The sequence below is a fragment of the Anas acuta genome, chromosome 2 (assembly GCF_963932015.1).
Source record: "Anas acuta chromosome 2, bAnaAcu1.1, whole genome shotgun sequence".
NCBI classification, from domain to species: domain Eukaryota; kingdom Metazoa; phylum Chordata; class Aves; order Anseriformes; family Anatidae; genus Anas; species Anas acuta.
In genome coordinates, this window is record NC_088980.1 from 128,678,921 (window position 1) to 128,751,009 (window position 72,089).

Sequence of the window (72,089 nt, forward strand, 5' to 3'; positions counted from 1 at the left end):
ACCCCACATGGAGTAGGGGAAGAGAGAGAGAAGGAGCTTCAGAGTTGAACTGACCACAACTCCCATTCCCCATCCCCCTGAACTGCTCTGGGGGAGGAAGTTGATAGTAATGATAGTAATTAATGTATGATCTTCCTGTCCTTATCTTGACCCCCAAATCTTTTTCGTCATATTTTCTCCCCCTGTTCTGCTGAGGAGGGGGGTGAGAGAGCAGCTGGGTGGGCGCTGAGCAAGCAGCCAAGGTCAACCCACCACAGCTGCACATAGACATCAGGTAGGAATGAAGTTCAGTGTAGCTGAGAAGCAAGCAGGGTACACCAAAGTCCAAATTAGGGAGTCCCCTGGGCTTTGTTTTGCTTTAATTCAGACCTGCTGAACTTGGTTTTCCACAAGTCCTCTTCCTTCTAAGATGCCTTCACTTCACACAGTTCTGGGTAAGGAAAAGAACAAATCCTAAGGCCAAGCTTTTCAATGCATAACTCAGAACAGGGATTTCTACATGAAAAGTGTTGTCAGAGTTTGGAAGTACATCAATATGGAAACGAGGACCTTTTACCTTCCAGCAAGAAAAACCGTCTTCCAGCAAAATATTTAACTCTGCTTTCAGACAGACAGTCCAATGTGGGTGAGGATGTGCTTATTTTGGCTGGACTCTCCTAAACTGAACTGTTTTGTGTGTGGTTAGGAGTGCTGGATGCTAGCTCAGTAATTTGCTAGTGGCATCTTGCGGTGAGTAGTTCTCGCGAGGAGGTTGACTAAGCAGCCAAAATGTAGGTCACCTGTGGGTGGAGTTCACAACCTCCCTACTCCCCTGAAATCAGGATGCAGAAGCTACTTCTCCTGCAGAATATCAACTTTGTCATGAAGGCTGAAAACTTGGCCATTATATATAAGCCTTCAGGAAAATAATTTAATTGGGTACTTGTTTATGTGTAATGGCCTGTAACTCTTGGTCTGTTCCTGAATTACCTCTTATTTAGGAGAACTTAAGGCCATGTGCAAAGACATGGATCTTATTCTTCAGGGTTTAAATGTGCATGGGTATATTTCAGTTAAAAAACAACAACAACAAACAAATTATGTTAATAAAGACAGAGTTAATTAGTCATACTTGAAAGGTGTGCCCTCCCCATTGCCCTCACAGTAGTTCAGAGTGATCTTCTGTCTCCTAAGCTCTGATGGTCATTTGGCTAGCAGGGCTTTGCAGCCATGGAGGGTGACAGCTGTGAAGTTCTCCATCCAAGCCTGTCTCCCAAATACCTGGCCAAACATTCAGCCAGGGCACTAAGGAGAAGGCACGCATTTCTCAAACAACCATTTTAAAGAAGTTGTATGGCATAGTACTAATCTCCATCCTTCCTGATGCACATATTTCAGAAAACAACCACAACAAAACCAAAACAACAACAGAAAACAACCAAACAATGAAACAACAACAACAAATATCATTTTTCTGAACAAAGACACCAGAACAACACACCCTTTTATGTCTACACACCCTCCATAGCCGCCTTAACTCCAGGCTAAACCACTTCTGTATATCTACATAATCTTAAACCTGAGCAAATTAGAAAATAAATAGGTGTGTATGCATTTGAAATAGCACTTTCTCCTCCAGGCTTTATCTCTCTGTTAACTCCTGAAGTTGTCTGACAAGCCTGCTCCTTGGAGTCTCATCACACAGATCTACAGTGAAAAGGTTTCAGCGGTTTGCAGTGCCATTACACATAAGGAGGAAATAAAGTAGCAGCAAAATGACCAGCACAGACTAGTCAAGGGAGGGCTGGGGAAATGAGAAGTTATTAGGCACTAAAGAAACTTTACATGTTGAAACGCAGGTGTCCAAGAAGAGGTAGGTACTGTGGGACGAGGCCGGTTTGTTGTCACTGGGGTGTGCAGGCAGCCAAATTCCACCCAGGTAGCACATTAGGCACCAGATTGCTTCCCTGGACCAGCTGTATATGGACACCGTGGACATATACAGCTGTATATGTCCTGTGTATATGGACAGCCTACATGGGAGATCTGTGGTGGAGCAGGAAACTCATCTCTGATTTTCCACATCCTGGTGCCTTAACTGCAGACTCCTCTACCCCTGGTGATTCTGATCGCACGAGGCTGTTGCTTTGCCATAGCTATTTACATCTCTGTGGAGTTCCTCCAAATTAGCACTGATATGGGAACAGAGATAGGCCCTTCCAACACAAAATAAGCACGGGTAGTCCATAAATGCTAATCCTGCAATACACATTTGGAGAGTACAGACTCCCACCCCAAAATGCTGACAGCTGGAGTTTGTTTTCTTTAAGATCACACGCTGATTATTTTAATAGGCTTTGTCTCAGTAATCTATCTTAACATTATGGTTAAAATCTGACAATTATGCTAGATTAACATCCAAGAGTAATGGAAAGACTGAGGTAAATATATTCAGAACGGACTCCCATGAAGCTAGCATAGAGCTGTTTGCTGTCAGGGAAAGGTTTTCTATTATAAACAAGTATGTTGCTATTAATGCTGACGTATAACTACCTAGGGATAGCAAGTGGGCCCTTTGCAACTTTAAATGTTAAGTAACTATATCATGCAAAAGCTAAGGCTTTAAATATAAAATTTATTGGGGTTTCTCATTTAAAAAAAAAAAAATAAAAGAAAGAAATAGAGAAAGAAATAAGGAAGGAAGGCAGAGAAAGAAAGAAAGAAAGAAAGAAAGAAAGAAAGAAAGAAAGAAAGAAAGAAAGAAAGAAAGAAAGAAAGAAAGAAAGAAAGAAAGAAAGAAAGAAAGAAAGAAAGAAAGAAGAAAAGAAAGAAGGAAAGAAGGAAAGAAAGAAGGAAAGAAAGAAGGAAGGAAAGCAAGAAAGAAAGAAAGAAAGAAAGAAAGAAGGAAAGAAAGAAAGAAGGAAAGAAAGAAGGAAAGAAAGAAAGAAAGAGCATTGCAAAAACCTGCAATGCTCTGCCTTTTCTTGTCTCCCCATCACGTTGCTGCTCTACATGCCTGGTCAAAGACTGAAATCAACAGAATCAGATTTCATAGGATGCTCAGGTATCTAAGGAAAGATGCAAGGGTTAGACAATGTACAGGAAGGAATTCAAACCCAACTGAAAAATAATAAGAAAGAGGATCTTCAGCCTGAGAATGCACAGTATGAGAAACAAGGGGATACACGGGTTTTATTTATATAGTCATGATTCATTAAAATGACATTCAATAAAGTACATCATTAAAAATAACCCCAAAGGTTTCAGGTTCCTTAGCTAATGATGTTTCTGCCCAGCATACTACAGCTACTGAAACCTTGCAGAAATACTTCCATTAAACTGCACAAAGAAGTCATTTGGACAATATACATATATAATATTTTAAGTACAATATTCCCTAGAAATATATTTTTAAAAAATCTGCTGGTTTTGCTGCTCATATCTCATGAATGGTTGGGAGAGGAGTATGGATGTGTGTACATATACTGAAGTCCAGGACATTGATAAATTTCCACTTCTGTTGTATGGCAAGTGTTTTGATCAGCACACAGACCTCTTATATTTCTCTGTTATTACTGGTGACCAAATGCTACATTATAGTAAGAAAAGACATCCTTGACCTGTTGTTTGCCATGGTTCTTCATAAGTTATTTAATTAAAACACTATATAACATCATTAATATGGGATTCCAGTGTGCCCTGATGCCCTTCAGCACTCAATCTGTGGTTTCCAGACTCGGAGTATGATGACTGGACTGATACTGGAGATAGTGCTGTCAGTGCTGTCACATTTAATCAATTATGCAAGCAGATTTCATGGAACCACAGAATCACAGAGTGGCTGAGGTTGGGCAGCACCTCTGGAGACCATCCAGCCCAGCCACATGCTCAGAGCTGAGAAAATTGCTCAGGCTCATGCCCACCTGGGTTTTGAGTATTTCTGAGGATAGAGATCCCACAACTTCTCTTTGCATCCTGTGTCAGGGTTTGATCACCCTCATAATATTTATTTTTTTTCTCTTAAAATTAAGCAAAATTTCTTGCACTTTAATCTGTCTCTATTTCCTCTTGTCATTTCTTTGGATACCACTGAGAAGAGTCTGGTTCTTTCTTCTTTAATTGTTATGCATTTATTTTGTATAAATATTGTTTATTTGTCTTTTTATTATGTCTGATGACAGATTTGATTTAGAATTAGGATAGTTCAGTTGGAAGGGAGCCACAAAGATCACCGAGTCCAACTCCCAGGTCATAATGTTGTTATGTGATTATTCAACATTATTGTCTTACATCTTGTTAATATATGTTTGTTATACCCTCCTATAAGATACTTCTCTGCATTGAAGACACCCCTCAGTTCAAAAGCCTTCTGTCCTCAAGATTTGTTTGCTTTCTCTTTGTGACCTTGGTGGCTTCCTAAATGCTGGCTCTAACTCCAGGGCTCGAGTTCCACAGGAATGCCTTCTCCTTAAGGTATTTGGATGCATTATTGCTTGATGGGATATCAGTACTGTTCTTTACAAACACATTGTGAAATCAAGCCCCAGGAACGACGTGATGAATATGCTGTTTGAACTAGGTTTCTTTTCCTACTCACACAGAAGCCCATATGTCTTTTAAATACAGGAAAGAAAAACACCTTCCTTTTGGCAAACAATATAAGAAAGGTTCTGTGGGAAGGAAAAATAAAATAAACTAAAATAACAAGAGGTGGAATATAGATGCCACTTCATCATAATTTTGTCCCTGGGAAGCAACCCAATCCATATGACATATGGCTCAGATGCTCCGTACAACCACTAGAGAGTAATCAAGTTCAAACACTTCTCCCTTCCCTCTGGCAACATACCACAGCGACTATGTGCACCCAAGCAGCGATTCGGTCTGCTCAAGTTTGTGTTTACCTCTTCCACTAGCAACCTGTGGAAGTAGGAGAAAAGTTGTGCTCCTTCCTCTGTTTGGCACCTTGGCCACAGAGCCTCCTTGGAGGACGGGGGCTGGAAAACCCATCGCTGGAGTTTCTGCAGTGTTCACGGTTTTCCCTCGAGGTTTAGGAGCCAGAGGTTGTGTTTTGAAGTATCCGTGTAGTCCACAGCCTGAATGCTGTGTCAGAAGAGCACTTTAGCTATCACCCAGTAAAGGCACTCTGGGTGAATACGCTCTTGGCTGACCTTTGGATGCCTGGCAGCAATTAAAACCCATGGGACCAGGTAGAAAGCTGGTGAGAGGAATCCTCACAATCCTCGCAGCCTGACAGCTGGCTTGTTTTGTTTATGGCAAAGCAGAACTGATGTTCATATCCTACATTCAACATCAGACTACCTGCCATGGGATAAAAGCTTGCTTCTCTTCTGCTGCCAACATGATGTCCTGTTCTCCAGACCCATCAATCTTTCAGAAAATGAGAGCAGCCTCAAATCCCTACCTGCAGCTGCCAGTTCTTTGGCTGTGAAGCTTCCTGGCTCTGCACTTCAGACGTTTCTCTGTCTTTTTCTGATCCCAGGAGCTTTATTATCTTGCACTGACTCAGTAAAACCCAAACTATTTAAAAAATAATGGTATTTGGATTGCAAATTCAGGAATTTATAAACCAGGAAATACTAGCTCTGAGACACTGCAGCTTTGTTCCCTTTTCATCCATGCTGTACTGCCCAGGCTGTCCTATCAGTGCGCATGGGAGCTACTGACTTTAATTACAGATCTGACATTAATGTCAACACCATCCTAAGCATGCATGGGGGAGCCTTTGTAACCTAAATAACAGTAAGCCAGTCCTCCTTCCTTCCTTCCTTCCTTCCTTCCTTCCTTCCTTCCTTCCTTCCTTCCTTCCTTCCTTCCTTCCTTCCTTCCTTCCCTCCTTCTTTCCTTCCTTCCTTCCTTCCTTCCTTCCTTCCTTCCTTCCTTCCTTCCTTCCTTCCTTCCTTCCTTCCTTCCTTCCTTCCTTCCTTCCTTCCTTCCTTCCTTCCTTCCTTCCTTCCTTCCTTCCTTCCAACGGGCTCCATTTGCAGTGTAATTAATGAAGTCCCTTATCATAAGGATTGTTGTTTCTTGGCTGGCTGGTTTGTGTAGATAAAACTTAACATGGTCCATGGTACACTTTTCCTGAACAGTATTTTGCCAGCCATATGCTTGCCCTCTGCCAGGTTCAGAGGTACAGCCCAGCTGTCAGGATCAGACGTTGTTAGGACAGATCTTGTGCAGTCAGACTCAACTCTCTGCTCTTCCTGGTAAATTATTTATACAACGCATTCAGGTACATAAATTTATTTCAAGACATGGACTCTTGTACTAACTGTTATCAAAGCTGCCTGTGGACTGAAAGATGTTAATGCAAGGAACACACACACATCGAGGTGGGCACACAATTGTGCTTCCCTAGCAATGATGGTGAGTTGTATGTTGCACGCTGGCAGAGAATCAGAAGGAAAACAGCATCAAAGAGGCTTCACATCTGATTGCTCCTGAATCCTCCTGATTGCAGGTGTGTCACACACAGCAGTGACACCGCAGGGTGGCAATTCCAGCGGGAGGGCTCCTGCTGTCAGCCCTGCATCACAGCCGTCTGACAAAGGGCGTTGAAGTGCTGCAAAATCTTTCTGCCAGTTCAAATGTGTTCAGGAGAAGTTTGAAGGGGTGATTTTGTCCCCAAAGACTTTATTTATATATTTATTTTCTGGTCACGTGCAACCCACCCTCTTCCAGATGGCATTAACATTACTGTTCTGCGTTATACAACAGAAGTAAAATGGTGAGTTCACTTCAGAGCCGGACTGGGTTTGTAATGGGTAGTTACCCAGCTTTGATGGGAGCAGAGCGATGCCCTGATATACACAATAGTGTTTGTACATGCAAATGACTCAAAAATCATGAGAAACAAGGTCTGATTTCAAGTTTTTTCAACAGCTGTGTACTTCACCTTTGTCAGGTCACTGAATCTCTTTGTCTCCCCTTTCTTACCTGCAAAATGGGAGCGAAAATTACTTGCTTGTGTGATGAGATATGGATGATAAATGGGAAGCACTGCTATCACCCAAAGAAGTCTTAGCCCCTCAGTGTTAATTCACCTCTATTAATCTGTTTGGAAGTACCCTGTTAGTCTCAGGAGTTGCAAAAATGCTTGCTTCTGCCTCCACATATGTAGGAGTAGATGAGGATTAATGCTCTTGAAGTTAATAACAAAGCCAGGCTGAGTAAATGCAGAATCAAACCTTCCCAGTAATGAAACACCCCAAACCCACTCTCACAGGAGCTGAACTTTCTCCAGCCACTTTCAACACCATTACAATCTCCTGTGACAAAAGTCACTTCTGCTCCTCATTTTCCTTCAGGGACTCCCACAGATCCAACATTTCCAAACCCAATCTGTTTCCCAAGTCAACGACTTGATTTTCTCACCTGGAGAGCAGTTAGGTCACCAGTCTTGGTGTGCTCCTTTTTCAATTCCCATGGGCAGATACTTCGCAACAAGAGGCTTTCACCACCTGTACCAAGGGTGAAGATCACACACAGATTAAATCCCTCCACTTGATTATACAGTATCTATTTTAGTCAACTATTGCTGAATAACAATTTCAAAAAGCTGAGAAGCAATGATATAAGTAAATCTTTTATGCATGATTTCCAGTGCTTATAGATCAGTGTGTGTGTGTGTACTATATGTCACCTCACAAAATAAAAAAAATATATATATAATTTGATTTCTATAACATTTTTATACCTGTTCCACAGGTTTCCAGCCCAGTTCAGTGAAAATGTTGCTACCTTTGTGTAAAGTATGAATTTATTTTTTTTTTTCTATTTATTAAGGTTTGAGGCATGTATTATTTTCTGGGAATAAACCAGGCAGTCTGTAGCTCTGCACTCAGAAAGCAGCCCTCAGGATGTGGTGGAGGACGTTGCTCCAGAGCATGGATGCATGGAGAGCAAACGTGTCCCTGCACCAGGGATGGCAAAACCCTGGGGGGACTGGCACCAAAGGCACTTGAGAAAAGACGGCAGCCTGTTGCTGCTGGGACCAGTCCAGCTCCACCCAGAACAAAAATGGCCCCATTAGTGCCCTGCGCTGCCCACTAGGTATGTAGTCACAGCAAAGGCTAAGGGCAGAGGACAGCAAGCTGCAAATCCTTGCCTTATAAAGAGCATTTAGTCTCCAGCTGGCACCCGTGCGGTGTATACACAGGGAGAAACTGAGATGTTCCAGGCTCTGCTGTCACCTCGGGAGCAAAGCAATAGCACACAGCCCCATGCCTTCTCTCCAGAGAGAAGGAGCCAGCTGGATGCTGGATCTCACCAGCTGGATGCTGGTGCTCGGTTTCTCTCTGAGCACCTGCCTTCGATGGGAGAGAGGGCAAAGCACCACGCTGTGTGGGATAGGAGCAGGGCCTGCTCCGGGCTGCAGTGAGAAAGGCACAGGGGTTCTTCCTCTCAGCCATTGAGCCCAAATGTTGAAGTCATTTGTTCCTCTCTGGAGAAGCATTGATGCAGCCCGGGTCTCAGTGACCCACACCTTGTCAGCTGCCTGGCAGTAGGACTAGAAGTCCTACTCTAGGACTACTACCTCAGAGCAAGGACATCTTGCTGGAGGGAATGACAGAGGAAGGTCACCTCAGCACTTCAGCCAGCTCAGCTCATGCCTTTCTACCCAAAAACCAGTGGTGGCACAGAGGAGCGGCCTTTCATCCTCAGCACGCGTTTCATGCTAGGAGAAGGCAACACAGACGGGGGTTTGAAACACCAGCCCACAACCTGGATCTCACAGGCACAGCTCGAAGCAGCAGAAAGGCTGCTGCTGACGAAAGGAAAGAGTCGTGTGCGATTGCTATACAAAGCAGTGTCACCACTGGGCCTGTTCAGCGGGGTGGGCCTGGCTCCCTGCCCCTCTCCTCCCTCCCTGTGGAGTTACAGGGCCTTGGAGGAAAAGTCAGGCTGGAGGGCCTTACACGGCGCCTTTCCCAGGGAGAGATCAGGAAACTTTGCTGACAGAAGCACTGGGCAACACCTGCCTTGGGACACAAAAACGTGGCTATATGTGGTAACAAAATGCTTGTGCCCTACTGATCTGTTAGCAACCACTTCAGACCTTGCGAAGCCAGTGCCCCAGTCCCCTCTCATTAATGGAGATTTAGGGTAAATGAGCATTATTCCCCTCAGACATATTGCACTGCATATGCCAACATATGTCCTGTATTCAGTTCTAATTATACAAGTGGTTACCTTTTCTATTTACAGAAGGGGATGCTCGTCACGCCAGCTTTTTTTTTTTTTTTCTTTTTTCTTTTTTCTTTCGATTTTGGCTACATGAGTCCTTCTGACACAAATATGCAAAAAGTTTTTGGATCGCTTGATTTTTGTTGAGAGCCAAGTGTCAGCTTCAGGCTTATGTTAACTCGCTTCCTATCAAAGCAGTCCTTGTGAGCCCATCAGTGGGCATTTTTCACAGCAACATGCCACTGTGACTTCCCATATGACCTGAGACAGGGCTGTACTCCATGGCCGATACATGCAATAAGAGAAGGAGGTGACCAGAGACTTACCACATTTTATTGTTTTGCTTTTTGCTTTTCTGACCACTGAGGGCTTTCGTGCCATTCCTAGAAATGCTGGAAGTTGGCCATCATATCCTATCCATTCCCTAGTGGGAGAAGGGCCTGGAGGGTCCAAAATATGTATGTTTCTATAACATATACAAATATACAAGAAGGAAACACTTCCAGGGTATTTATAGTAGACTTGATACTTTTTAAGTAGCCTCAGAAGATCTAGGGAATACTTAGGAGGGAATCAAGACAAAGATCTTAACTTAAATTTGTTTTGTTTTGTTTTTAACCCTCTCCCTTTCCCCCCCACAAAACATCCATTTGTGTTCTGCAGCCTGGCAAAAGACCAGCAGCAAATTCTGAAGGACAAAGAAAATAAACAAACAGTGGTTTAAATTAGCAGACCACAGATTGATGCACAGCATGCGTGGCTACAGCAAGAGTGAAAGCTGAGGGAGAGGCTTCAGGAGGCAGGCCTGAGTTTTGCCAGGAGCAGGATAAAGGTTTGCCTCCAGCCTGGGAAGAAGCTGGGACCAGGAGCACCCAGCGCCACACAGCTGCTATATTTGCAAGACTGAAATTGTTTTCTGCAGAAACTTCAGTCAGGTTGATGTGGTATCTGCAGTTACAGGCTGGGCTTCACAAAGAAAATCTAAGCTGAGTAGAAGCTGGTGGTATTCCCCTTTTACAGCGGGGGGAAGTCATTTCAGGGAGCAAAAAATGTTTGCAGTCAATTCAGCTACTGGGGAGGGCAGAAAAACATGGGCTTAGTAATAGGGGCTTGATTCAGTTTCCTAAAGAAATCATTTCCTGTCCTCGAGGTGCCCTAGAGAGTCCTGTCTGACCCCGTTTGCTAATCAGGGAGGGCACGGGTCTCTTGTAGGCCCTCTGCTTTACCCAGGAGTGTACGTGGATGTCTCAGAGAATCATAGAACCACCTAGGTTGGAAAAGACCTTCAGGGCCACCAAGTCCAACCATTGACCTGACTTCACAAGTCCCACCACTAACCCATGTCCCTCAGCACCACATCCACACATCTCATAAATACCCCCAGGGATGGGGACTCCACCACTTCCCTGGGCCACCTGTTGCAGTGCTTGAGCACCCTCTTCATGAAGAAATTCCTCCTAATGTCCAATCTAAACCTCTCCCAGTGCAACAGCGCCAATCAAGACATGCTGGAGTACCAGCTACCAGTGTCCAGCAGAATTACCCACGTCCCAGGCCATCATTAGCAGAGCTCTCATGCCGTTTTGTATAATGATGTACTAGAAAAAGTATGCGTACTGAGCAGGCTTGCTCACTGGCCCTGCTTTGAGCAGGGACTTGGACCAGATGATCTCCAGAGGTGCCATCCAGCCTCAGCAGCTCTGTGACTGTGTGACTGTGTGACTGTGACACCTACATACTGTCTCTAAGTTAGTATTTCTCCTCTCCCAAACTACATTACACAGCGGATGAGCATATAATTGATATCATAGTCAAGATATTTGCCAGAAATAGTACACCAGTAATGGTAGTGGTAGACAGTGGACCACAGCTTGATTCTTACAAGCTTAAAAAACAAAGCCTTTGCAAATCATTCAAACATCTTATTTCAAGTGCAGGATATTCACAGTTTAAATGCATTGTGTGTAGCGGTGCTAAAACAGCTAATCATCTATGGACATTATAGTATGCAGATTTTAGGGAAGCCAGATGTTGTTTGAAGAATAACTAAGAAGATGTAGAAAAGCTCATATTAATGATAGAAAAGAAAGGAACACTCAAATGCCAGCAGCCTATAAAATAGCCCAAGGAAAATCTGGACTGAGTTATACCAAAGGAATGTGTGTGAAGGGAGGAAAAGAGAGGGAACATAACCACACAGAGAAAGCCTTGCCAGTGCAGGCCATGCAGGACTGGTTAGAAATGTAAGATGGGATCTAAAAGAGAAGGGAATATTATCTAGCTAAGGTAAAGGTGGACATGAACAACCTGTAACAAATGGTGACAGCTGAAGGATTGAGAAGGATATAAATAAATGAGGAAGGTAATTTATTTGAGGAAGTGTAAAGGAGATGCGATCACATCTTTAGTGAAGTGTTTTGTAAAAAAAAAAAGTTTTGCTCAGGGTGATCTCCAAGTGGAAATGCATAAAAAAATAAATAAAAAGAAAATAAATTGAAAACTCTGAAGTGTCTAACCTGAAAAGGAAGGGAGGGAGGAAGGAAGGATGAGGGTTGGTGGGCGTGGAGAGATAGTTCAAGCAATGATTGTTCAGTCTTTGATAGATTTTTGGAGAATGGAGGAACTCATAACCCAGCTATGTTAGGAACTCAATTCAGGGCACAAAAGATTCAGATATGCGTTTATAATAAAATATAAATTTTGTAAAATGCAAGAGTGAAAAAAGTGAAAGACACAAAAATATATGCTATTCATGGCAAAGAAAAACTGCCACCGGACACATGGCCAAGCTCATCTTTGTGTTTGATCTGAGCTTGCCACAAAAACTAGGAGGTAACTGGGGAGTCCCTCCACTGCTCTGGGAGGCAGGATCCTCTTCCTGACCAAAGTCTTTGTGCCAGGATCCCTTGCAAGGGGTAGACTGTTACAGAGAGCACTATCCTGACTCTACCTCTTGAAGACTTTATTAGAAGAATTTCTTAGGCAACTGTAGCTGTTTCTTGACTATTTTATTCACACAGTGATGTTGGGCATGGGACCAGGACAATGCAGTGAAATACAAAGGACAAATTCTATAGCATAGGCCATAAACAGGATGAGAGATCCTACAGTGACATAACAGTTAAAAATGCAGTAAATGCATCTGCACAACAGGAGGGTGAAAACAAGAGATATCTCTAGAAAAGAGATAAAAAAAAATAAAAAGAAACAATCTTGCAAAGGTAAGTATCACTGCTGAGCAAGGCTGGTATCACTATAGTCATTAGCCAAAAATAAAAGCCAAAACCAAACCTGTGAAGATGGGTTTGATTTGAAGAATTAGGCACTGGAGAGAAGTCTGGACTTTCTCCAGCTCCATTCAGCAGCCAAGGTGTGAGCAAGACGAAAAACAGAAACCAGTCAAAGCAAAGGAGTGTCCCAGATGCCAGAATGTGAAACAAGAAGAGTGAAGACAAAGAATTACAGAGGTAGGAGACACAAGGTCCACAGCCAGCTGAGAGGAAACACTCCCTACCTCAGATCACCGTCTTATTCACAGGAAACGCTACGGCGATGAAATTGATAGAGTGTTTCGCAGGGAAGCTCTTCCAGCCTGTGGTGTAACCTAAAAGAAGCTGAACCAAATGTGGTTTGATCCAGTGGCCAAAGCTATAACTTTCTGAAGAAATTTGGCATTCGGTCTGTGATGCTGCAGGCCACATGACCCCAGTGCAGACCATAAGCTGAATACCACAGATAAAAAGTATTTTGCCAACATTTTGCAAGAGCCTGCAGTGAAAAAAAGAACGTGTTGGGGAAGAGATTTGCTTTCCATCTGAGCTCCTGCCTTCTTCCCACACAGAATTATCCCTTTCCAGACTTCTCTGAATAGGATGTGACCAAGGGACCCTCCTCCTTGTGGAAGGGGCAGGCTGACAGGCTCCTACCCTCACTGAACTGCATAGGAGCTAGTATCTGCCCCCAGTCACAGCACCTGCTGGGATTTCTGGACAAAACAGCCACGCTCACTAGCACTAAACCAGTGTACGTTTCATGTTTTGAGAGAGCTTGTCTACCTCTGCTGATCCCAGTCTACAAGTGTTTTGCAGACTCACCCCATCCCTCTGTTCTCCCTGATGCCCTGCACGATCTGGAACAAGGGGCTGCTCTGTTCCTGCCTTTAGCTACCCTGTTGACTCATAAGGTGTTGAATCACATGTACAGGGTGCTGAAGAGGAGACGTCGTCAATGATAAATGACCTCTGAAAGCAAGCTTTGATGATGCAGTCATGTAGGCTCGTTGGTGATGTGGCAGACTGAAGACAGCAGATGCAGGTTGTGGGATTTTTGTCTGTGCTAGCTCTCAGCTTCAGTGCAAGTTCATAACCTCAAAGAAGTGCAACTCCACAGTCCTGCAGCCTTGACAGAGTCAGTGGCATCTCCAGAAACTGCAGGTGAAGTGTGTGGCCCACGCATCGTGGCATGGCATGAGGAGCACCCTCACAACAACTCAGAAGCAGGTTGCTGCTGCTGCCTGAATGCTTGCTGAACAGGCAGTGCTCTGTGGCTCACCAGCTCAGTGTTGGCAGGGCAGCTGTGGGTTTATAGAATACTACAGCGTCCCTTTTTAAAGACACAGACCTGAAAAAAAAATAAATTCAAACCACGTAAACATGGTTTAACTTATAAAACAGACTGGAATATTGAGCAAGAGTGTCAAACCTACCACGTGAGTCCACAAGCCAAGTGATGAAGGTGCTTCACATCCACCTCAGAGTAAGAATATACACATGGGGATAGAAGTGTAGCTGGGGCACTGCCAGCTTATATCCCAGCTTGTTTGCAATAACGGGAGCATCTGTCTGTGCTTCGTGCCACTGACTGCTTAACTGGAACAGGACACTCAAATTTGCTCTTTTATTTCTCCTGAACATGTTGGTAGGTCCACTCTACTACTAGTAGAGTAGTAGTAGAAGAGTCCAGGGATGTATGTATGTATTTGGAGGGGAAGGGAAGCAGGGAGCACCTAAGGGGCCCATAGTTCTCTTCTTCCCATTAGCATCATCTGGTTTAGCATGCGCTTCAGGCCATGTAATACTAGAACATTCTTGTGACTCCACTTCCAGCACAGACAGCAGCTGTGTTTAGCCTCTGTTCAAAGGACTGAGTCCGCATCTGTGTTTTTTGGTTTGCACACACTGGCCAAAAAGCCATCTGGTAAGAAGTGTGAAACCACCTTTGCTGGTAGGTGGGGGAGCGAGAGTAGGAGAACCTTGAGTGATTTTAATTTCCTTTATAACTTGACGATACGATTATTTATTTATTTATTTATTTATTTTTGTGTTGAGGATAAAACCAAAATTACACTAGACTTGCAGAAACATTCAGCAATGATTCTTTTCCAGAAGTCTGAAGCAAAATTTCCACTGTATAAAAACATATTACACTGGAGTGCCACTTACAGCTTAGTTATGCCCAATATAATTCTTATTAGACTTTCAGGAACAGTCATGATTCACTCTAGTTCACATTTGATAGTTCTGTTTTCAAAGCACTGCACAGTCAAGAATTAATTATGTCACTCAGAAGAGTAGAAAAAATCATTAAGTGCATTTGTTAATTGAGAAATATAACCAAAGAAGGGTAGTGGTGATGTTTTTGCCAAGAATTTCAGGAAAGAACAAATAAATAAATCTGAAACAGACATTTGAGCAATATTGAAATAAATTTACTAATTTCTTCAGACATACTTCTAGAAATAGTAGAATGTCATATTTCTTTTAATGGCAAGTATTTCAGTATATTTTCCATCACATCATAATTTGATAGCTTTTTACTTTCAAAGTTAACAGTTGCTCAGAAATGAGGATTAATACATTCAAGATTCAAATAGTTCACACTAACAGAATTAATCTTGTTTTCCCACATGAACATTTGTTTGTGACTTCTATGTCTGTTGTAGATTTAAAATATTGGCTTTGATACAAAACATGCATTATTTATGAAATACTGGAAAAGGGGCAAGTTGCTAGCATACTTACTCAGCTATTCCTCAAAATATCATAGAAATGTTAACTAAAATGCCCTACCTCAAACTCAGATCAGCTTCAGAAAGATCATTTAATACCTGGGAAAAGTTAAGTGATAGGTTTATGCAAAACTTGTCAAGGAAGATCTTGTTTTACATCAGGCTAAATGCAGAACCCTCTTCCCCGGGAAATTAAGAAGTGTCAGTTTCCATTTTCATCCTGTTTTATCATCCCAAAGAAAGCTGGCATTTCGACATTTTCTGCATGAAACCAGCACTAACCACTACTTATTCATCACCAAGAATCAGACTTCAGCAATAGATGCAAATTCTGCTGCAGTTTTCTTTCTTGTTACACTAGTCAACCAAGTCGTTAGTATTTTTCACCAATGGTTACTCTCCCACACTCAAGGATACCAGAAGATGCATTTCACTATTTAAAGGTACGTCCTGGAAAAGCACAGAACACAAATTCCAAAGCTTTTAATCAAAGAATTTCACGGTAGAGAATCACGTTGAAACAATGCTAAAAGCCTTTTTTTTTTCCAGTCATCTCAACATTAAACTTTCATTTCCCACCGCTCCGTGTCTTGAAAGAGCTTGTCAGTTCAAGTAAAGATGCCTTGTTCTTTGCCACAGGCATGGCAAGCTGGTCACACTACATCTTCTGTAACATAACAGCCAGAGCAGTCAGAGGGAAAGCATCATGCTATGGAGTGAACTTCAACCTAATGGAGAAATTGTGGAAAATAATAATAATAATATCACATAAAAATACAGATTTTTTGTTTTGAAAGTACATCTTCTGATGTAAAACAAAATTTCTGGCCAGCCCAAGGCTGCTTTCTTGTCATAATCAGGAAAGTGGTGCATGCAGCATCAAGTTGGGCTCTTCCCATTCCTACCTGCATCTGCAGACTAGACCTTGGGTGAATGACTTGCAAAGAAAGGGCAAGGAAAGTCTTGACTCCAGGTTCATCCCGACTCATGCAGCAAGTAGGAGAGTCAGCCTGGCACCTAAGATGAAATAAACATCACCCTTCCAGTAAGAGTAATCTACCTTACCTTACTCCAGGAGGGCTGGGATTCACCGTCCTGTGTATTAGCTGTACGTCTGACTCGGAATACTTCTTTGAACCAATTTCAGGAGCAAGCAATTTGCAGATTGATCTATATTTAGAGTTGTGCCAACAACGCAATCCAGCTGTACTGAAATATGACCCAAAAAAGGCTCTTAAAGCGAGCTTGGTAAATTAGCCTATTTTACAGCCAGGCACAGCTAGAGTCAACGATTTATAGTAAATCACTCACAATTCCGCAGCCCACATCCGCTGCGGAAGAAAGAAAACAATAGAATGATCCTAAATAAGTAGTAAACAAATAAAAAAATGAATATATAATGGCTGCTGACCTGAAATAAACATTTCATTCATATTGGTGTAGATATTTAATTTTGAGCAGAAACAGTAAGAAATACAGTTTTCTATTACACGCTAGCCTATTCGCGTTCTTCGTTGCAGCAATACCCAACTGCTTTTCAGTAGTGCATTAAGCAACGCATTGTTTGTTCTCCCTTCCTCCGCCCCAGGGGAGAGGTTTGCAGAATGATTTGCTTTGATAATTTGGGTGTTTTTCTTTAATGTATATGTTGCAATGCCTTTATATCATAGAGGCTGGTTAAAGAAATCCTGTTTGCATTTATACGATGATCTTTGTGATAGTCTTCAGCTCCTGAGGGAGTTCATTCCACACTCTGGGACCAGACTTTCAAAGCCTTTAAGCTCCTGAGTGGAGCACATTGAGGCCAATGCGTAAACTTTTTTTTTTTTCTTGATCTTTGCCTTGCTTTTCTGTCTTGAGCTTCAGCCCATCTTTTGGATCAGTGGTCTCCAAGGCCCCCCATGGGGTGTGCAAGACAGCCCACTGGGGTTTGTGAAGAAAACACCTTTTGTGCCATAAATAAATAAAATAAGTTTTAAACATTTTGTTTATTCCATCCTTATTGCATCCTTTTATAATTTCTATTTCTGCTTATGTTTTATAATGTACATAGTATATTAGTACAGTAATACATGTATATAATTCATAAATAAATACACGTATAATTGGGAGTGTGTGCTCGAACTCTTGTTGATAGGGGTGTTCGATCAAAAAAGTTTGGATACCTCTATCTAGATCACGGTTTCTAGATTTTCCTGGTGCCAGGAGTCTTGTGAGGATACATTGTGGGACTGTTGTCTGTCCAAGAGGTGGTAGGAATACGAGAAGATGGCAATACAGATCTGCCAGCACAAGAGTCTCCCACTCAGATAGAGATAATTAAACATGGATCGCTTTATGAGCTCCTATTTGGGTATCAGGGAAAAAAAAATAAAAAGAAAAAATCTCACAAACTGTGAACGGAACTAACTAACTGAGAGACTATGCATTCACACAAATTAAGCTAGAGTGGATGTGTAAATTCTCTGAGAAATTTTCTGTGAGCACCACCTCCATCTCGCTGAGATTTGTGACCTGAGAGTTGATGCCATCATGTTGTGTCCTTAAAAACCCAACTGAATTACCTAAATGAGCATGTGAATGCAGTTGGGTGACCGGTGCTAAGTGATCTAGCATTGGCACCTACTTTTGAAAGTGTTGCCTTCCTAAATTAAATCAAAATATTTCTGAGGTGCCAGTTGTAATTCTTAACATCCTTGTGTGTGTGTGCCTGCAGGACTCTTTTATTTACTCTGCTTTGACACAATTAGTTCAGTTATGCCATATGCCTTATCCCTAAGAACACTTACAAAATAAACTTACCGAAAGCCAAGTAGGCATTCTGATTTAATGCAAGTTGTACTGTAAATTCATCTGCTCTCTCACACACAAAAACAACGAAATGCTTTCTAGTTTACTTACAATATCCAGAAATGCCTCAATAGTTACATGGAGGTAAGCCTGAAGCCTTCCTGACTGAGCCAGAATTCTCCAAGATTTCACTTAGAAATCTAATGGAAATCTATTTTCCATTAGATTTCACATTTTAGCAGTATTGTAAAAACAGATTTTCTTCCTGAAGAGGTCTTCTGAAACATCCTCTGGAAACAGCTGTGTTCCTGGTGGCAACGTGAAGTTGCAATCTCAGGTGCACAGATTAATTGATTATTAATTAAATAGCCTGTCCATACCATAGGGAGGAGGGAAATAAGATGTTAAACAAGAATACTTCAGGCAGGCACCAGCAATAGCTCACAGAAGCTGTCTGCTGACAGCAGGATGTGATAGAGAAAAGGATATCAGCACCCAGAGCTCCTGGGACATGCTCCAGATCCATGCCATAGTGAAGGGAACAGGCACAAATATTTGGGCAATGCCTTGCCAGGCACTAAAGGGGACACTCAAGAAAGCCGTGGGTATTATTACAATAATTATGAATTAAATAGAAAGGTGCAGGGGGTGTAAGGTCATCAACACTGCTTTGTGGGAGCCCATGCAGCACTCTGTTGGTACGCACTTTAGCGTGGTGGTATGGCTGAGGGCTTTGACGGGGTTGGAAATGGAGATGAGGAAAAGGGTGGCACGAGGAGAGTGCCCAGGCTCTGCTGTGGGCTGCTTCTCTTGCACTAGCGTGCTTTGGGAAAAGAGAAAAGGCAGCACTGAGTCAGAGAATGACTTGCAAAGTAGAATGGGGACTTAAGTAAAGACAAAACTGAGCCTCAGGGCCCTGAGCCCCCTCCCATCCTCCTTGGGGGTTTGGCTGCCTGGGCTTGGGGCCAGCTTTAGGGACAGTGCAGCTGGTGACCCTGGGGAAAGCTCTTCCCGAAAGCTCTGCGGGGAGGCCTCAGCAAGGGCTGTCCCTCCTTCCCCTCCTTCCTTACTCCTTCCTTAGGACCTGCTTTTAAGTGGAGACTTCCCTCGGTCACTGCCCGAGTTGTGTTGCAGCTGCACTGCGGTCGAGCCTGTGCATCGCCTGCAACAGATTCAGAGAAGAAAATGTTTGTGTGCCCATGTCTGCCTTTGGCAGTGGCCATAAACTTCCAATGGTAGAAACTGCGACACCCCATAATGAGTAGGTTGTTAATCATGTTTGGGAGTGTTGTCCTTGTTCCTTACTGACCTGGCATTAGCATCCTCGCTGACAAATTTCACTCAATATAAGGAGCTTTGCTATACATTTGATTTTCTGAGTGATAAAAAATATCCTGTAAAAACATTTTTAAGAACCACTGGAATTCCCACCAGCAAATATAGTTACAGCTGAATTGCAAAATTAGCAAAGTGTGCCATAATAAATGTGTTTGCTTAGTGTTGTTTTCTTATCTTCTCCCGAGACATAGATTCACAAGGATCATCCTACAAGGACATTTTAATAAGAAAAATTTCCAAATTTCATTCCCGTCCATTACCGCATGGACTAAATCCACCCAGATGAGGTTCTGCAGCCCATGATAACTGTAATAACTGCTCCCTAATTAATACGAGGACAAATTAATGGAGGCGGAGAGATGTTTTCTAGGAACTTTGGTAACATAAGGCAGAGTACCACCGGCCTGCTGGCAGATTTAGAAATCAGCGAAAATGAATAAGGTTATCTAGGCAAAGAAGAGATGGAAAGCAGATATTGTAACAAAGAGATGGCTAAATTGGATTACCTGCAGTCAGCAGTCAGAAAGTTAGGAGGAGGCTGCACCCTGATTGAACAAGCACTGATCAAAGCCACGGGGAAAGTGCCGTTGTTTAAACACCCAGAACAGGAGCTTGGTGCTCTTGATTAGAGTGCATCTTTCACAGCTCATTCACTCCCTGATAAAGCACATCTGTCCGAGCTGCACACTGAAAAACGCAGGACTGCTAAGGAGAGCCGTCAAAGAAACACAAGACATGAAATACCAAGAATGGGCTATTTTTTCAGTGAGGCAGAACGTGAGATCCTATGGCTGTAGGAGCTGACCTACATCCAGAGTAGAGGCCTGACCCGAAGACAGACAAAAAGGATCAGATCTTAAGAAGAAAGCATCAATAAATGTTAATAAATTATTAAAAAAAAGGATACATCACTTTAAAAGGGGGCTGAAAGAGGAAGTTCATTGCATTTGCTATGGCTAAACTGTTGGTAAGGGTGTCTAAAAGCCCCAGCCTGCAAATGCAAGGAAAATGTGTTCGTGAGAGCTGTGGAGATTAGGAAAATACCAAAAGGGAGAAGAAAACAGAAAGTGGAAAATAGACTCTGCAATGTATCTGCCATACAGCGACCGTTCGCCAGGGACAGCAGGGGAATCTGCAGAAGGAGCGGAGCTGCCACGTGTCCTCTGGCTCTGTCAAGGTGAGGGTGCAGCCAGAGGGGAAGGCTCTGCGACAGGACGGACAAACCTGGAAAGACAGCGATGAGGACAGCTGCTCACAGCCAGCCAGACAAAGCTCTTTGAGAAGGCCTGTGTGCCACCGGGCCCCTCTGGGGTTAAGAATAAGAGGAGTCACGCACACAGCAAGCAGGAGAAAACGCGGAAAATGGGAAAAAAACACTGGGCCCTGTGCTGCAATGTGAGCTTCATCAGTGGTATAAAAACTGTGAGACACCAAACCCCAAAATGGTCTGTCACTTGGCTGACAGATGCCCTGCATTCGGGGCTGAGGTTCAGGATAAAACATTATGGATTTAATTCCGCAAGACTACAGTTATTGATATTCACCCGTCAGACCCTTTTCACGCTGTTTTGAAGAATAAGAAGGCTTTAAAAGGGTTATAAATTCCATCTTTGAACATAAAAAAAAAAAAAAAGGAGGGGAGAGGGTGTATAAATTACATCACCGAACACTTTCAAATTGTTTTATAGTGCCAGGCCAATACAAAAGCACTTAGTATAAGAGGGAACTAAGCCAAGAATGTGTAACAGAAAAGGCATGAACATGTTTGGAAGAGTTAAAATATCCAGCAGCGTATGCAGGACTAAGTCATGCACTGGCACTGAGTTTGCAGACAGGTGTGCCAGTCGGTGACATTATCATTCTTCCAGTTGTTCCTGAACAGCCCTCTGCCGAGAGCTTCCACCCCCACGGCTCTGCTGGCAAAAGCAATGATGTGAGTGCTCCCTCACCAGCTTCCAACAAGCACATGGATTAGCTGGTGAGAGGGTTTAAACGAACCTGCTCACTTGGCCTGGAGCAAATTAAAGACCTCTTAAACAAACCCTTTTACCAGCAGAGCTATGGCAGTGATAACCGCGGCACCCGAGATAGAAAATGGCACAGTTAGATCTGGAGCTCAGTGTCTGTCCACGGGCTTATGAGTGTTCACAAGCGATAGCATCTCGTATGTATAAAGCTTGTCCATGTGTATGCTTTGTTCTGCAGCAAATGCAACACAAAGCAATGCAATTTTACACAAAGTTCTTGTGTTGTGGGCTAGGCTGACTCATTATCTCCTGCTTGCTCCGTGATAAATGCGCAAGACAACAGTTATCAAGTGGTGGATGGTAAGTTTTAATTCACGATACCTTCCTGACCTGTCTGCGGTCACAAGGTGTGATTGTGCAGAATTAAGTACTCCACTGCCTGTCCTGATTAAGGTTGTAAATTACTTTTCCCAGTATCACTTACAAGGTATTCCAAGTGGAATAACTGCACAAACTCAATTTGAATTGAGTTTATTACTGAAACTGCTGCTGACTGTAACCCAACTAGTCTTCAGGGAGTTTACATGTACAAGATCTGAACGGGGCTTACACTTCCAAAAGTCTTCCCTGATGGTAATCTGGAAGCAAGGATTGCAGCACAAACAGATGCACCCATGTCACGTGCATCTGTTTGTGCCTTCCCGAGACAGCTGAGCCCGTGCCACCCAAATCCACTCGGGTGCATCTCCTTCAGCTGCACCTGGATGTGCAGCTCAGACAGAGCCTCACCCCGGTGATGGCATCGAGGTCTGTGAGTCCTTTCTTCCCCATGATCTTTGAGCATTATTTTCTCTGCCTGGTCCTTGTTCCATGGAGTAGTGCTGCTCATACCACAGGGTGACTGCTTATGCTATCTATTTTCAGCTATAATCTATTTTTCCACTTTTGGCGTATCAGGACAAATGTGCATTCACTTCTGCCACAGTAATAAGGCTCCAATTCAGCCATGCTCACTGCGTTGTGTGATCCCCACAGCAAATAATCCCGTTCTCTAGAGTAATGCTTTTATTTGCGAGACAAAAGCGCCTCTCCTATTAGTGAATTTCTAGCTTCAAAAATCCCTTAACATGCAGAAGTATTTGGATTGAAACTTTCATGTGCCTGGGAACATTGATATCCAATAATACAAAGGACATGTTAGTGGAGTTTCAGCTCTCTAAAAAAAGTCTTGAATCTTCTTTACTTTATTGTATGGATATCCGTTGCAGAAATGTGCTCTAGGAATCGGATAACATCCCATCGGTCTTTGAAGATATCTTGGAGGAGCCAGCCTCATCATGAAAACGGTTGTTAGGTCTTGGCAGGAACTTTGGGACACAAATCTGCCCAGAAATAACATGCTGTTGGTATCAGCAGCATTTTGCTGCAAATGCCACGATCAGTATACCCTGGACTGGCACGATGTCTCCCATGGCACGATCTGCTTCTCGCTGATTCCTGTAAGAGTTGACTCAGAAGTTAAATATTCTCAGCTGCGACCAAAGGGAACACTGGCTGTGTGTATAAAGCTCACTCCCCCCGTGGCTTGCATACTGTCCCAACCAGCAGGATATTCTACATCGTGGGTTTCACAAGTATGAGAATTTAATTCTCAGGGTCTCATATAATGAATTTTATCCTCTAAGAGCGAAAGATCCTTTTCTTTGTGTAGGAGCTTGCCATTTGTTCACTGAAACCCTAATTCAGCAGAACGTACAAACACGTTTTTAAATGTTTTGATGGAATGGACTTTAAGTATTATTACATATGGAATTTATCAGCCATGACATTCATCCACTAAGTAGCTCTATAAACCTTTCTCCCCAGATATATCTATATTCAGTTGGAATGCTAGGCGGGATTGTATGCGCTGTTCACTCCCTTCCATAGCATTATGCCCACTGAATTATTTTTAAACAAAGCAGTGCCAGTGACTGGCAGTGGCATAGTTTGGATTTGGGTTATTCTAGATTTCGTGCAAGACAGCACGCTGCAGCAGCAGCATATGCAACACGATGCATCGATTTTTAATTCTGCTCTCTCATGTGAGGTGTGAGAGCTCTTCATTTACAGGAAGCTGAATCAGTTTATGATTTTTTTTTTTAAACCAATGAACCGTGGGAGACTTGCATGCCTGTCTGCAGTATAGGAGAAAGAAGCAGAAAGAACCAAGGGGCTATCAGAGAAATAAGAAAGCTGCACGTTTTATCCGTAGGATTAGATTTGAGACTGAACAAACCAGTTCTGCTGTCTGCAGGACTAGGGCAGTTAACCACTGCAGAGTTCTTTCCTATACTGTCCCATCAAAAAACAGAACAGGAAAGAGATTCTAGTTGTTGTCCAAACACATGAACTTTGGTAGTAAACACCACTGACTCTCAAGAGACTACAGGGGAAAAAGGTGTGCTAAAAATCACCACGAGCTGCACATCAGTGATCGCTTCTACCTAGGAACCTTCGTAGCACATGGGTTTGACAGGGGAACTGAAAAACTGTTGATGAAGGAACAGTGAATTAATGTTACTACAAAATAAACGCTTTCTTGCTACAGCATCTCGGGCTGCTTTTTGAAATATTTAGTCCCATCATGAATATAATATAAAACCACATTTGCATCCAAGCAGTCTAAAATAAAAACTTATGCAGCAAAGATAAGTGATTTTTTTTTTTTATTTTTTTTGTGACTTACTCAGTGACAAGAGTGCTCTGCAAAAGTTAAGATTACCTGGTGAGACCTGTGTCCATGAAGACACTGAGTAAAAGTATCAAATTCACCACTACAATATAAATTCTGTTGTCATGAGGCCATTAATGACCAATTAAATTAGCCACAATGGTTTAAGTTCCCCACGTTGAGCACTCTGAATGGAGGAGGAACCCCTCGTAGGGAGCTGGCAAAGCAAGACAGCGGTGAGGTGATTTGGGAGGAGCTGTGCTACTAAATGTTTTCTGTGCAAACAGTCCAGGAGACTCTGAGATGTTGTCCCCGAGAAGCTTCTTGCAACGCTGGGGTCGGCCCCGCTTTGAACTCCAGAGGTTTCTTCCAATCTAAATTATTTTATGATTCTCTATCAATTTTATTAGCATTCTAGATTACCCACTGCACTTAAATGCAGATTATCCTTGCAGTCTAATGTTGGGACCTATAGCTTGTTATCCTCCAGCTCCTCCTGTGCTGTCTGGGCATCCCAGCTCACTCCAAGATGCCCATTTCAAGCACTCAGGAGGGATGCAGGGGATGTTCCCTCTACCCTACGCATGAGTCCAGGCAGGGATTCTTCGTGTAAGCTCACAGCAACCTGCACTGGTTGCCGACAACCTACATTCAGTAAGAAATACTCCATAGCACCACGCATTTCTTTAACCCCAACACAATTTTCAAACGGCTAAGAAGTTCAGACATAGGCAGGTGCTGAGGCAGCCGTAAGTGGACGGATGTGTACAGACGAGGTCCATGAGCTGTAGGGCTGTAGGACGAAACGCACAGCCTAAAGTGGACGAGCCACCAGTCCCCTCCGTGCTTTATGGACGCTGCACCACGGGAAGCTTTCACTTCGGTGGACCCAGGTTTGAATCGCTACCTCCACCCTGTGCCCCGCCGAGGCACAGCAAATTTCATAATGCTTTATCTCCCGTCCCTCCTCTCACCCCTCGCCTAAATTTAGAGCATCCCTCCTGGAAATCCGACACTGCCTTTGACAGCTTTGGTGTTTATCCATGGGCGGCTCTCCCCTCACCCCTGCAATTGTAGGACGAATTTCTTAACCAGTGGGAACTAATTTTCCACTGAAAGTGTCGTTTTTCTCAATTCTTTGGAAGGAACGTGACATGCTTTGTGGCACCACCTACAGCATTTACAGCATTTACGGCAAACTCTCCTCAGAGCTTTAGGTCATTTCTCTCCCCGTGCCTTTCACGGCACTGAAAGGAGCGAGCTCTCCGAGCGCTTTGAGGTGGAGGATGAGCTTTTGTGTCGCTGAACGCGTGCAGCCACAAACCCTGTGGCATCAGCCAGAGGAGCACTGCAGGCCCCGAAACGCCACGAGTGGGACAGGGGGCGGGGGGCTTGGCTGGCCATGGGTCTGCCCACGGGTGGTGCCATGAACCCGTGGATGGTTTGGGTGGGAAGGATCCCAAATATCGCTTAGCGCCAACGCCCTGCCACGGGTGGGACGCCCCACACAAGGTCAGGCGCCCCGTGATGGCCTTGGCACCTCTTGCTGTGGTGTCGCTGTCTCTTTTCACTTGTGTTTGCCCCAGAACCGCTTGGTTTTGCCCCAATTCTCCTCACAAAACCGTCTGTTTTTGCCCCACAATGCCTTTCCTCACATATTCACTCCCCTTTCTCTGCGGGGCACCCAGCTGCCGGCCGTGTGAGCCCCCCACACCCCCCTTCCCCCTGCCCGCTGCTTCCTTTTTACTGATCTCAGCTTTATTTTAACTCAAGCTTTAACTTCATTTCAGCTTTATTTCCACCTCACGGTTTTTAATTAGCGGCTTTAACCCCTTCGCCGCCGGGCGGGGCGGGGCTGTGGGCGGGGCTGTGGGCAGGGGCAGGGCGGGCTCCCCGCTCTGGCGGCGAGGCGCGGCACGTGCCGGGCGCCTAACGGTCCCTCACGCGCCCAACGGGCGCTAACGGCCGCTCCGTCAGGCGGGTGGCCGGGGCGGGCGGGCGCTCGGTGCTCGCTGCCGTTATCCCGGGACGGGACCGGGAGAAGAAAACCGGGACGGGAGGGAGGGAGGGGAGGGGACAGAGGGGAGAGGGGGGGAGCCCCCTGCGCGTGCGCAGTGGGAGGAGGGGGGGCTCGGGGCGGGGGGCTCAGGGAGGGGGAGGAGGAGGAGGAGGAGGAGGAGGGGGGGCTCAGGGGGGCGGGGCGGGGTCGCGTGACGCGCCCCAGCTGTCGCGCGCCCGCCCCCCCCTTTCCCTCCCCTCCCTCCCTCCCTCCCTCCCTCCCCTCCCCTCCCGCCACCGCCGCCGCCGCCCCCCGCTCGCGCTCCCCCTCCCCTGCGGCGGGCCCCCCGGTGCATTGTGGGAGCGCTCCGTTGTTCGCCCTGCCGCTCGGCCTGCTCCGGGGCCTGCCGCCGCCGCGCCGGATCCATTGTGGGCAGCTCCGCGGCGGCGCCCAGCTTAGGCCGGAGCCGGGGGGGGGCCGGACTTTGTTTCCCTCGGCGGCCGCCGCCGCCCCCCTCCCTCCGCTTCCCTCCCTCCGCTGCCTCCTCCCCGGCGGCGGCGGCGGCGACGACGACGACGCCGACGACGGGCGGGGGGCGCACGCCATGTTCGCGGAGATGAACCGGCGGACGCTGGCGTTCCGGGGCGGCGGCCTGCTCACCGCGGCGGCGGCGGCGGCGGCTGCGGCGGCGGCGGCGACGGGAGGAGGAGGAGGTGGAGGAGGAGGAGGGGCCGGAGCGGGCGAGGCCTGGGAGCCGCAAGCCCCCGAGGCGCTGAACGGGCGCGGGGCGGACGAGGAAGTGGAGCTGGAGGGGCTGGAGGCCGAGGAGCTGGAGGCGGCCGGCGACGAGAAGGAGCTGCTGCTGCTGCCGCCGCCCCCCGCCGCCGCCGCCTCGCCGCCCCCCGCCGCTGCCGCTGCCGCCGCCGGCCCCATGTTCGCCGAGCGGAACCGCCGGACGCTGGCCTTTCGGGGCGGCGGGGGGCTGCTCGGCGGCCCCCCCGCCGCTAACAATGGCTGCGAGGCCTCGGCCTGGCCGCGGAAGCACTTCAACGGGCGGGGGGCGGACGAGGAGCTGGAGCTGGAGGGCGCCGAGGGCCTGGAGCCGGAGGGGCTGCTGGAGGGCAAGGAGCTGGTGCAGGACGGCGGCTCGCTGAGCGACAGCAGCGACGACGAGGAGGACGGCGAAGGGGGCAGCCTGGGCGACGGCAGCGGCGCCGAGGGCGGCAGCTGCAGCAGCAGCAGGCGGTCCGGGGGCGACGGAGGGGACGAGGCGGAGGGCAGCAGCGTGGGCGCGGGGGAGGGGGAGAGCATCAAGCACTTCCCGCTGGCCCGGCCCAAGTCCCTGCTGCAGAAGCTGCACATCTCCTTCCAGGGCTCCTGGCTCAAGGAGTTCCCATGGCTCTACTACTGCCAGGAGACCGGCCTCATGTCCTGCGCCTGGTGCACCGCCGCCGCGGCCGCCGCCGCCCCCCCCGAGCTGATCCTGGCCGGCGGCCCCGTCCCCGGGGGCCACGACGAGCTCTGCAAGGGCACCCGCAACTACAAGCGGGCCCTGCTGCTGCGGCACCACCTCTCCGCCGAGCATCGCCTCAACGAGCCGGGCAGCGCCGAGCAGGTAGGGGACGCGGGGGGGGGGGGGGGGGGGGGGAGAGGGACGGCCTCCCCTTTCGCCCAGTTTTGTGGCTTTTGTTGTTTTCTTCCTTTCTTTTTTTTTTTTTTTTAATCCCCGCTTGCCCACGTGTACGGGCTCCTTGACGCGGCTTCCTGTGTTTGTCGCGGCTGCGGCCGGCCTCGGCGCATGGGGGCAGTGGGTGCCCCTTGCCGAGCCCTTCTGGCCGTCCCTCTGTCCGTCTGTCTGTCCTTCGTGCCGCCGAGGTAAGGCAGGGCAGCCCGCGGCGCTGCACTGATTGAAGGCGCCGGGCACCGCTTCCTCCTGCGGTCCCGGGGGAGGAGGGCAGCGGCCGGAGCTCGGCAGCACGAAATCCCGCTCCTTCGGGGCCCTTCCGACGCCCTGCGCTCGGTGCCTTGCTCGGGAGACTCCGGGCTGCGCCTCTCCGTTTTAAATCTCTCCGCCGAACGTGGTCCTTTAGATTGGAGTTACTTCGCCAGAAATCTGCAGTCGCAACTTGGTGTTTGTTTGAGATAAACATGTGGTTTCCCGAAAGCCACCGTAATATGCCAGCTCGCCTCCGGTGCTTTCGGACTGGTGAAACTCTTCGCGCTCCCTGCCGAACTCAAAATTACTGCATTTCTGGGCTTCTCTTCTGTGTAATGCAGGGCTAACTGAGAGCTTTTCACCCGCGTGTGCTCTAAAGAATAGCCTTGCTGAATCCCTAGCCGCCTGCAGCCTTTCTCCCGAAGGATGTCTGCACTGCAGAAGTTCGCTCAGATTGGCTAACTGGCAGTAAAGTTGCCAGCAGGCACAAGCTGCTGCGCTCCAGGTTAGGTTACTGCTTGACCTGTCAGATCGAAGCCGAGCTGTTAGCCGGAATTAATCCCCGACTGCTCTGCTCTCGCTGTTCAGAGCTGAGTTTTCATTAAAATGCCCGCCGTGGCTGCACTGATGCATCTGGGCTCCGACTCACAGCGCAGCACTTAAATTGAGCGTGTCGCTCGAGCACTTTAAGGAGCTCAGGGTACCTTGGACAAGAGCTGCTATTCTAATGGATTGGGTAGGGCATCAGAACGACGGATAAAACGTTAGGCAAGCATAGCTTTTCTTAGAGCCAGTCAGAAAAGGGATACAGATCTAATTTAAAACTCCTGCAGGACTTTAAGAAAAAGAAGTTGCAAAGTAATACCAGTTATCCAAAGCAGTATTTTGGGTCTAGAAGTGCAGCGTTCGCGTTTAAGATGAGTAATGCTGCCTCTACAGTTACTGCATTCACGGACTGAAATTCTAGGGCCCCTGTTGTTACGCACGTCCCATGGCAGGAGGTCGCTTTATCAGTTTCCTGCAATCTGAGTTTTGCTATTCTCTGCAGTATTTTGGCCTGACTTGCCTGAAATACCTTCAGCTTCTATTTTGAAGCTCTCGTTTGCGATTTCTTTTATCTCTTAACGTTTCAAAAACATTCTTTTTGTTCAGCGTTTGTGTGGTATGTTCTGTGCCATCCTGTTGTGAATGATTACCCTGCAAAGGTATGTCCTGTCGCTGCGCAGCCTCCATCTCACTAGATAATGCTACTTGGTGGCACAGTTGGAGGTTTCTCTTACAGCCCTTAGCTATGTGTAAATAAAACCTATTCCAGGTGTTGTTTTTTGTTTTTTTTTTTTCCCTACTAGACTTAATGGTCTTTCCTTCTGACTTTCCGTCCCTTTTGTATCACAACACTTAATATTGGGGAGGAGGGAGGAATCTTATCTTGCACATCACGGTAGCCTAAAAGTTAATGTGTTGCTTATATTTGAAGATTAACCTGTCACTGTCATGGGAATCCTCATAAAAATGAGCCTCTGCCTTTCTGCCACCGATAACTTGAGAAAAAATAATTGTAGTAACTGTAATAATGAATGAAAACGGATAGGTAAGATGCGTCAGTGGTTCTTTTGTACTTACTGATGATAAGGTTTGGACAAAGTAAGCTTTCAGTAGCTGTAGAGAGTGGTGATTCTGAGTAGAAAACAGTGCTGGATGCATCCCTGTGCAATCACACTTCAGTGAAAAACTTGCTACAAGGGAGGAATTGCAGTTTTTCAAGAGTTACTGCCGTTGTTTTTTTTTGTGGTGCACTTCTGGGTTACACTTGCCTTATTGCAAATATGATTAAGAATAACTGTTTTCTTTGCACGGTTTGTTTAGCTTTCATATCCTTTCACGTTTTTTAATAGCACGTCCACTTATCTTGATCCATATGTTTAGTTTAATACCAAAGCAATCGCCATAATTTTTATCTTAATGCCACGCTGCCAGATACTCGGAACAAAAGTAGGTAATGTGTACCCTGACCATATTTCCAACGCGCATAATGAGGCAGCAAAGCCTTTGAAATTTAATGAAATTTGGGAGAGATCTTTTAGTCTTTGTCTTAGAGACAACACATATGTATTCTTGACTTGACAAGCTTCAACTGCAGGGCATGTTTAGCAGCTGCTAATAAACATATGGCGTAGTGCCACTCTTGGAGAGCGGGAAGGAAATTGTAGGTGTTGAGACAGTAAAGCAGTGGAAATTTCTATAGGTCTGCTGGATATTACACATGAAGAAGTGAGTGATGATTTCAGTTTATTTTTGGGATACGTTTAATTTGGAATGCCAAAATACATCACAAGTGGTTGCAGCTGCTGTAATTCAAGGGTATGGAACTGTCAGGGGTTGGTGCTTCGTCCTAAGACCAAAATCTTAACTCCTTTCTTTCTCATCTAGTTTTTAAAATAATCTCTCCATGTTAAAGTTTAGAGAGAGAGAAAATTCAGCAAGAAACTACTTTCAGGTTTTTTAGAAAATGGACTTAGTTTCATTTTTAGTTTAAAAAAAAAAAAAAAAGACACTGGGAAATGACTGCAAAATATTTTAATTCTGTGATGAATTTAGATCCATGAGTTGCAGATTTATCGGCAGTTGTCGGCTCCTCTCTTTAAAGCTGTTTCTTAAACCATTTTTTTTTTCTCTGGACATAATTTGAAGCTGAGCTTTTGCAGTACTGCCAGAAAAGCTTTCTCCAGCCTAACAGGCATGTTGGTTTAAAGCAGAAGCTCTCCAAGAGGAGGAAGGCCTTTGATGTGTTATTTTTTCCATGTGAACTGTAATTGTTTGCTTTGTGTGAGCGGTGATGAATAGAAGTCATCGTGCTTCAGATGCAAAAGTGGCATTGTAGTGGTCTAAGTTAACTTCTTGAGTTACTCACAGCAGAGCAGAGCAGCAAGGAGGGAGTCAGGACCTCGGGGCAGGGACTACTGCCTGCCCTAGCTTTGTGCAGTGCTCCCACCCGACATGGAGCTGCTCAACTGGGTGTTGGGCAGGGGCATCACAACTCTGAATCGCTGTGTTTCGGGTGATGCTGCAGCACGTCAGACAGCAGCGGAGCTGATAAGACCGTTTTATGAGATAATTTTCCTCTGTAGCTGCATGTGCTGGAGAAATTCCTGACAGCTCGCTTCTGTTACAAGGTCCATTTTTCAGGTTGCAAATTGATTTGGGGGTGTAGAAAAGATAGCGTAGAGCAAGGTGTGGTAATGGCGAAGGGATTACAAAAATGTGGCAAAACTACTTTTCGGATACATACAGCTGGGGTGGAATCTGCTGGGGTTGTTTTTGCTAACCTCCCCCCCGCTCTTTCTCCCAGGAGGCAGAGCATGCTGATGGCACAGAAGGGAAAGAAAAGACAGTTTCTAGTAGCAGTTTCTGATTGTCTCTTTCAGCTACTAGCTTGTAGGCAGGTTTAATTAGTGAGTTGTACATATGAAAGAGTCATTTATCTTTGCGTATATTCAGAGACTAGTGAATTGGAGCTGAGCTCAATATTAGTTTCTCTGAGCAGTTTGGGTTCTGTTAGACCACTTCGTGTTGCACGCAGAGTGAAGCTTTTCAAACTTACTCTGTAAATTCCACACATGAGAACACAATTCTTCATTTTCTAGTTTTCTTACGAGTTGTTAAAGGTAAAGTGGTTGAGATAACTTCAGCCAGGGAATACTTTTGTCTGTATTCTGAAAATATAACTTGGCATCTAAGGAAATATTAGCTTGTGTTTCTCACCAGAAAAACATTACCCTTATGATGATTGCTATGAACATAACAGGGATAATAGAATCTTGAAGATAACTTTTCTTTGATTTTTTTTTTCTGTAATTATTTTTGTAACTCTAATATTAGAGTGTGTTGTACCTGTTCTGCTCAGAGAGGAGATGCTTGAAACTCTCCAAGGGTGCTATTACATTTCTTCCATCTTTCTCATAGTAAATGCTAACACTTGGTTTCCATAGACTTGTTAACTGTTGGGGTGTTAGGGCTTTTGTTTTGTTTTCGGTGCAGCATTAGGATTAGCTGCTCCCATAGCAGCAGTTAGGCAGTTGTGATCAATGTTACAGTTAGCTTGAAAAAAATCTTTATGCACCCTGTTCTGTAAAGCTCTGGGTGCCTGGGGTAAGCACATCTCTTTGCCTGAACACCCCCCATCTGTATTTCAGATGTTAGTTACACTATGTCTCTTATTTCCACTCAGCCTTCCGTTTTCATAATGAAGACTTCAGCCTTCTTTCCGTAGCACATAAATCTGCAAGTCCTTTTTACCATGCTGGCTTGTCATTTTCTTAAAGAAAAGCTGCATTGTAAATCTCACTTTTCAGCTGGATTGGCTGCATACACATCCTCAGTTAAAACATACTCTATCACTTCTCTGTAATCAGACATTGTAAAAAAGACACTGTAATCTGCCTCCTGCAGATTATTTTTAAGCTTTGCGTGGTGTTTAACATGCTCCCAGATAATGAAATTCTATCAGCTATTGTAGCCTGTACCCGATGTGTGCTGTGTACGATGCAAGTCACTGGTGCTTGGTTTGGACTAGAGTGACAACTCTTTGGTATCATCATTTTTGTTTTAATCTGATCCAAAGTCAGGGTGATCAGCACTTTGAACCTACCCAGTGCTCCGCTGCCTGGCAACAGCAACTTGGTCCAGATCTGAAATCCCCAGAACTTAATGTCACACTTAGTTGTTGCACATCTGGGATGTCATTCCTGTTTCTGCGCCCTGATCTGGGAGAGTATTTGCTTTTGTCAGAGAGCATGTACTAAAACACATTAGAAAAGTGTAAAAATGTATATATTAAAAAGTAAAAAAAAAAAAAAAAAAAAAAAAAAAAAAAAGCTGAGGCTGGACAGATCTGTTGGTTGTTTTCATGTAAAAACCTAATTGCTGCTGTGTGCTTTCTGAGGAGAGATTTAGAAGCAACTTGAACATGACAGCAAACTGAACTTTGTCTGCATGAGATGCTGAAAACTTTCTCTCTTGATTACATTGGGCATTATTTGCTGCTTGTAGATGTAAAATCCCTTTCGGGAGGGGTACTTACAACCTCAGCTGCTCGGTTGGCATCCCAGTGACCAGCACTGGGGCTGTGTCTTGAGGCGAGTACTCATTTAATGCATTAATTCCTGTGTAGTGGAAAGCAGCTTTTTGATATACATGTAGATGCTGTAGCCCCAAAATAAGGGGAGTACTTTGCTTTACAATATATTTCAGCCCCAGTATACATTACAGGTTCTTGAAAGCCCATTACCTGTATCTGACCTGTAATACAGAGGCAGTGGAGCTTTTAATACCTCTACCTTTTTTAATACCTGTGAGTCTTTTTTGGTTTTGTTTTTAAACAGAAGAAACAAACAAAAGACATCACTGGCAAAATATACTCTTCTCTCATTCAAAATCATTTTGGAACCAGCCAGTTCTGAACTGTTCTTTTTTTGCTAGAAAAGAGGAGAGAGTCTTAGAGATCCAGCACAAAAACAACCCTGTCATCATCAGTGCTCTTGATGGCAGCACCGATCAATCAGTATAAGTATGGTCTCAAACATGCCAGTCTGTGTTACTTTCTGCTTGCTTCTAGCTGCTTCTTTGTACCACATCTGAATCATCACTGTCTAAACATCAGTTGCAAATTGCCCAAGTGCTGTAAAGACTTCTTGTTACTCATCAGTTTCTGCCTGAACTAATCTTTAATAACTCATTTCTTGGTGTTGGATTGTTTGATGCTACTGTTAGGAGATTTCTGAAGTCACTTCCGAGATCTCTTCTTGGAAAAATTGTAGAGAGACATATATGTATTGTCTGTATGATTAAATATTTAGCAGTTAAAGATGTCGCTGCTAGGAAGTTTCAGTGAAGTTTGATTCCAGAAAGTCTTAGATAATGTTGCTTAACTTTTGTTTGGTCACCTGCAGTTTTCTGTCCTCTTGTCTTCTAATACAGCTGTTTAATACTAAACCTGCACAATGAGAAAATAATTTTAAAAAGCACCCTAATTTGTAGAACGGTAGAAGAAATCTAGCTGTTGTTATAACTACTCTGACAATATGTTTTCCTTAGAACATATAAAACAGGTATAGGTTGGGAGATAAGATGTTATATATTCATCTCTCAGCCTAAGCAAATGTTGAATCCATTATCGTGGCTGTCTTTTGACCTGTTAAAGTGGAGAGTTTTAAGGAAAAACAAAGAACTGGATAGGTGAGAACCACATAGTTAAATCTTAGGAAAGGAACTCCACATCGTTAATGTATATGGCTTAACAAAGACAAGTACTTTGTGCTCAGCTAAATCTTGCCTTACTTTTGGCCCAAATTTTACTTCCTTTGTCCTTAGGGCAATTCTGCTAGTTCTGTTTTTGTTCCAAATAGGAGAGTGGGGGGTGAAATGAGAACATGACTCTCAGTTTACAGAAGTATTTTTTTAATTATATATTCCAGCCTGTCTTTATGACCAAGATTATTTATATATATATATGTATATATTATCTTTCTATCTTTCTAAGTTTAGTTTTGTATCCTTATAATAGCATTGTATGATTAACAAGAACATTCATTAAGAGCTAATTAAGTTTTTTTTCTAATTCCAGGAGTCAGAGTTACCGTCGGAACTGAATAATGAAGGATACTGTGATTTTAACAGCAGGCCAAATGAGAACTCTTACTGCTATCAGCTCCTGCAAGAACTAAACGAACAGAGGAAGAAAGGCATTCTTTGTGATGTCAATATTGTGGTGAGTGGGAGGGTCTTCAGAGCTCACAAGAACATCCTGGTTGCAGGCAGCCGCTTCTTTAAGACTCTGTATTGCTTTACAAACAAAGAAAGCCGTAACCAAACCACTGTTACCTATTTAGATGTTGTTGCTGTTCAAGGTTTTTCTGTCATCTTGGACTTCTTGTATTCCGGGAACCTCGTGCTTACGAGCCAAAATGCCATTGAAGTGATGTCAGTGGCCAGCTACCTTCAGATGACGGAGGTTGTCCAGTCTTGCCGCAATTTCATTAAAGATGCCTTAAACATAAGTATAAAATCAGAAGCTCCGGAGACCGTTGTGGTGGATTATAACAGAAGATCTGTTAGCAGGGATGGTATGTCTCCAAGGGATCAGAAAGTTGCCAGTTTCTGGGCAACACGAAACCTTACCAACTTGGCAAGCAGCATAAAAACTGAGAATGATGGTTACTCTATTGATGAGGCCCAAATGGAAAGCTACCAAATGAATGACTGCAGTTGGGTCCAGGACAGCTCACCTGAAATGGCTGAAAGTGAATCTCAAGGAGAGGGAAAAGTTTTTGTGTGGAACGACATGGGCTCACAGGGACAATCAGTTCAAGAACCTGGAAAAGCAAGAAGGAAAAACCAAACCGCAAAGAGATTTATTTATAATATACCACCTAATACTGAAGAGAATTCGGAAGATTGCTCAGTGTTGCAACCATCAGTCCCGTATCCAGAAGAAGATTTGTCATTTATTAAAGAAGAAGCAGGTAAATATCGTGTAGCATCAGTCATTATTTGAAAACTGATTTTTTGAATAAAGTACACTACTATGTAATTTTTATAAGGCTGTGTTAGGGTCTTTTACTAAAAATTAGCACACAATTAGGATAATTCAGCAATCTGATTCTCTCTTGGGTTGCAGCAATGTGTCTTCAGCTAGAAAAAAGAATTGCCTTAGCCCACGCCATGTGGTACATAACATACTTTTTACAACTGACTGTTGGGTTGCAGATCCCTACCAACTAGTAGAAGCTGAAATCTTCACATCTATATTTGATCTGTAGCTACAGTTAGGCACAAAATCAAAGAGCAATAACTGATGGGTAATAATGCTAGCTGGCTGCATGGAGATTATAATTTTCTTTCACTGGCAAAAGATTTTTGTGGTCGTGTCCCTGAGTCTCAACAAGAAGCAGAAATGAACCTTCCACTACTGCTTGTTGTAAGGATATCTGGGAAAATGCACAAGGAGTAATCCTGGCTAGTATAATATTGACTCTTACAGCAGATAGATTTGAGAAGCAGATGGGAAAGAGATGCCACGATGACTTACAGGAGAGAGAATATCTTATTGTTGAACTGTTTTTCAAGCAAATCTTGAAATGTGACTTGATTCCCAGCGTTGTTTTCTTTTAAAAATATTGGTTAATGTAAGTGCTAGAATAAAATTAAACATATGTAAAGATAAACACAGTCACAGAGTTCGAAGCAGACAGTTCACAGTGTATTTAGAATTCAGGGTAGTGTAGTTTTTAATTACTATTACATCATATGAGTAGCTGAAACACATACTTAAAATACTGCCGTTTACCTGTATCACTTTCAGGCAGATTGGCAGCTTTGAAAGTGTGACTCTGAACCTTGTATTTCAGAGCTGTCTCCCAAATAGAGTTAAATTAAAGGTAGATGTACGAAATAGCTGGAACAAAGTTCTTTAGACACATCTGTTTCTAAAGCCTTTTAAAATGAATGGCCCCTTCAAGCATGTCAAGAGACTGTAGGTGTCCTCTGCCTCCCAGGCTCACAAGGTAGAATTAAGAGGAGAATAACTTAAGGAAAAAGAAAGTCACTCAGACCTGTGGGCGTAGAGTATTTTTGTAAGCCAGTGACAAAACACAGTTGAAAGCAACCTGAGTTCTCAGGAAGGCCTAGAAACCTACATTCATTCTGGTGGAAGGAGGGATGGCCTTAGCTTCTTGCTGTACCCCCAGTCTTGTTGAAAAACAAGGCTGGAGAAATCCAGATCAGATCTTCTGGGGCCCTGAAGCCCCTCTGCCCGCGGTGCTGTGGAGCCTTTCTCTGGTGCTGGCAGCTGCTGAGGTGTGAAGAGGCAGTGGGTGGGTAGCAGTCCAGCAGAGGGCACGTGGTGCCTGTGCTGCGTTGTACCAGAGCGGATCCGTGTGTCGTGTATGCGTGAGCACCACGATGGCATGTGACAGTGGAGTGGTGTGGACAGGACCTATGGGGAGCTCTGTCTGGTGGGAGCAGCAGCGGGCAGTCCAAGAGATATCTACTGTCAGCAAGTGGCACTACGGGAGCAGATCTGGAGGAGCAGCTGTGCTGGGGAGCTAACACTGGCTCTGTGAGTGTAAAAGGTGGTTGCTTATCTGCAGCCTTCATCTCTGAACTCAGGGTAGGTCCTCACTAGCTGTTCAGTTCAGCTTGGGAACACACTCGTGAGGAGAATTTCCCGATCTTAATGTACTTTGATTCATATTGTGAAGCATTCTTGGGCTGCACAGGGTTTCTTCTGCGTGAAATGAAAACGAAAGCTGTGTTTGAGAAACATGCCTGTTGTGTGTCAACCACAAACAGCTGTTGGGCCTGCAGCACCAGGTTAGATACAGCCTTAAGTAAAGCAGCTAGAGCTGTGCGTAGTGGGGATACTGGGTCTTCAGCACCCACATAACACATCTGCCTGTGCTGGGTCACTGCTTGCTGAAACATGTTTAGCTGGAGTGGCATGAGAAAGGGCAGTAGAAAGTCTGGAGCAGGAGTGGGGGACCTGAGGTGCTGTAAATTACACAAATACCAAGTTCCTGACACAATTTAGCGTGTGTTTTTTCTACTTCTGATTTATTTGGGGTAGACAGTCAACTTTTTTTAACTGTTGGAAATATCACAGAGAATAAGTATACATCTAACAAGTGGTGTCTCCTGCAACAAACTGAAATGCTTGTACACATTCTACAGAACTTGAGTAGCTGCTCCAGACCTTTCATGTAGGAGGAGTAAGGGGTGATGGGGGCAGTGCAATAACGATCAAACAAATTCTGAACTTGCTCAGACTTTTTTGGACAGAAACACCAAGGTTTCCAGTCATTCATTGTGCTGAAGAATTAAATTACAAAATATATTCCACGCAACATCTTGATGGAAAGAACTGTGGCAGAGGCGTGGGTCACGGTGAATTTGTGCTGAGGTGTCTGTCCAAAATTTTGGACAGACATTGAAAGCTCTGTGATTGTAGGGGACAGTTAATTTTTTATTAAACTATAAAACAGTGTCAATTAATGATCTCCTTGGTACTGTGACTGCAACATAAGTGATCCCAAGTACATAATTACATTTTTTTTCTGTTCTAGAACTATTTTGGAAGCCATATCTAGTATTTTTATATTAAGACCTTTACTTTAATTAAGTTCTTTTGTGTATGTCTGTTGTTTGAAATGAAGAGATGCTGGAAGTAGAGCTTTGTACAGCTTACTTTCAGCAGTTCTCAGTGCGTCAGCAATCAGTGTTCTTCCTCCTCTGCTGCTTGTTAGCTTTTCCTTTGCGCTACTTGGGTGATAAGTGCATTTGTTCTGTAAAACGCTCTCTTCTTTAATGGCTTCCTCCAGACCCAAGAAAAGGTGCAGGAGGGAGGAGGAAGAGGGATAAAGAACGGAGAATTGGAAGAATGTCAAGAATGGGTTGTAGAATAACCTGCAGGTTATATGATAACTTCTCAGTTGTGAATTAAATTTCCTGCGGAGATGAAAATCTACCAAAAAAAAAAAAAGGGCACTGGAAGTTAAAAATCCACAAAAAAGTTTTCTGGAACAGATTTAAAACAATGCAGTTAGAAGAAAAAGAATGAATGGTAAAATCTTGTGATGCAAGCTAAGGAATACACTCTCACTCTCCCTTTGGCTGCTAAAAGAGAAAATGAGCTGCTTCTGTTACGCTTTGTAGTGTGCTGCTGGGATAACTAACACCAGCTGTGGTTATTAGATGTCTGATTACATGCAAAGTGAGTTGCTGTGTCCTTGATTGTGGTTTTAGGTTGTTTGGCTTTTTCTGTGAGGGGAGAGAAATACCATAGGCGTGGTGGAAGGGAAGCCAATATAAGAACATTCCTCTCATTACAAAAACTTAAAAACAAAAAAGCCAATACAGGATAAAAAAACAAAAGCCACTAACTTAAATCCTGTAATAGATGGACTTTCCAGTTGGGTACTGCTAGGTAAGTATTAGATAAACAACAATAAAAGTTTTCTGAGCTGTCACCTCATGTCCCAGTAAAGCAAACGTGCTAAACTGCTGCCTGCTGAAGGTGAGTTTTCCTGCAGACATCCATCCATAAGGGCATGTCAGCTTCTCCCTCCTCTCACCCTGCGTTGCCAGTGAGTTTATATTTAACACCTTTCCTGCAAGAAGTAGCACTTTGGGCTTCAAGTAACTCCATAAAGCTGAGATGGGTTTTAAATTCATTGTGACATTTTTCTTCATTTATCTGCCTTTACTGAAGCCTTCAAGCACTCTCCAGTTTTAGCTACGTTAATTAAAATAGCTGAGCCTCTCCCCACTGAAGGTACCATCCATCTCGCTATTTTCTGTTCTAGTTGATAATCTTAAAAACGCCTGCACTGTTTACAGCCACGGTGCATCCTACAATTAACCATTTACCATGGTGGAAATAACCATGCAATCAGTCAGTACCTCTGGGTCAGTTTGCCGTTCTTAAAAGCTCAGTGATTCTGACTGGTATTTTTAGTGTCTGTTTGCGAGTTTATTACCACTTCTTGAATCTGTTTTTCATTTGGGCTTGGTTTTTGGAGTGTGTGTCCTATTCTTAGGCTTCAGAACACAACTGAAGTATTGCTTATGCTTTCCAGAGCTGACCGTGTTGATTCTAACAGACACTTTAATGGAGTATTCCAGTAGCGTTATGACGCTAACACTGGGTCGCTTGTTAGCATGATTTTCAGGCCATATAATGCTGTGTTATGCATTGGATTGGACAGGGCTCAAGGCAAAAGATAACAAGGACAGGATAAAAACAGCCCTCTGTGGAACAGGAGTTTTCTGGATAATTTTGTAGTTCTTAAGGATTTGAATTCAGTTTGCTATAAAAGCAACTATTTTTCCAGTATGTTACGAGCAGTGTCTCAAGCTGCTTACAAAAACGTGGTGCTAGTCACAGTTCTTGTCATATGCTGCTCCCTCAAGTCATAACTCGATCAGGACTTTGCAGCAAGAATGGGTAACTTTGTGTTTAAAGAAATGGAGACTGAGGGACTTACCTGGACACACACTTCTTGTAGAGGTAAGTCCCATTTGAGTGTCTGATTTAGAAAGAAAACAAATATACTAACAGGAAACTAAGCTTATTTTTCTCCCCCTCTTTTCTGATTCTGTGACTCTCAGTCAGATCTTCCTCAGACGTCCGGCTGATGCCCTGAGTGAAAGATTTAAGTCGCTTAATGGACACTTAACCTCTCTGTTTGCTTCATTTCTTGTGTAAGCTGGAAATGAAGGCCCCGGGGGTTTTGAAAGGCAATTAAAGAGAATACAACACCTGGGAGTCAGCTGCTTCCCTACCCAGTAAATTTACCTCTCCTCGGGATGATCCTGAAGAAGAGTAGATTCTCATGGAATGGACAACCGCTGACCTCATAAATTTAAGGAATGTTTTGTGTATTCATCTATTGTTGTTTTTTTTTTTAATCAAAAAAAAAAAGTCAGGGCAGATGGGTTGGGGAAGAAGGTTGCGTGGTGTCCACGAGCACTTGGATCCAGATCAAGATTTGCACTGTCATCTAATTGCACAGACTGTTCAAGTTCTGCTTTTTGCCTTTACCATCTGCCTGGAGAGCTTCTTTTTGTCTCAGTGTAAGTGAAACATAGGCAATACATTCACTTCTAAGAAGTTATCGATCTGAAGTGTTGACTTGATCTTTCCACTACCTCTACTATTTATGAAATAGTGATGATGCTGGGAACAGCTATGTAAATAAAAACAGAGGCTGCGTATCTTCTTGATTCGTTTGGGGGACAGCTCCAGCTGTAGAAGTGAGCCGTGCTATTCCTTCAACTGCATTCCCTCCTGCACCGCAAAGATGTAGCTCAGGAAGTCGCACCAAATTAACTTAATCATATGCTGAGCAGCGAAAGTGTTTTTGATCCAGAAGTTTCAGATCCTGTTTGATTGTAGATGGCTTCATTGTGGTGCTTTTTTCTGAACTATCAAGAAGAGAAAGAGTACAACTTCCCTTAAAAAGCACTTTCCTTTCCTCCAGATAACCATTACCCTAAAAAAAAAAAAAGGGGGGGGGGGGAGATTGTGGATAAAAACAAGACTTTATTTCCTGCATTCTTGTCTTCACGTGTCTGCCTGCTCCCAGATGACATTTATGAAGCTAAAGGATAGGCAAAGGACTCTCAGTAATGCCTGTCTTTGCTGACACAGTACAGAAAAGCAACAAGTTCCTTATTTAACCTGCAGGTTTTCTGCCTCGATGGGGCTGTTTGATTCAGTTAAAATACCATAATGCCCTGTGAGACTTTTTGTGCTAGTGTGACCTTGTCACATCAGAGTTCATAGAAGTATGAATTGACCAATTGCTGTTCAATTCATCCAGTGTAGCTTGTTTCTTGTTGTTGTTTGCTGTTTTTCTTGTTGTTTGAGGGAAGGGTTAGGTAACCCTCAGTGTTGGTAGCTGTAGCGTAATAGGTTGCAAGTTCCAAGTGGTATGTAGTTGAACGAAAATCACTCCTTTCAGCTCTGTTTTCAGTTTCTCTTTGCTGCTAAGTTCTGGCTGCCCAGATGCTCGTGCTCTGTGTGCTGGGTGAATTCTGGAGCTGCAGAGGACTTGGAGTAGTTTTGTGGGGTAGAGGAGTAGGCAGCATTTCTTCTTTGTGCTGGTTCCTGTCAGGTATCAGTAAATATATCCAACCAGAAACGTGTTCGTGTTGTAGAAACTCTATACTACGAGTAGAATACTATGGCGTAGCAAGTTTATATCGTGCTTGTTTGGGAGGGTTTTCCTGTTTGATTTTTTTTAAATAGATCGGTGTTTTTACAGATCTGTGCCTTGATGTTGTACCTTGTGTTTCTTCAAAGCTCTGTGTAAAGACAAAATCTCTCGGTATTCCTGGACAAAGTCAGACTTCGGCACAGTTTGTCTGGAATAAATGATACTGAGATACCTGTTTTGCACAACGGTTTGGCCATTTGTGCTGCTGCTGCTTCTTCGATTGCCTGCAGTTAGAGAAGCTAGCACAAACTGAAACACTCCTTCCTTAACATTTCCTTTCAACTATTTAGCATAAAAAGTTGTTCTGTTCAAAACACTTTACGTAGCAGTGGTACCCGTGCTTATGTCCTTCCGTGAGAATAAATGCAATTGAATACCTTTTGGTTCTTGGTGTATTTGTCCTGACTACAGGTAGCGCTGTGATCAGTGGTGCAGCCTAGCAGCAGCGAAGGCTGGCCTCGTGCTGGCAGCACTAGCAGAAACTGGCAGGACTGGCAAGTCCCCTGTGCTCGGGACTGGCAAGGCAATGCTTGAAATATCGTGCCCAGTTTTGGGCAGCCCAGGACAGTCAGCAAACTGGAGGGAGCCCAGTGTAGGGGCAGTTAAGGTGGTTAGGGGGCTGGAGAACATGCTCAGAAACTGAATTTGTTCAGCATGAAGAAGCCCGAGGGGGATTTACCTGCAGTCTGTAACTGCCTTAAGGGGGTTCTGGAGACAATGAATCCAGCTGCTTTTCAGAGGTGCACAGTGAAAGGGCGAGAGTCTTGTCACAAGTTGCAGCAAGAGAAATTCCCCAGGTACAAGCTGTTGACCATGAAAGCGGTTGGGTTGGAGCAGATTGCTCGGAGGGTTTATTGAATCTCCATCCTCGTGGATATTTAACACTTGGTAAGGTTCAAAGCAACACATAATCCAGCCTTGAAGCTAGCCCTGCTGTGAGCTGGGTTGAACTGGGTGACCTTCAGAGGTTCCTTCTGATCTCAGCTCTTCCTCGAGTCTGTTCCCTGAGACCAGTAGCTCCCCCCCATAACTGATGTGGATGGGGATAGCTCTCACCCTCTCATGTTTCACTGTTGTTGCCTTTCTGGAGACACCAGCAAACTGGCTTTGTAAGCAGTGACAGACTGAGTGGCACCCCCTTCTTGGGGGGGATATTTGGAGGGGGTGATGATAAGCGAGTTGTACAAACAGATTATATATTTGGTAACAATTGCCAGTTATCTGTCAGGGTGAGTTGATGATGGTTCTGCCTCCATAATCAAGGCAGTAAACAAGTTCTCATGAATGGGAGCTAGCAAAAATTAAGAGCACTTGGGAGTGGTACGGGGAGTATTTGTAAGATTACACTGGCAAAATATCTTAAGTTTGTCTGAGATTTGTGTTGCAAGAGGCAGTTGAGAAGTAATCTGCCTTGACCCCTTTTCAGAAGCAAGGTTAAAGGAGTGAGTAATGCTCTGGGAACAAGCAGTACAATATATTTTCTTTCTTCTACCTTGCCAGTATGTAACTCTTGGCAGCACTGTTTTTTTTTCCTGTCACATTACTTAACATAAGCAACAAATCCAGCTCTCTAAGAGCAAACCAGATTGAATCAGTAGATTACCAGTGCTCTCTTTACGATCCTTGAAAGCTCTGGCCTAATCGCTTATCTGATCTACTTCCTGAATTGATCTGAGTAAGCAGTCAGTGTCAGAAAAGTTGGGGAGAAAAGCAGTCCTATTCCTTTTCTTCTTCCTTTGGCACTGTTTTTGGTGGTAATATATGTATGAAGAAAACAGAAGCTGGATTCATTACAGGGAACTGTGTCTGCTGTGCAGTTTGTATCCCTTCCCTTCCTGCACCCTGCTGCCATACCTCTTTCTATAGCGACCTGTTCAACATCTTCTGTCATTGAGCTTCTCAGTCTTTCCCCTCTCCTTTCCTTCCCAAAAGTTCAGCTTATTTCTGGTGGCAGAAAAACTCAAACTCTGTCCAACTAAGTATGTGCCTGCTCATGTGTTCTTCGTGGTGATATTCCCTACCTGTTGCTCTGAAAACTGAAATTCAGCGTCTGGCTTGTGGTTATCCTTTTGCCTGAGAAGGAGCACAAGTTAAAATGTAAAAGCCTTCCATGAAGTTCTTCTGTCGTGTAAAAGCCCACGCGACCCCTTCATGGTATTTGGAACGGCCTTAATCTCCTCTCAGACTGACATGGTGAGAGTTTTAATGCTGATAGTTAACCAGTTTGTGTTCTGTTTTATTCGTGGTATTATTTTGGTTCTTGGTTTGCTTTTTTTTTTTTTTTTAAAAAAAAAAGAAAAGATCAGGTTGCTAATAGAAGCCTCTTCTCCACGCAGGGTGGAAGCATGGGTGGATGTTGGAGGCCAGCTGACATTTGAATGATAAACCTACGCTTATTTTAGGAATGAACAAAGCTGTAAAAAGCTATCCTTAGATGAGGGGAAAGCTGTGGTCAGATGAACTGGTCTGAAGATACAGAAGATTACCCTGTTTTTTGGCCTTTCTCATTACTGTGTGGATTCTGTTGTCTCCCCTCCCCACACTCCTCCTGCCTGGTCTGCCCCCACAGCTGTGTACGGAGCTGCTTTCAGTCTCCTGTCAAAATCTGGGGTTGTGTTAACTTGCCAGGAACAACTTAGGTGGTGACTACAACTGCAGGTTTGAGAGGAGCCGTAGCCTGGGTGGGAGGACTGGGAAAGAGCTCTGCGAGACCCTGGGGTTTGGGGCATCCTACACGTGGCTCAGCAGCAGTCGGGAGCCGATGTGGCTGTCGGCTGCGTGTCCACCGTGGGGCAACTGCTGGAGCCTGGGCTGCACTTCGGGTACGCGTAATTCATGTTCTGTGTGTGTGGATGAGCCACGAGATGTTACAAACTCATTTTTAGTGTTTTAAGCATGTGAGATGTGTGCACAGTCTAGAAAGAAGGTTTTCTAGGTCAACACATTATTCTGAGAAGGAATAAGCATTAGGTTTAATTATGATCTGCTTAATCCTGTGTTCTGCAGAGACCGAGATGTCTGTAGCAACCTCTTATCTCTTGTGGTATCTAGACCAGTGTTCTTTCATGTTATAGCAGGTCTTCTCTTCACATTGGAGGTAGACAGACTTAGTAGCTTTTTATCTGTGCTAGACTACAGCTCTGAAGTCTCTTTGGCTCTGTGCCGGGCCTTATGCTACGATCTAGGTCTCCCGAGAGATTTAAGCTCCTGGCTTCCCTCAAAGTTCGATACCAGCTGCGAGCTTAGATGTTCCTTGTGAAATTCCCTGTGTGCTCTCCTAGATCCAGAAGAATTCTCCTAGATGTGTAAGAACCATCGAAGTGATGGTGTTATATGTCTGCATGCTGGATCTTTTACTTCTGGTCAGTCTTTGTATGCTTATTTTGAAATCTTGTGTGCTATTATTGCCTGTACACAGCACGTGCGTTATGCAGTCGAGGCCTTGGTCTGTTATCTTGCAGGTCCTTCTCCTAAAAAGGGAGGGGACGAGGACTCAGTAAACTGCTTTAATTGTTGCTCTTCCACTGTACAGCTAGAGACAGGGCAGTTCTGTTGGGAGGGGGAATAAAGCCACGAAGAAAAGGTCTAACGTTTTAAATTATAAAAGGTGTTTTGCTCTTCTATTAGCTCCTGAAATCTGCCTTAATTTGGAGGCTTTTAGCCTTGAAGTCATCATCTTAGCTTTTGCCTGGAGCTGTACAGCTCTGCTTCCTCACTAATCCTTTCTCGCATATTACAGAAGGAAGGTTTAGTGCTCACCTCAAAGGAATGTGGAGTTGGCATGCCTGTAGGGTATCTGTTCTATTGCTTGAGCTGCTGAGATGGCTTTGCAGGAGTAATACAGCTTCCAGCTAGCGGGAGGACTTCTTGCCTCTTTTGGACATAATGACGGCTATTGGAGTTTGTAGTTTAAAAGGTTTTTGGTAAAATGTCCTAATTACTTCTTTTTTTCTAATGAAGAGGGAGGTTTAGTCTTCCCTGCCCCTTCCCCCCCACTTCTCTCTCTATGCCGAAATAGCTAGGTGGGTAAGTTAAAATACTGACATTTCTCTTACTTCATCCATTCAAGCTGTGATTTTTAAAGGCTCAGATAGGTGGAATAGCTTTGTGCTTACTCTGTGGTTTGGCAGTCGCAATACAGCTTTGCTTATCATTTGCCATTGTGTAAAGGATATGGCAGAATTCTGGGTTTCCTATTTGTTAATTGATGTCCTTTTGAACTGTCGTCTTCTCGTGTTGCAGCTGCAACTGCTGCTGCCAACTGTAATACTGCATGAGTGAGAAACAAAACTCATATCTATGCCTAATGCTGCAAGGATAGATAATTGGTACTTTTCTCCAATAAAACGGTAAGTTATGGGTGTTTCAGTGTGCTGCTTACACTACTAGCTGTACGAAACTGTAGTTTACACTGAGAGAAAGAAGTTCCTTTCCTAGAAAAATCCTTGGAATGAGCAGCATGGGGACAAGTGAAAAAGGCTTTGGACCATGAAAACCTACAGTCTCAGGGTGGAAAGTAAAAATAGATACATTTGCTGTGAAGTCCTTCTCAAGGTTTCTGACAGCAGTGATGTTGGGAATCCAGTGTGGCGAGGATCTCAGCACCATCCAGACAAATAAAAGGAAATCTGCCAGTTTCCATTGCAGTTTGTTTATTTAACAATTATGTGCCTGTGAGGAAAGTAATGGATTTATGAGTTCATGTTTTCCAGCAAACTTCTGTCTTGGGGATTGGGGGGGGAAGATTGATTCGCTCTCTTGCCAGGAGAGTCTTTGACCTACAAATACAGTTCTGTCAGATGCCTAGTGCAGTTTTCGGTGTGCTATTTATAGTCCTTTCTCTGTGTGATATATAACGGTGATTCTGTATTCACTCATGCAAATATTACTTGTTACAAAAGTGTAGACTTATAACAAGCAAATATCTTTCTCTTCTCAAGGCATTGTTTGCTTCTGACTAATTTTGTTCTTTTAAAGGAGGGTAAAAAAACTACAAAGGCCATGCAAACTGCAGGAAGAGCTCGTCTGAAGACCAAATGTAAACACACAAACTGGTGTTTCAAGCTGGTGTATTTCTAGTAATTACGGTCTCTTGAATTGATGTGGTTATAGAGCAATGGGGGTGATTATTCAAAAAAGGATTTAGACATAGCTGTAGGATACTTAGTATAAATAGAGGTATGTAAAACACTTTGTATACCACTGAGATAGTTTAAAGCAATAAAGCAAATCACACCTGTAGTAAAAAACGGGTTCATTTGTACCAACTGGTAGGCTGCCTGTGGTAGGCCAGATGGAGTCACTGCACTGAGTAGTTCTAAAGAGAAAGCACTGGAAAACTTTTAGCACTGGCATGATGATAGCAACGGAATAAATATCCTTACCATAAAAGTTGTCATGGTCTGAAAAAGGCTTTGAATTTTTCTCACGTTGGGGTTGAAAAAATGATGCCATGGAGAGCAAGGCAACGATCTAATTTCATTTTAAACATGAAGAGAGCTTCCTTCATTTGAGTGTTGAAGATGATGTGAAAGAGGTTGATAGCCATTACGCTTCTAAGGTTTTGAACTTTTTTGTAGCAGTTGAAGAAAGATGCATATTTTAAGATACAAACTGACTGATTAGATGGAGGGAAGCTGAAGTAATACTGTGTCTGTAATAGGTACTTCAAGTGACTTCAAGTATGGACTGCTGCCGGGTACTTCAAGTGACTTCAAGTACGGATTGCTGCCGGGTACTTCAAGTGACTTCAAGTACGGATTGCTGCCGGGTACTTCAAGTGACTTCAAGTATGGACTGCTGCCAGAATCTTGGCCAAAAGACGCTTGGGAAAATGGCAAGTATATCTGATACAGAACAGGTTGTTTTTTGTCGCTGATAGCAGTTCTTGTGTGTCGCTGCAGGTAATATTTGATTAACTTCCATAGAGATTTATTAGATTGTGTGTTTACATAATCTTCTCCCACTTCATTTGCCCTTTTGCATAATGTAAATAAGACTACTTCTTTGGAGTGAGAGAGAGAGAGGAATTCAAACATACAGGAAAGTTAAAACAGAACATGACCTATATTGACTCTTGTATTGTGCCTGAATATGAAGGTACCTGAAGTCTTTAGTTGTCTGATAGCTTTTTCATAAGCTAGCTACAGATTAATTAGGCTTTAAAATTGAACACTTACTAAACTTTGCTTCTTTGTTTATAATTTTAAATTAGATCTTAGCATACTTCCTAATATAAAAAAAATATATACAATATCAGCTTTGCATACAATACAGTAAAAACTAAAGCCATCTTCAGTCAACTTTGTGGTGTGTAGCCTACACTTTTGCAGCTTGCGTGTCTTATTTATTCAAGTGAGCAATTACGTGTAATTATTTTCTGTCTGAAAACATTTGGAATGTACCAAAAAAACACCACATCTTAAACTGTTATTGCTAGATCATCAAAATATGTAGTCTTTAGTTTAAAAAAAGAGGACCTTGAGGATGCATAAGACTGGGTAATGGTAATTCCTGCCTCTGTACGACTTTGAGATATTACTGGTATGTGGTTTATGGTTTACTTCAGATATTTTTGGTTTTACAAATGGAAGAAATTGGGTCATCAGAAGGTGAAACTCACTAGTGGGTAAGGGATTCAAACTCAGGTCTTTTGAGGTCTGCCTGTTATTAGTCTGTTAAGTTCCCATACATCTTACAGCCCTGATGTCTGTGTGTCTGTCTGTTGTACCTCTGTTGAAGTATATAAAACTACAATTCAAACCCCTTTTTGAACTTTTTTTTTCCGTGTAACCCCTTACATGACATCATGGTGACATGCAGTTTGCGTGGGTGCTCAGATACACCAAGGCAATTTTTGAATGCTAGCAAAATTTAACTTCCACATTATGATGGAAGTTAATTTTTGAAGTTTTTTAAGTGGGAAGCGTTATTTTAGAGGTGTGCACATAACAGACTAGTTTTTGCTTTCTTCCTGCCAGCTTGCAAGTTAGAAACTCTCGCACATAGTCACGTGGCAATAGAGCTTTTTGGATGCTTCCTTTGTAGATGGTTACAATCATGTTCATAAATTCTTATCTCACCTTTCTCAAAATCTTTACATTCCTGTGTGGCCATTTTCATAACTGTCACAGCATCCTGTGCCCTTCTATGTTATATAGCAATAGGCAACTGTAGTAAACCTTGTTTTTTCAGATAACCTTTTAGCAAGCTGTGTTGTCCCTGGCCAAGTGATGTTAATAGGTCCCTTTTTCAGAAGACAAAACTGGGATATTGCTAATTCCAGAAGTTTTTTATGCTCTATTTATTCTGCCATTAGACTGAATTAGATTTTGGGGAGAGGCTAAGTGAGTTCTAATAGAGTAGAGTAGTATCTAAACCAATATCTTACCCTTGTAGCTATTCCAGAATTATGCTACCTTTTACTATCCTCTTTTTTTTTTTTTTTTTCCAATATTCATTCTTGCTTGGTTATACCTTTTTTTCCTTTGATATAGATTCAGATCTTAGGGCAGGCACTTCCTGCACTTAGTTCTAAATAAATTATTGGGAGAGAAGATCATAACTTTCTAAATGTCACACCTACAGTGTTTCTAATCTTAAAGTGTTTTCTGGTATAGATGATTTCTGGGAAATGGAATTATTGCTAACTTGCAGTTAACTCACTCTGACTCATGAAATAATACTACTTTTTCACAGAATTGATCTGTACTCCTGTTCTTAAAATTCCTTGTTTACAGCTAGGTATTTTTCTAACGAGATCATACGTGCTGGACCCACCGGTAGTTGTGGTTTTCTGCAGGCAGGCATTGTTCTGATTTGGCTGATGAAAAGTCACGTGGGTGCTTTATTGTTTTGGCACCTGCTTATTTTTGTGCACCAGGCAGAACATATTGAAATTATCTTGTGTTTCATCATCTTTTCTCCTGATGGCTTATTTTCTTGTAGGCGATTCCTCTGCTTTAATCATGAACAAGTTGAAGTGTCCACACTGTAATTATGTAGCCAAATACAGAAGAACACTAAAGAGACACTTGCTCATTCACACAGGCGTGAGATCATTCAGTTGTGACATCTGTGGGAAGCTGTTTACTCGAAGAGAGCACGTAAAGAGACATTCCTTGGTAGGTAACATCTGTTTGTGTGTGTGATGCACATGTACAAGTGGGGTCGTGACTACATTGTGACAAATGTAAAACTGTTTTATGTTAATCTAAAATGGATGAACATAAATGTCTGTCATAACTGCCTCCTACATTCGTACTCCATGCAGTAAGTGCATTCAGTAGAATGCAGTACCAATTAAGACAGTCTCTGGAGTTCTGATAGGTAATTTGATGATTACTTTGAAAGGGTCATGAGAATTGCAGGATTTGTAAGTATCCTGTAGATAATGAAAGGAAATTTTGCTGTAGTGTTACAGCAGTAGAGTAGCACGTCTGCATATTCTATAATGTCGCACCACCATTTTCTGTGAGGACACCATGTTAAACAAGAATTGTACATCTTGGGGTAGTTGTGAAATACTTCACAACTAGGCAGTGCTGTAGTGTATTATGTGCTTTAAGGTTTTGGTTAAAATGAGAAGTATGTGAGATACAGACAGTAAATATCCTTCTGAACTGACGTTCTGCAAGTACCATCTACTCAGCAGTTGAGCTTACCCTGTCCTTTGTATGTTGCATAAATGGGGATTGATTTGAGTGCTACTTATCTGAAGGGTCCGAGAGCCTATTATCTGTCTTGGGTACATTGCAGGTAGTTTCTAGTCTGTAAGGGAACAGGTGAGATTTCGTGATAGTATTTACTGTATAAAATCTAAGGTGTGTTTTAGGGAGGTAACAGAAGTAAGATCATATTGGTAGAGAGAAGGTGGTAGCATTTCTTCAAGCTGTGATCTTAAAAATAAAACAATAAACAACAAAAAACTCATTTTGCACATACTCAAAATAGGCTACTACGTGAAATAGGGTAATTTGGGCTTTTTCTCCATTTTGATGGCTTTCCTCAGGCCTTTGAGAACCAGTGGGTCAGCTTATAAAGGTTGTCCGCAAAGTCTGTGTAGCCTCCTGGCTTTTGTCCTGTGGTTCCTGAATGAGTAGAAAATCTAGTTGTGAGCTTCCAGGTTTTCATATGGATGCAGTAAAGAGCTGTTGGTGCAAGTCGTCTTAACTTCCCTTTCTGTCCTGTGCTGTCATAAAATAGACTTTCTGTTAGCCAGTAATATTCTTAAAAGTAAATGATTATGGGAATATATAAGAATGTAATTCTAGATTATGTCTAAGACCACTGTAGTAATTTTCACTTTTCCTGAAACTGTTGTACAGGTAGACAAGGCAAGTAAATTTCTTTTAAAAAATTTAAAAATCTTTCATCCTGCTTGACTTCTCTCAGTTCAAATATACCTTTCTAGTCTGAATCTGCTCCCTCTCATCCTGCTGGTATGAGCCACTGGGTGAAGGCTTAGATGCCTGAAGGGACAGGAGTACCTATGATGTTACTGAGTCTGAAGGACACTGTGTTCTGTAGTATGTGTAGGTGACTGCAGTGATGGATGTAGTGATGGTATGTGGTGTTTTTTTGGCTGGGCAGAGGAAGTAAGGTTGTTATTGCCTTATTGGTGGTGATACCATGTGTCCCAGGAGCTAAGTTTTATCAACTGTACAGATTAAGAGGGACTGAAGTAACTATTTGTTTTTTGACCTTGCTTTTTTTCCTCATCTGGGTGGTACTTTCTCTTTTATCTGAAAGAGCAACTTTTTCAACGTGACCTCAAATGGGTTATTTAAGATATGAGATAAAAGCCTTCAACTTCATTTTTTTCCAAGACAAAAACTATTGTTTATTATTGCCCAGTTGAGCTACTTGTAAGAGTAACGTACTCTTGAATTAATTTTTCCCTGTTCTTAAAATGTATTACAGCAACTACTCGGTTAGAATTGCACTGTTGGCTAAATATTAAAGTTTATGTTCAGTCAAGTTAGTCAACAGTGGTCTTCTAACTCTGCATGCAGGCTCACTCAGCCTCAAGGACAGAAAATTCAAATGGAAGTGAAAAAGTGTTGTCAGCATTGGTTTTGCTTGGCTGGCGTCAGGTTGGGGGTATAAAAGAGGGATCCTGATCTTTCAATTCAAACTGAATTTAAACTCCTGCTTGTTTATAATTTTTCTGGGCTTAAAATTGTAACGGCAGTTTTCTAAATGAGCATATCTGGTAGGATACTGAGTGCAACATAAGTGCTTATACTTGTTCTTGGTGCCATTTGGTGTCTTGGTCTGAACTGTGAGCAGCTGTAAAAATGAACACTCACCTCCTTACAGAGTGGGCAGCTATTCAGCTACCCACTGAGCAGTAAGGAGGTGGTTTAGTTAGGGAAGTAGCTGACGTAGTGAGAATGGATCTCTAGCACTGCTCTTCCTCTGAACAGTGTTGAGGTAATAAAAACAGTTTTTGTTAGTAATTAGTACTAGAATACTACTGTTAATATATACAAGCACAATCTGATGAACGTGTTTTCACCCTGTAATCTTTCTCTTCCATAGGTGCATAAAAAGGATAAAAAGTATAAATGTATGGTGTGTAAGAAGATCTTTATGCTAGCAGCCAGCGTTGGAATAAGACATGGATCTCGACGCTATGGAGTTTGTGTAGACTGTGCAGATAAATCTCAGCCTGGAGGGCAAGAGGGAGCAGACCAGGTGCAGGACACAGATTTCCCTAGGGATGAAGAATACGAGGAAAATGAAGTGGGAGAAGGTGATGAGGAGCTTGGTGATGACGTAGAAGAACAGAATGACCAGTCTCGATGGGATGAATCTGGGGAAGTTTGTATGCCTTTAGATGACTGACAAGAGCATATGGCTTCAGGGTGCCGGAAATGGACGCTCTATGGATTGACTATTTGAATTTCTGGACTGAAGGCTTGCGAAATATGGTACAGGCTGGATGGTAGTTATGTTGCTGTGAAAAATGTAGGGTCAAAGCCTTATAGCAAAAAAGGATTATTAATTTTTTTATGATATTTGCACAGGACTGTACAGCATACAACCATTTGGTTGAATTATACAGAGTCCTCACATCTACAGTCAGTTATCAAAAGAAAAATGTATTTTTTATTATTTATAGGATATAGCTACTTGGGTCCTATTCAGACATAGTAGTAACTGTACTTACGTTACGCATTCATGTATCTGTTAACATGAATGAAGAAAATTGCAACTTGGTATGGAAATACAAAGACAGCTTCCCCAACTCCACTCATACTTTATTAATGAACCAGTGAAGCTAATTTGGGATAGTGGCTTTGTTCCTACAAGCATGTCTTTGCCATACAAACCTTACCTCTCCCGTACTCCGATAGGTGAAAGCCAATTCCTTAAATATGCGTCACAGATAATGCCAACACCTTATTGAAATTTGGTTTTAAAACTTTTGGCTCTAAGCCAGCAGGTGGTACAGGTGATAAGCACTGGAGATGTTAATGATGGCATTAATTTAGAGTCTGTTTCTTCACAGTTGTGAATTTTCAAGAAAGTTGCTATTGACTTATCAGTTCCAAAATAATCTTGCAGAAGAAATGACCAATTATTAATTTAATAGACTGATCAGAGCATGGGTAACTCTTCTGCCCCTTAGTCAAAAGAGATAGTCATGCTAAAAAGTATCTGATGTAATAAAACTTCCTTTTCCCTCTAAGGTTCCCCTCACTCCCCACACTTTTTGACTCCCCTGCTGTATACCTCAGTCCCACAAAATGAAAATACAAGAAATGGAGAAAGTGTCATATTAAACGACTTTTTGGTATATAATTTCTTGTCCGCTTTTTGGCTAGTTTATGTGATATGAATTGGACACTAGGCTATTGTGCCCATCGTCTGTCATTAAAATGAACACAAACTATTTTTTATTCTTTTGTATTTAATGGGATATTGCTAGCGTTTAATATAAATCAATTACATTTAACTTGTTGACTTAATTTGCTGGATTTTTTTTTAAAGAAAACAAAACAAAGTCCAAAGCAAAATAATGCTCTTTGAGTTGTCTTTTTCAGGATGATATGCTCCCTATACTCTTTGTTTCAAATTTTCTATGAGGCATTTAAACTTGAATTTTTGTAGCCACGTGGATTTTTTTTTTTCTTAAGCTTGTAATATTGTACCAATGATTTCAGGCCTCTTTCACAGGGAGGGGAGGGCATTACATCTTTATCTTAAACTCTTTGGTGTTCTCTAGAGTAAGGCAAATGAATTCAGGCAATCATTGGAACAATACATCTGATGTGCTATTATGTCACAATGAGTAAATATGCAGAGCATTTATCATAACACATAGCTAGGCCAGTGTGACAGTACTGTATAAAAACCAATCGAGGGTCACCATATTCTTCAGCTTTGTTTAATTTTAAAATGAGTATATTTTTTTCCTATTTTATATCAGGTAACTAAATTATGCTAGTTGTGTGGATAACTTTGAACTATGCTTTGACGGACAGAATCTTAATGGTGCTCCATCTGATCAAAGTTGGTATGTATTTAAAGAGACAAGCTTTACTGTTGTCCTTTACATCAGTAGAACAGTAACATAATGTTAAGACGTTGTTTTTGCTGATTGAAGCTGAGATAAGTTTGAACTACAGTTATATGGGAATTAAAATACTTTTTTATCCTCAATTTGTTTCATTGTTAGTTTCCACATTATTGTAAACCTGACAAATGATTAGTTTTTTGGGGGTGGGGTGGGTGGGTGGGGTGCCTTTTATTTTATTTTTTACACTGAAGAATACATCTTATTCTCATTGTTCTAGACTGAAATGAGTAATGTGTAATTCTGGTGGGGTCCAAAGTAGAAATTAGTTGGGCAAAGATGATATGAATGAAAAAGTATTTTAAACGTTAAAGTAATGTTCTGCTTTGTGAATATGTAAGTATAGCATAAAGATTTTTCCATCCCATTTATCCCCTTTAAAACCATAGTTTACAATTGGTAGATCTGTCTATATATATAAATATATATATATATATGAAATTCACCTAAATCTGCTTTATTAGAATACTGCTCACTTAATGCTTAGAAACTGGACCTGGCTCTACACTCTTAATGTATCTTCCTTTTGTTTTTGTTTTTGTTTGTTTTCATTTGTTTTTTTTTTATTTTTTTTCCCTTGAGGTATGAACTTTTTCTCTTGGAACTGAATCTTCTTTTACTACTTAAATCATTTATGTATATCTGGTAAATTATGACCAAATTTGTTGTTAGACTGCATACAGTAAATTGAAATATACACTTGGTACACTACAGAATTGTTGTGCTTTTATTCTGGTTACCTTTGCAAAAGCAGGGTTTATTAGAAATCAGTGTTATTTATAAATAATTTTATTCACTGGCCTTAATACACTGTTGCATTGTGACAATCATTGTTTCCTTGGTAGTATTTAACTGCTTGCCTTTGGAAGCTGCATGTAATGGCTCTTGGTAGTAGGGTTGGAGGGAGAGGGATGGCTATTGAAATGTGATGCTAGCTCTTTAGGAAATGGTGTGAAAGAGTTTAATGGAGATCTGCTCTTCTCATGCTGGAGAAAAAAAAAAAAAGTTGCTATCTGCTGTCTTGATTTCCTGATCTGTTTGTTCAGATGCTATTTTAAATACATTACTTTGATTGGGGAGCTCTAAATTAATAGATCAATTTCCTAATAATTACCTTAAAGGGGGTAGCTCAAATTTCCTTACTGGTGTAAAAAGTAGGAAGAAATTAAGAAATTTGTTTGAACTGGAAATCACCTTCATCTTAAGAAGTGCTGGAGCTATGCTGTAGTAAATATGACAATTTTAAAATTAGAAGCAAAAGGGTAGTACCCTGATTCTGTCTCCTGTATCGCATTAAACCATCTAGAAAGATACCTAGTTTTGCTTTTTGTCTTCTGATGAAATACTTCTCAAACCAAACATGAGAGTTGCTTGTTTGGGCCAATGCCATACAAGAGCAGGTTTCTGAACAGAATCCCGCATGTTAAAGACAGACAAATGCAGAACCCTGGTGTTGGGATTCCCCCCTTTCCATGGCTGTTCTGTTGTAAAGAAATGCTGTGGAGAAGGTGGTGGGTCTTCTCCGTTGTGTTCTCGTGACTGTCTTCTAGAAAGAAATGCACAGAGCACTTTCTGGCAGGAAGCTATGATGCAAGACTGAATGAAATCGTGAAGTAAATTCACCGTGATTAGAAATCCCTGTCAAAGTGGGTATAATTGAAGGAAGACAAACAACTTAATGTGTCTTATGCCTATGTGGAATTAGTTACTACAAGCATTTTCCAGTTGCAGTGTCAGACGCAGCTTGCAGGCAAAATGCATTTTTTTTCAATTGCATGTAACATTTATGTATTTAAACTAACAAACAGATCTAGTAAAAAAAAAAAAAAATCTGAAGTGAAAACCATTTTGAAAGCTGAAGATGATGATCGGTTGCCTATACTATGATGCACCCTGAGAAACAGGGGTTAAAATTATTGGTCTTAATAAGTACATAGTTACTTTGCAGATGCATGTACTTCTGCCAACACAGTTTTGAGTTCCTTATTGTCCCCATTCCTTCTGAAAAGAATGAGTGTTATCAGATTTAAAAAAAAAAAAAAAAAAATACTTTGGGGCCAGGACACTAGAATCTGAACAGCTTCTAGTTGTGTGGTTCATCACAGTAATTCTGATTAGCAGAAGATGCTTTCTTTGCCTAGCTTTAAGTTGATAAGGCTTTTAATTTAATCCTTTAATGTGGACAATCTCTGTGGTTTGCTTTCTTGAAGTTTTTTTTTCCCCACTTTTCCTGTTTTTGCAGCTTGGTAACACAAGGTTCCCATCTATTCTATAATATTCATGTAGTGTGCTGACTCTGCAGATGCAGAGTTGTCTTCACAAGACTGTATGTTATTGGGTGGTCCTTTTTGTTTTTTTTTTGTATTTAAATGGCCGTGGAAACTAATGTGAGAAATGAAAAGAAGATAATTGAAGCCTACCTCCCCGTCCCGCTTTGGAAAACTTGCCATGCCAGAAGAAAGTGAAAAAGGAGAGAAATGTTGAATGCGATGTGATAAGAAAAAGGCTCTTGGATTTGAGTTATATGAGTAGTATCATCCAGTTATTTTCAGGAATATTTAAGATGCACAATTTGGTGACAGCCTTCTGATGAAGAAGCTATGCAAGAAACCCAATTCTGATTTTGTCGTCTCCAGGACATGGTTTAGGCTCTGCAGCAGTAGTACCATTGAGTAGTTTTTCTGGAGGTACTTACCATATGCTCTAGTCCTACTATCCTTCCTCATTATAGATGTAATTAATCTGTTATCATTTTTTTACTTGATAAATGCACTCCTTAGAACTGAGATTTGCCTTATTTGCGATTTAATAGCACATTACTGAGTTGCACTGAATAGTATGGTAAAGGTTAAATGCTGACACAATAGGTAAAAAGAAATAAGTTGATTTCCATAAAACTTTCAACAAACCTGTAATAAAATAAGCCTTTCTATAACAAAGAAGAGACGGGCTTGAAATACAGGGGCAGGAGCGTTGGTGAACCAAAGACTTTGAGGTGTTGAAGATCATATATGTAATTCAGTATGCTTTTTTAAATGCTTCATGTTTATATATTATCAGAAAGATAACAACAAAAAAAAAGAGAGAAAATAAAATAAGCTTAAGTACTTGAGAGGTTAAGACTTGAGAATTTCAGTGTTTTGTTTGCCCTCTAAAGAAAATGTTAAGTTCTGTGTCCTGGATAGGTAAGTCTGCTTGCACCTCTTGACTTGGATGCTGGGGTTTTATGAGGGCTCTCTGAGCGTTTCCTATTAGCTTGCTCCGTACAGCTTTCTATCTGATATGCAAATAATATGTCTAAGGAAATTATGGGAATGAATAGCTCTGGTTTGGGGCTTGGTTTGGTTTACTTTTGGGAAAGTAGCTTGCAGGCCATTAAACAAACTTCTGCATTACTTTTAAAGTCTTAATGGTGTTTTTCAGGGATTTGCTTTAAGCTTTTAATATGTTTTCAACTTTTGAATTAAGTGCTATGTAATAAGGTGAAGCTTTCTTGTTAAATTTATGTAAACTGTTGTTTTGCATAAGTACGTTAGGAAAATATACTGGGTGACCCTTGTGTACTAGGTGACCCTGCCTGGCAGGGGGCTTGGACCAGATGATCTCCAGAGGTTCCTTCCAACCCCGGGCATCCTGTGATTGTGTGAAAAGAGCTTCAGGTTCAACACAATAGCATTAACTTTGTAGTTCTAGCTAGAAAGGAGTAAAAGAAAAAAAAAAAAAAACAACTGAAAATTCAGCAAATTCACTCACATTTTATAGGAATTAATATCAGGATAGCAAGCATCAGTAGAAGACGAACTGCAAAGTTTGCAATAAGATCATGGAAAGAGCTGGTGCTAAGTGAAATGGTCTCTAGCAGCTTTTTTAATGGACATAAACTCTAGCTGCATTCATCAAGGACAGGAAAAGATCTGCAGCAGGGTTGGATTAATGTTGCTGTAAAACTCTTCTCTTGTTAAATGCTGACCTTTTGAAAAGGATAGATTTTTACATGAAATTTTTAAGCAGTCAACGTTGTTTTAGCCCTCTGCCTTGGAAACACCTAAAGGACTGGCTGTTAGGTGGTACTAAAACTTGTGCTGAGAAACAGCCCAACTTATTTTCAAAGCAAACTAAGAGGTTTCTTTGAGAATGTGACTGATTATGTCATCATAAAGTCTTTATTTTCCAAGTTTGTACAGCAGAGGCACAGTACTATTCATCCAAAGATTCACTCCAAGGTTTTTATCGATGAAGAATGCCAAAACTGTCAACTTCTAAATCTCATGTTTTTCAAAGAAAGGTTGTAGCATAAATATTGGAGCTGCATTTGCTTCAAAGTACTATTTGTACAGAGAAAACTTATTTCAGACAACTTCGTCTTTATACGCACAGAATGAAATGGAAAATGTGTAATTTTCATGTTCAGACGCAAGAAGCACTTTGTCATTTCAGTGATTTGTTAGAACCAGAAAACCTCGTAAGAGGAGCGAGATGTGATTAACGTTTCTTATCCTTAAAATGCCTGCAGCTTGGAAGGCTTGTTTGTTACCAGGCAGTGAGCGCTGCATCCTCCCAAGATACTGTCTCCTGAGATGCCAGAGCATTTGAACAAGCCTCAAGTTCCTCCTTCTGGGAATAGATCGGAAAATATTATCAGTGAAGAAATGTGTCATGAAAGGAATCCTACCTGGGGATGTTTTTTCTTCTTTCTGATTGCTGAAATTTAGGAAGAATGTTTCTGAAGTACTACTTAAATTGAAAGATTTTTTTACTTTAAGTATCTATTTTGTTATGGAATGCTAATTTGATGAGTGACCTGCGTGTGCTCTTTGAGTGTTGCCATAACTCTGCTCTGTAAGTTATTCTCTGCATCCACCTGAAAAATGAGACTATTGAGGTCGTAGGATCTAATATTAATATGTCTGTGCAGACAGCAGATGTCATCTCCTTGCCCAGAAATGCAGGTAATTGGAAAAGGGGGTGGAAAGTTTATCATTAATTTCTGAGTAACTGTAATTTAGGGAGACACTTGCTTTTAAAACTTAATTAGACTCGTTATGCCAAGATATTTATAAACTGCATGGAATATGTAACATTAACGAAGAAGCTTGCAAAAGTTACCATTGCCATATTTAACTCTTATTTCTTACAAATCTACTGGAGTTTTAACCCCCAGGTCATTTTTACCTTCGTTCCTCTAACATAATTTGCAACTTCGTAGCATCTACTCACATTTTAGAAACAGCATGGTACAAATATATAAAGTTCACAAAGCAGCTGGGAATAACTTTTTTTTTTCCATTGGAAGGTGTTGTTGTTCTGCCCCGGGTTCTTCCTGGAATGCTGTTTTTCCCTTTCTGGAAGACGTGGAAAGGATATGGTACACAGTGTATGCGTGCATGGGGAAAAAATTGTTAGCTTGTAGGAAAGGCATGTGTTCAGACTAGAAACAGACTTTCCCCCTGGAATTGGTTTTGTACATTCCTCTGAAGCATTTTAGTTTTGGACCCTAAATAGTAGTGTAAAGAAACCACTAGTCTGAGCTGATACGCTGGTTTTGGTGCTTGTACGCCACTTCAGTAAATAAAAATAGGATCTCATTGCAGTGCTACGCAGGACTTAAATGCAGTTATCATTGTTTGCACTGCCTTAATAATATTAGCTGCCTAAATGGTATGATCTGATTACAGTATTTGACAGGGCTTCTTAAAAGCCCATTTATTGTCCATTTGTGCTGTAGCCTGCTGGGTAGTCCCGGGGAAGTTATTTCACTCCTGCATACGTCTTTCTGCAGTGCTGTCGGTGTCTCTGGCGTCTCTGTTCATAAAGCTCTCGAGTACTGAGAATAACACTGCTTAACAACCCAAATATTGGAGCACCAGTGCAAATCTGTGGCGTCTAATGAGAATTATCGGTGGCTCCTTCTCTTTGATGTACACTTTGAAAAGAATCTAAAACTAAATGTGGTTTTATGTTACCACATCAAATGGTTTAACTGTAGAGTCTCATCATTGTGATGGATGATGACTCATTTCTTTATCATCGCAGGCTAAAATCTCTACCAACTGTTCTCTAAGAAACACTTCTACGTGTTTATCTTGCACTGAAGGCTTTTATTTCTGTTCACAGGTTGGAATTCTTCCGTTTTGCTCCTAGCCATCTCTTTTTATCTCGTTCTGTTAGCTATCTCTAAAGCGATTGCCCATTTAGATCCTAAAGCGATTGCCCATTTAGATCCACGTACTTCCTTTCTCACTGGAGATGGAGACAAATGCACTGGAAAGGAGTTCTGTAGGATGAACCCGAAGTGGAATTAGGGAGAACTGGGTCTGTAATGCTTGATGTGAGCTGATAACTGCAAAACTTCATTGCTTTAAATAATTGCATCGAGGAAGAATTAAAGAATAGAATTATAATATTCTGTAACATATGTTATCTCCCACTGGGCTAGATGGGTGGTTTTTTTGGTTTTGTTTTGGGTTGTTTTTGTGTGTGTGTGTGAGATGCTGCCTCACTTGTGCTCACATTAATGAATATGATTTGCTTTCCCCATATCTACCAAAAGTAAAAGTTAGAGTAAATATTTATAGTGGTCTTGAACGTTGGCCAAACAACTCTCACTGAAAATCATCTGCAAATCTTTTGAATGCTGAAGATGGCTAACATGCTGCAGTTCTTAATAAATAACTCGGGAGGAAATGATCCCTTTTAATTTTAGGTTTGATGCTGGGTTTCTTGAACAACTATTAAAGCATTTTAGGGGAAATATCTTAAAATATAGTTTGAGGGTTTTACGTAGCCAGCGTTTGGAGCCATATTGCACTAATCGTGAATTTCTGCAAGTTGTTTGTGTTTCTATAACTTGATACCGAGCTCTCGGAGCAACGTGTTTAATGACAGCAAGCAAGCACGTGATTGCCAGACCTGACCCAGAGCCTGCCAGTCAGCTCGCCTGAGAACGGCAGGAAGCAACTGCAAATATCAGAGGAGAGGGAATCCTTCGCTTCCACACAGCAGGGAGGAGAACCCCTGCTTTTAAGAATTCCTTTCAGAGTAAAACTGCGTGGAATTAGATTTATGTACTTTGGAAGGCGGAAGGACTGAGTCAGCCCTGCTGGAATTTGAACTTTTGTGCTAGGGCGCTTAGATATTTCAAGTCTGAGCTTACCCCACTTCTCTTCGAACGGGACACGAGAGCTTTGTTGCTGCGCTGTAGCTCTGCCTGCAACCTGGTGTTGCAATGAGGGGCAGATTTTGTTTTTAAACTGCCCGACTTAAATTCCAGATCGGAAACTTTAAAAGCAAATGAACAAAAAGACAACCAAACAAAAACCTGCTTCCACTCTGCTTTTGAGAGTCCACTCAAATGGAAGACACCCTGGGTGAAGCCTATGTTTAATGCAATTGGTATTAAAAAGATAAAATACTCGGTACCTTTTCACATGCAACAGGGGCTTTCATCCCGCAGTTGTTTCTTCAGATAAGCAAGCTTAACCTCAAGTTGCTGTCCTTTGTTCCTGTCCAGAGGCTAGCTCAGAAACTCTCTTTGAAATGCAGCTGCTTTCCACCTCTCAGCTGCCTTTTCTGTCCCAAATCAATCATCAGTCTCCTTGTACTGCATTTGGCTTATTTGATAAGTACGCAGTTCGAAATTTGGTGAATTTTATGCTGTAAATAATTTCTTAGGGGGAAAAATAACAAAAAAGCCACGCTGGTTCTCAGGTGCTAAAAGGTTGTTGCTGGACATTTGACCTCTCAGTGTTCAGGATGGCCCCAGAAATAGCTTATTAATGCGTTTAATATTAATGTAATATCAGCCCTGCCTGAAAGCAATCTCCGGTGGTTCTGTGCCAAAACGCGTGCCTTTAGGCACAACTGCAATTATGAATAAAACATGACGCAGTGTACTTGTCTGACAGAAGTGCAGCAGATCTTTTGGGCAGGTGAAGTGGAGGAAATCGAGGTACTGAGATGGGAAGCACTGTCAAATGGCCTTGTGGCATGAAGGGCTCTTCCAACAGCCTGGTGGAGCCTGCTCTTTGCCAGGAGGCAGCAACGTGCCCCTGCTGTAGAGCTTTGTTTTTCCTGCAGTATTCCCTCTGAGGAGCAAACCCACATTCACATCAGGTCTCTTGCTTCCTCTCAGGGAGAGTTGTTCCTTGGAGCTTCGTGTTCCTTAATTCGCTCCCTTCCTGAAATAAAGTTGGGAAGAGCATGACAGCGTTGAGACTTCAGTCACTCAGTAAGCTCTACATCATGAGAGGTGCTGTATGCTCAGCTCCCTACGCTTGATACCAAGCTTTCTCTTTAATAGAGATCACGTTATGTAGGTGATACAGATGACAGATTACAACTTTACAGATTTCATGTCAAGCCTGTACTACCGCTGCTTCTCATCGCTATTAGAGGAGTTGGTGACTGATATGATAGATTTATTGGCACCCCATATCTTCTGCTGTTATCAGCTAAAGAGCAAGGGTCAGGGATTAAATTTCTGATTTAAATCCTTTTTATGATGTTTGCCTGCTAAGCTCCCCGTGCTAATAAGATACTTTACTCTTAAGCTTTATCAGTTTGCTACTACTGTTGTTAAATCTAAGTGAAGTACAAATCAACCTTGTTGGGTCATCATGGTTTAAAAGAAATAATGAGAGAATCAGCTGTGAAAAGGACAAGTCTGCTTTTACTCCCAGCTCTAGCTTGTTTATAACTTACTGTACTCAGACATTATTTTCAGAATAACAACAATTTTCTGAAAATCTACCCATGCCCATTTTCTCACATAGCTGTGACTCAGCAAACCATAAAACAATCCTAACCTTTTTTTTTTTTTTTTTTTTAGTCCTTTTTTTTTTCCTCAGCTTAGTCTGAATGAACGTGCTTTAAAAGAGAACTCCGAGCTTCCTCCTGGCTGGCAGTGCTTGAGGTTGTAAAAGATGAGCAAAGAGATGTTGCACAGGCTGTGAACGAGCAGGGTATTTCTCCTCCCTGCAGTCTCCTGCATTCTCACCTATTTTCTTTGTTTTGCTTCAATATCCTGATGTTGCTTTTTTTTTTTTTTAAGATTTTTTTTTTTTTATTCCAGGAGTGGAAACAGACAATGGAGGGGAATGGAGAGGTTGGGGGGAGGAGGGGGGGAAGCAAGTGGCAATGGTTATCTCAGGGTTAGCTCTCTGAAATTGTGGATGTGATTAATGTGACTTCTTTCTAACATCACAGAGGAGGAAAACTGACAGCCACTGCCTTAGAGCTTTCCAGATTCATTCCTATGCATAGGGTGTTGTGATGCTTCTGCTCTCTTAGGGACTCCCAATATTCCTCTGAAAATCTTGAGGCACAAACCTGTCTGCTGATGAATGTTCAGTTTGAGCATCTTGCTGAAGAAGGCTGACAAGTAGGAAACAGCTATCACCATGCTGGAAATACTTTTTTAGCCATTGTCTGTTACTGTGTGTTAAATACTTCTTGAAATTGTGCTGACTGAACATTGGACCAAATTCCTTGCACTCTGCTATCCTAATTTTGGTGCAAACCACAGCTTTTTTTTTCCTTCTGTTGGCTGTGCAAGAAACGCCCAGGTGAGATTTGCACACACGTGAGCTGTCAGACGTGACTCGAGTGCCTACTTTGTCACAGACCAGTTTAGGGCAGGTGGGCAGAAATATTGGCATGGTAAATCTTATTCAGCTTTAGCTCTGTGCCGAAACTCAGCAGCTTTTCAGGCCCCTGGATTTGAACCTGCACAGAATCCATTTTATTTATTTTCTCTTGAAGAAAGTCAAAGTTGTCATTGGCTTTTATATTCTTTCCCCTGGGAACAGTACCATTGCTCCAGTGAGGACGCTTTCCTTACTGTTCTGGGAGGTGCAAGGTGGTGCCCTAGAACAAATAAACGATGGTAGGTATTCTGATTAAATTGTCACCTGGCATAAAAAGTATGTTTATATACGGTAAAGCTTGTTCAGAAACATTCTCCTGTCCATCTTTCCATCACATTGTGTTCATAGTAACATTGAATGCAATCTTACTTCGGTCTGATCAAATCTTCGTCAAGTTTGTAAAAGTTAAACATTAATGAGAGCCTGACAAAATTTATGAAGCCTATTCAGAGTGGAAAACAAATATGAAAAACCAAGCTATACTTGGTTTTTCTTGCACACAATGTCTTACAATATAACTGTACGTGCTCGTGGCTAGGGTTAGCTTGGAAACCAGTCATAATGACTCCTGTATTCATAAATCAAAGCATGATCATGCAAAGCGTGCAACCAAGTTTTATAAACATATTCTAAATGTGTGGCAACAACCCTGCCACCTTCCGGGGCTGATGCTGATTGTGCTGTGACAATGTAAAGCAGGGAGTGATCGCACCCCTCTCACCGAGGGCAGAAGGCCTCCAGCTGCAGGAAGCGAGTCGGTGCCTTTGGTGACTTTACCATGCTTTAGTCAGGGTGGTAGAATGAGGGGGGAAGAGACAATTTTGGGGGGCATAACATTCAAAACAGATCAAGTTCGGAGTTTATTCCTACCTGCACTGCATTGGCTGGTGTAATTTAAAGAAAAACCAAGAGCAGTAGGACAAGACTTTAATAGCTATGTGTGACATGACACAAAACACTTCGGTTGGTGTATTTGTGAGGTGTCTTCCCCCCAGCTGATGTGCACTATCTGTCAGGTTTGACGGTAAGTGTAGGCAGAAAGTAACTGTGGGAGTGCCCCTCACAGCCCTTCACCAGCCTCTGCCCTCCCAAAGACACGGGGCTGAGGCTGAGCTCTGCTTGAATGGGGCAAGCAGTACTTCTGTTTCTTGGCAATGGCCCCTGCTATGAATGCAGGAGATGAATTTCAGTCCCAGCTTCAGCTTGTGCCGTTAACTTTTTTTTTAACATACAGAATTTAATTTGTGATTCCCTTGTAAGCCTGTGAAAGGCAGCTTATCCCCTTAAAGTAGCGAAGGCCAGGCACAGGGCCTACAAAGAGATGTTCTGAAAAAGCAACCCTGATCTTGAGCTCTTTCACTTAGTAGTGGCTTTCTAACACTTAAGCCCAAGTGCTTTTTAATAGACCTGTAAGATTTTGCAACTGTTCACTCCAAATTAGTGTAATTAGATATGGCTTGGCCTCTGACCAGGTAGCCCTTCATTACGTGCCGTTGTTGGTTTGTTTGGCCATGTATGCTCTTACGCAGACCTACTGCTCTTAGCAATTACACTTCACAGTTGGAAATTTCAAAACAAACTGTCCAAAACAAATATTTAATACGGGTTCATTCATTTTAACCTCTTAAAAGGCTACTTCTTTCATTTGAAGAAGCATAATCAAATGCTTCCTGAATTTTGAGTTCAGTTTATAGACCCCAATTCATTTAGGCCCTAACTATTTCAGAATGTTTATCTTGAGCTCTTTCACAAATCTAGGTCTTAATTTATGTAAATATTTGGGGTCTGATGCATCCCTACTCATCACTCTAAATATGCTAAAATACTGGCTAATTCAAAAGAAATTGACTGTATAAACTTAAATGCCGAACTCCTAATTAAACACTTATTACTTCAAGTCATCTGGAACTTTGGGTGTTTCTTGACAGTCTAAAGAGTTTGCAATGGCCATAATACAAAACAAATGCACAACAACAACAAATCTAGTGGAGAAAAAAAAGTGGCTAAAGAAATCAGTCAAAGGAGGCAGTTGTGGTGGTTTTACGTTGTTGGGCAGCTGAGCTCCATCACCACTGCTCTCACTCCCCCTCCTCAAGAGAAGAGGGGAAGAAGAAAACATGCTGGAGAGACAAAAAAATGGCTCATGGGTTGAGATAAGGATAATTTGATTAAAGGGAGAAGGAAAAAAAGAAAAGGCTACGTGGAAGCACAGAGAGAAAAAAAAAATCTCTACTTCCCATCAACAAGCAGTGTTCGGCCACATCCTGGGAAGCAGGGCCTCGATGCGCGTAACGTTTGTTTGGAAGGACAGGTGTCTTCATAACAAGAGCACCCCCTGTCCTTCCCCTTTTCCAACATTTATTGCTGAGTGTGACACCATATGGCATGAATATCCCTCTGGTTGGTTTAGGTCAGCTGCCCCGGCAATGTCCCATCCCCACCTCCTGCCCACCCCCAGCCCACTGGCTCTGGGGGGCTCAGAGGGAGCCCTGATGCGGTGCCAGCACTGCTCAGCAGCAGACCCAACCCTGCAGTGATACCAGTGCTCTTCTATCTACATGTGCAGAGCACAGCACTGTGTGGGCTGCTGCAGGGAAAGGTGACTCCATCCCAGACAGACCTAGCACAGCAGTGAAAGCCATTGCTCTCCATGTGCTTTCTAATGAGGTTGGCTGGTAAACCTCAAACTGAGCATCCTATTTCCAACTCATAAAACGCTATGAAAATCAAAGTTAGGAATTATGTTCTGGTACAGAGCTTATATCACTTAGCTTCTTTTTCCAAAAGATGTCAGTGATTTTGTGTAGTCCTTGCAGGGCCTCTGGTATTTGTTTTCTTTGTGAAATGTCTTGGATGGAAATATCAGCCACCACCACCCTTGTAACTTCTTCCATTAACAACAACTTTCCTACCATTTGCAATTGTGTAAAATAGTCAATCATCCAGATAGCTGCTGCATAGATTTTAATCTGCTTTCTTTAGGTTGGCACGAAGTATTCTCTTTTTTAATTTATATATTGAGTAACATTTTGGAAAATCAGAGAGAGAGGAGTAAAAAACACAATGGTGTTAGTAGTTAAATTAGAATGTGTCAAAGAATGTTAGCCTTCTTTTTAAGTCACTCTTAAGAGTGAGTTTTCACTGAACAACTAGTTCTTTCTTAGAGAGGAAATATCTCCCAGTAGGCCCACCATTCCCTTTCAAGTGTTGCCTCAGATTTTTTTATTCTTGTCCAGAGGTGGTGTAAGCACATTTGATTTGATTTGCATGGAATCTTGACCAAAGTCAAGTAGCAGCAAGACCCAATACTTTGTCCTTCACTTTTTTTTTCTTCTTTTTTTTTTTTTTTCCTAAATAAAAAACCTTGGCAAGATTACATTTACCTTTAATCTACATTTTTACCAAGTGCCAGTATTGATTTTAACACAAACTATGTTGTTGAATCACTCTGTTGTGGTCCTCATGTTCGGTATTGTCTCTGATTCTCTGGTCCACAAGATGCTATTTGATTTCAGGGTTTTATGGTGCACACTGTATTGCTCTAGCACTCCTATCTATGCAACTGCCTTTGGTCACCATTGGGGAGCACGACACTAAGGAATACAGCTTCAATCTGAGCCAGTAGGGCATGCCTTAGTCTTACAATACCCAGAGAATTTTGAGTGCCTTCTGATATTTTGTCTTGTGATAGTCTATTTTCAAACAGTTTCACCTCTCTGTACTTAATGATCTTAATATTCACAGCTTAACAACAAAACTTATCCTTAAAAAATGCCTTTAAAATGCCTTTGTGACAGCCATAGGTAGGTGCTATCTGCAGGATTATATTTAAATACTTGACAGTTTGATTTTCTGTACCTAAAACCTTAGCATTGCTGTTACCCTTTCCAAGTTTCAGCTGGATGTTATTTATTTCTGCCTGCTGCTGCTAAAAAAATTTAAAAAAAAAAAAAAAAAAAGAGGAATAAAAATGCTGTGTTTTTCTCTGACTTGTGCAGTCAGAAGAGGCATCAAAACTTGCTTCTGGGAGGACACCAAGCTTCTTAACAGCTTAAGTGAATTGAACAAAGCAAAAGTATGCAGGCAGACAACATGTTTAATTAAAAGAAGAGAAACCTAATTGCATGCTGTCGTATGCTTTTCACTAAAACAGTGAAGTAAACTTCAGAACTGGGGAATGCAGCTCCTAGTCTTAATTTATGACGACGTATATGAAACATTCATAAATAATCTCTAGCCTTAACACAGGCATGCTTTCCCACCTAAACAAAGGCATGTGCAGGATTTATGGTAGCATCAGAGACTCACCTCACCTTGGTTGTCTACGTTCATCTCTTCTGCTCATACACCTACTGTAGAACAAGATGAGCTTAGTCCAGGAAGCACTTGGACTTTGTTTAATGACTACAAAAGAAAACCTTCAAGTGGAGTTACTGCTCAGTTCAGCTGTCCAGACATTTTAGATGTATTTTAGATGTTTTAGGGTATCTGACTTGACCTTTAGCTGGTGGTCAAGAAGCATGTGTGACTCAAAGATCCTGCATCATATTTGCCAGTCCTACACGGATGTTTTGGAGACCCTAAGCACCACATTGATATCATAGGCTGTAGTTTGGTTTGACATCAAGGAACAAAATGCAGGTGTCTACATGTGAGGTATCTGTCCATTAGACTCAGTACAGAGCTAGTCACTACCCCCACTGCATTGGAAGCTCAGGCTGAGATGTAGGCTAGAAGCCATCTAGCTGACACATTATTGAGTCTCTGTTAGGGTAAACAGAATCACTCTATAGGCTTACTGACCCCATTTAGATGGGTAAATGCATGTATTTAGGTGTCCTGATCTGGAGCAAATGCCTACCTTTTATTCGAACAGGCAACACTTCCATTTGACATGTCTATTCCTTTCTGAAAATTCATGAGGCGGAACAGCAGAGAGGCTGAAAGCTAAAAGAGAAACCTGGTCAAAACCTAGAGCAACACTGGGTGTGTGAACACGAAAATGGCCTGGAAACAGTGTTTTGTCAGCTAAACGTTGGCATGTACTGCAATGCTTCCTCTGGTTCTCTGTTGAGGGAAATGGGATTTGTCAAGTGCACAGGGCTGCACGGAGAAGACAGTTGATGGTCATCTTCAGCAATCCAAAGGACTCCAGGTTTTTGTTCATTAATTGGATCAGAGGGTAAGACTCTCTGTCCTTTATTCTTCGTTTCACAAAGCAAAGTGGTATGGCAACTTTCAGGTATCAAGTGTATGAGTCAGCCATGGCAAACAGAGCCACAGAAAGCCGGGCGATCTTAAATCTGCCAAGGAAATCCTCAGATTGGAATCCAATTCTTTAGATAAGAATTTCTTTAGAAGTGGCTGCTTCTTATAATTATATTCTTAACATCATAATGTGCAGAAAATATCAGAATATCTATCAAGTGTGAGAAGCTGTACTCACCTTTGATAGATTCACAGAGTATAATAATTAAAGGGAGTCATGAGTTAAGCAAAAGCTCAGCAAAACAAACTGATGCTGACATACACAGATAATGTCAACTGATAGCCGTCTGGCATTATGAATTGTCTTATAATCATGTAATTAAAGCAAGTCCGTACAAACCTTAACTTTCAGGAAACTATAAAAATACATGTAGCTATAAAATTATATTTAGCCATTAATTTCTTGTCAAGTCTGTCATACCTGCTCATAAAACACTTAATGAAGAAGCTTATACATGTACAGTCTCATACATTTCTTCTAGAAACTGCAGTCTGTAACAGTGCACTCATAAAAACAAATTACAACTGTAAAAATACATACAATTTTTTGCTCTTCATTCCTTTTCAAATTGAAATTGTTATTACGCTTTCAGTCTTTCAAAGGCAGGAAGGCACTTAAGGCCTATTAAGCTAATCCCACTGATTTTGCCAAGACTGTGCAAAAATGTCAGGTTTTGTGTGCAGGAGATCTAGACTGGAAACTAAAACTGTTGGTTACGGGGATTCAGATTTCTTTCTAATTTAATTTCTGTTCCACTATCAGAAAAACAAATCTCAGGGCTTCACAGGGAAAATATATATTAGCAGGTATCAAGTCCCACCACGTTTTTTGGTTTGGATCTTGCACAAGTAGATATGGTGCACAGCACACAGATACCTCACAGCAGACGTGGAGGAGCCGATGGTGAATGAAGGCACGCCAACATCACAGTAAGAAAGATGTCCAGAAGACAAGTCTACAGAACAGACTTAAAGCTAGGGTCTTTAGTTTGACTCTCAATTGCACTTGAAATCCACTAAATTTTGTACCTGTAGCCTGAGGATAGATTTTAGGTCTATATAACTGGATTTCCAATTCTCTGTCCAGAGGATCCAGAGTCATAAATCTGTAAAATGAATAAATGTGCAAACTAATTCTCCAAAAGCATTTTGCATTGTTTCAGGGACTAACGATGGAGGGTTCTTTGCCTGCTTTCAATAGGTTGGTATTTTTGCCAAACTGGGCTTTACAAGGCATAGTTTACCAGCAGTCCCAGCTAACTGGGAAGGCCTCAGGTGGCTGGAGGTTAGTGAATGTGAAAGCCTTCAATAAGGGAGGCTTCAGGGAGTTACAGGCCTGTCATAATCTTGGTACGAGGGAAGGCTTTGGAGCAGATCATTTTGAAATGCAGGTCTGCCTGACTAATGTTATCTCCTACAACAGGCTGACCTGCTTACTAGATGTAGGAAAGGATGTGGATGTTGTTTACCTGTTTTTTAGTGAAGTGTTTGACACTACTGCTATTTCCTACAGCATTCTGCTAGAGAAACTGGCTGCTCATGGTTCATGGTTCACTGGATGAAGGCCGCACCTCAAGAACTGTGCTCAGTTTTGGGCCCCTCACTACAAGAAGGACATCGAGGTGCTGAAGGATGTGCAGAGAAGGGCAACAAAGCTGATGAAGGCACTAGAAAACAAGACTTATGGGGAGAAACTGGGGGCATTAGGGTTGCTTAGCCTGGAGAAGAGGAGGCTGAACAGGATGTGGCAGGATGTGGGAAAAGTCTTAACCAGGGGAGGTTTAGATTGGATGTTTGGAAGAATTTCTTCATGAAGAGGGTGGTCAGGCATTGGAACAGGCTGCCCAGGGAAGTGCTGGAGTCCCCATCCCTGGAGGTATTTATGAGACGTGTGGATGTGGCACTGAGGGACACGGTTTAGTGGTGGGACTCAGTAGATCAGGTTGGTGGTTGGACCTCATGATCCTGAAGGTCTTTTCCAGTCTGGATTATTCTGTGATATACAACAGATGGGCTATTACAAGCATCTTTTTTTTATTGAGTATTTCCCTTTAAGGTTGAATAAACCAAACAGATGAATTTATGTAAAATTAAAATGAATAAAAAAACCAGACATTTAACAGATGCAGAAATGGCTAAATTGTCTGTTATGAAATGTTTCTCAGAGTTGTTTTTTGTTTTATTTTATTTTAATTTTGTTTTGTTTTGTTTTGTTTTATTCTATTTTTTTCCTCCTGGGGAAGCACTGTTTCTTAATAGTTCTTATTGCAGCAGTAAGTCCCTCTCACAAAAAAAGTATGTTTCCCCAACTTCAAACTCCAAGGATGTTATGCAACATCTATTTTTTTTAGTATTTATTTATTAGAAGTGCTTAGTTATCCAATACATCTACAGTCATAATGCATTTTTGTCCCTCCATCTGGAAAAGATGTAGGATATCTGAGGATGTGTTCATTACTAACCTAATATGAATTTAACCAGTATGAAGCTGCTAGCATTATAAAAAAAAAGAAAAAGAAAAAAAAAAAAAAAAGAAGTGAAACAGTAGAATAAAACAAAAATAATAAGATACATTGGAAAATCGAATGTTGCCAGTATCAATTGCTCTGCCTCCTGCTTTCTGCAAGCAAGATCCCTTCGCTGGGAAAATCCTTCCGACAATTAAATGAACCTTAAGGTGTGTTGGGGGCTGGCACAATTTTACTTCCTTTGTTGTTCTCATACTTTATTTATGACCTGCCAAGTGCTTGTTAAAAAAAAAAAAAAAAAAAAAAAAGGGTCTCTCTCAACATTTAACAATGCTTTCTTTATTGGAGCAAAGGAGTTTGAAAGCTAATAGGGCACTTTTAGGTTTAGTTACAGCACTATAAATAGCAATATAGTCTT

General features: G+C 42.3%; 1 protein-coding gene across 1 annotated transcript; it reads left to right on the forward strand.

Moving 5' to 3' along the window:
• Window positions 1–26,156: 26,156 nt before the first annotated feature.
• Window positions 26,157–54,377, forward strand: ZBTB10 (zinc finger and BTB domain containing 10). Its single transcript, XM_068672162.1, has 5 exons — window positions 26,157–27,615; window positions 34,559–35,456; window positions 47,371–47,544; window positions 49,656–49,831; window positions 52,251–54,377. The coding sequence occupies exons 1-5, from the start codon at window positions 26,605–26,607 to the stop codon at window positions 52,554–52,556; spliced, it is 2,565 nt and encodes an 854-aa protein (XP_068528263.1). The 5' UTR covers window positions 26,157–26,604; the 3' UTR covers window positions 52,557–54,377.
• Window positions 54,378–72,089: the final 17,712 nt, after the last annotated feature.

What these genes read in the sequence shown, in the direction of transcription:
- ZBTB10 (XM_068672162.1), top strand. Translation starts at nt 26,605, where the DNA reads ATGTTCGCGGAGATGAACCGGCGGACGCTGGCGTTCCGGGGCGGCGGC. An exon ending in AGCCGGGCAGCGCCGAGCAG is followed by an intron (nt 27,616 to 34,558) that starts GTAGGGGACGCG and finishes TTCTAATTCCAG; the next exon opens with GAGTCAGAGTTACCGTCGGA. An exon ending in AAAAGACGCTTGGGAAAATG is followed by an intron (nt 47,545 to 49,655) that starts GCAAGTATATCT and finishes ATTTTCTTGTAG; the next exon opens with GCGATTCCTCTGCTTTAATC.